Genomic DNA, 72,089 nt, shown 5'->3' on the forward strand with positions numbered 1-72,089 from the left:
TCATTGTGTATTTTCATTGTCAGTGTCATGAGACTGGGACTAGCTTTTACGAACCTTTATACAGCACATTGCAGACGGAATACACAGCACATTCATTTCCACATAGCCTTGGTCTTTCCTGTGATGTATATAAATAGCTGATAAACAGAGAGAGGAAGAAAGTTTGGCACCTCTTGTAAACTGAAATTTAGGATTCAGCTGTTGAGCTGAGCAACTGGAGCCAAAGCCTTTAGCATGCTTTGAGGTCTACTCTACCCATGCTGTCTTTTTCTTTTTAATTCAAACTCTTTAATCCAAGCACTGACTGATGCAAGGATATATAGAATGTAAGGACATCTGGTTAACAGCTATCAGCATAAGAGACAAAGATAACAGACAAAGATAAGAGTCAGGAAAAATAGTAAATTAAACACCTAGATATACAAACCCTAAGGAAAACAAGAGATAATAGACAACAGCAAAGACCTGAGCTCTCAGGTCACTGGCTGAGGGGCTATTGAACAAATGACTAAAAGCTTTTAGGGGGTTCAGCCAGAACTTTGTAACTGATAAGAAGGAAGGAAACAAGTTTCCCCTGTGTCCCATGGGAAAGAGCAAACTGATTATGGGCTGTTTGAGGGGACTTGTGGGGTTGCATAAAGCTGCTTATGGAATGCTTTGAGGGGATTTTGGGAATGCATGAAAATTATTATGGGGCATTTAGGGGAAGGACCAAATGTGAGAAAGGCTTACATAAATTTGACATACATTGCTGTATGGAGTGTCCATGCCCAGGCACTGGCAGTGGGGCTGCAGGGCAGCTGAGGTGAGGAGAGGCCGGGGCTGCCCCGTGCCGCACACAGCCGGTCCCAGCCGGTCCCAGCCGGCTCCAAGGGCCCCACCGCAGGACACAGCTGAGCCCCTCAGCCAAGCTGGGGGCGCCGGGGGGAAAACAGGTTGCCGAAAGGGCCAAAGGCGGCCCAGGCAGAGGAGGAGGAAGCCAAGGCGGGAGCAGCAGCAGAGGCAGCCCGAGGGCGCAGGAGGAGGAGGGCAGGAGGGGTTGCAGGCCCGCAGCAGGGATCCCCTGCAGCCCTGCAGAGCCCCCGCTGGAGCAGAGCCCCAGCCTGCAGCCCGGGGAGGGCCCCAGGCCGCAGCAGGGGGATCTTTCCTGCAGGAGCTGCGGCCGTGGAGAGCCCAGGCGGGAGCAGGTTGTCCCTGAAGGACTGCAGCCCGGGGAAGGGCCCGCGCTGGAGCGGGGAGAGGTGTGAGGAGGGAGGAGCGGCCGAGAGGGGCTGGGGTGGACTGACCGCAACCCCCATCCCCACCCCTGCGCCCCTCGGGGGAGAGGAGTTGGGGGTGAAGGGGAGGTGCTGAGCATGGGAAAAAGACATGGGGACAGTTTTTTTTAATGTTTATCTTTGTTTCTCACTATTGAAACTTATTTTAATTTGCAATAGAATAAATTAATTTTCGTCAAGTTGATTCTGTTCTGCTCATGACGATAACTGCTGAGTGATGTCCCTGTCTTTATCTCGACCCATGGCCTTTTCCATCCTATTTTCTCCACCTGTCCTGCTGAGGAGCGGGAGTGAGAGAGTGGCTGGGTGGGCAGCTGGCAGCTGGCCAAGGTCAACCCACCACAATTGTGTTATAGTTTAGTAATATAAGACAGACCTCTGGCTAGAGAATAGTGGCTTGCACAGGATTCTCTAGGTGTCATTTCCTGCCCACAGACATGTATTTCTGCATGTAGAAGAGGTCCTGGTACATCTGAACTACTTTGGGTAGTGTTTGAAGATCTGCTGCTGCAAATGGCTGTATAAAAATAGGATACTAATAATATTAGTATCTTAACAGCTCTGGTTTTGGTTCAGGCTCAGCTCGGAATGATATAGACACATGAATAAATGAAGAGGTGTTATGTTGAACTTTCACATTTCTGAGCACTGAACTCAGGCTGTCAGTTAGATCAGGGCCTGGTTTATATGTGTCACATGCCCTTGTCCAATGAAATGACTTAAACCCAACAAAACTAATTGTGCGTGAGTAATTACACCTCAGTAGGACTCAAGGTCATACATCCTGACATGAGTGAAGTGGCTTTCATAGCCAGTGAAATGAGAGTCACCTTGAGGTCATCTTGCTGGTTTAGAGAAAGTGCATGATTAGTGGCAGTATTTGAGTATATATACTATGTATTTCTTCATAAAGAGAGGGAATAAGAATGCAGAGCTGAAAGGATGGCATACTTTCAGGAGAAAGGGACCTGTAATGTCTTCTTTTAATAAAAGAGAAGAAATATAGAAAGCATATTTTCCTAACACCAGGTGTTAGAGAAAGTTTGGCACAAAATCATCTTCCTTGGCACTATGTTTAATGTTACAGAACTGGAACTATGAGTTTTGTTAATGGCCCAAACATCATACTGATCATTTCCAGGTTGTTATATTAATAGGCAGAAAGCATTACAAAAGTTGTTTGTGCCTTTTTATTTCTTTTTATCACTGTTTTCCTCCTCCAGCTAATTGCAGTCTCTTCCTTGTCTACACATACTTTCAAGCTCCAGCTCCTCGCTAACAATTCTGTATTTTAGATCAGATGTAGCATGCTTTTCTGTGAACAGAAGATGAGTCTTCTTCATTTGAGATGGCCTTGTTTCTGTTTCCATTAGTTTCATGCATCAAATTAGAAGACAATACATGGAGCTGGATGAACCAATAGTCAGGTGCAATGCAGTAAATCTCATAGACCTTTTCCAGTTATAATTCAACTTTTGGAAGCACATACATCCTCACATAGTAAATAGGAAAGTCAAATGACTTACTCTGCTGCACACATGTTTTGTCACCTTGAACTCATTGTTGCATTTCACTCTTCCTGCTTTTTTTAGACAGTAAATTGGTGACAGCACTTACAGCGTCTACTTTATAGAAAAGGCATGAACAAAGATTCTCTGAGATAATTTAAATACAGTAGGATTATGCAGTCATTATTATAGAAATAGCCTGAACATTTTCTGCACAGAAAAGTTGTTAAGCCTATATGTGTTATCAAATGAGGCCCTGGATCTGAGAGTGTAGACTGTAGACAGCACACATGTTAATGGCAAGAAACGGTGAATCTAAACATTTTGGTTTTGTAGGTTTCATACTTTTTTTAATCCATCTTCTTCTCCATCTCCTGAAATTCCCATTACTAGAGCTCACATTTGTGTGTTTCCTCAACCAGTTTTATCTTATCATAGTGAGGCCAGGTGCTGGAGGATGCTACCCTCTCACAGCATCAGTTGCTTCAGCGCAGCAGTGGTCTGTGGCTTCTTTGCAGGGCTCAGGTCCCCAGCCTCTCATTTACAGAGAAACGCTTTCCAGGTGTGAAGCAATTAACAAAAAAAGGAAAACAAAGGGAGGAATTCTAAGTAAAGAACAATTAATGACAGTCTGTTTCCTTTGTCTTTGTGTCTTTTAGGTAGATTATCCTATGTTTAATAACCCAGAAGCTGTGTTTAAAGCTTTCCCTGGAGCTTAATGAAGATGGCAAAGCTGGATTGCTTTCAGCTTTTTCGCCCAAAAGGGGCACTATCATTCTTTTTAATTTAAGTGAAAATAGCCAACAAGTTCAGGAGTGGAGCTCAGAGAACTGACAGACATCTCCAATAGGTAGAAGAATTGAAAGTGTCTACATAGACCATAAGAAAGGAACCTCTGAAAGGAGCAGAAATATCTGCTCCAGGTTTCTTGGAGAAGTTCTCATGCAATGTCCTCTTTGCTGACTATCTTGTCTGTAGCCCAAGACATGGCTTTTTAAAAAAACATCTGGAAGACAGGCAGGCAGGCAATCTTGCACCTTCATGTCAGCTTAGAACATTGAAAGCCTCTTAACCAGGCCCTAATTTGGCCCATAAAAAAAGCAACAAAGCAACAAAGTCCAGGAATAAAGAAATCAACAAAGCTTAACTGTCTCACAGGCCAGAAAACAACAGCCTAAAGGAAAGCCTTCTTCACTAAGGGATGTTAGTCAGTATATTTTTTTCTCCTTTTTTTTCTGAGGTAGCAGACCTTTTGTCCAGGAAACAGCAGACGTCTAAATACTTACTTCTGTCAGTAGGCTGAATAACTACTTAAGACTGCCTGAAGGTAGTCAAACTTTTACTTTCTTTTATTAGCGAGACATGGGCTTTGAGAGGTTTTTAAGGAAGCCGTAACTTCTTCACATAGCAGAAAAAATGCTTTGTCCCAAGTTAGGGGTAGGAGAGAGAACATCCACAGAATCGCTGGGGTTGGAAGGGATCTGTGAAGATCGGTTAGTCCAACCCCACCTTTCTCAAAACAAGGTCAGCAAAACCAGGCTGCTTGGGCCTATGTCCAGTTGTGTTTCAAGTATCTCCAAGGGCGTAGACTCCACAGCCTCTCTGGGCAACTTGTTCCACTGTTTGATCATCCTTGCAGTGAAAAAGTTTTCCTTTTCTTATGTTTAAATGGGATTTCCTGTATTACATTTCAGTTTGTGCCCATTGCCTCTTGCCTTGTCACTGAACACCACTGAAAAGAGTCTGGTTTGATCTATTCTCCCTGATCTCATGTGTTTATACACATGGATAAGATCCCCCCTTAGCCTTCTCTCTCATACTGTCCTCGTATGTCATATGCTCCAGTCCCTTAACCATCTTCATGACCATTCACTGGACTTGCTCCAGTATTTCCATGTCTCTCCTGTACTGGGCAGCCCAGCACTGGACACAGCACCAGGGCTGAGTAGAGGAGAAGGATCACCTCCCTCGACTTGCTGGCAATGCTCTGCCTAATGCAGCCTGCTGAATTATGCTGAATTGTGTGCAGGTTGGTGTCCAGCAGCATGCTTTGTTCTGCAAAGTTATTTTCCAGATGGCCAGCCCCCAGCGCATACTGGTACATGGTGTTATTCCTCCCCAGGTGCAGAACTTCACATTTCCCTTTGTTAAACTTTATGAGGTTCCTGGCTGCCCATTTCTCCAGCCTAACTGGGTCCATCTGATGGCAGCACAGCCCTCTGGAGTATCAATCACTCTTCCCAGTTTTTTATCATCTCCAAACTTGCTGAGGGTGAACTCTGTCCCATCATCCAGGTAATTAATGAAAATGTTAAACTGTACTGGCCCCAGTATCAACGCCCAGGGTACTTCACTAGTGACTGGCCTCCAGCTTGACTTTGTGCCACTGGTCACAGCACTTTGTAATTGGCAGTTCAGCCAGTTTTCAGTCCGCCTTGCCATCCATTTATCTAGTCCTTACTTCATCAATTTGTCTATGAGGACATTACAAGAGACAGCATCGAAAGCTTTGCTAAAGTCAAGGTAAACAACATCCACTGCTCTCCCCTCATCCACTGAACCAGTCATCTCATTGTAGAAGGCTATCGGATTCATTAAACATGATTTCCCCTTCAAAAATCCCTGCTGACTACTCACAATCACATTGTCCTTCATGCATTTGGATATGATTACCAGGAGGATTTGCTCCATCACCTTCCCAAGGATTGATTTAGTAAGGCCTGTAGCAATAGGACAAGGGGTAATGGTTTTAAACTAAAAGAGGGTAGATTTAGACCAGATATAAAGAAGAAATTTTTCATGATGAGGGTGGTGAAACACTGGCACAGGTTGCCCAGAGGGGTGGTAGATGCCCCATCCCTTGCAACATTCAAGGTCAGGTTGGACGGGGCTCTGAGCAACCTGATCTAGTTGAAGATGTCCCTGCTCATTGCAGAGGGGTTGGCCTAGATGACCTTTAAAGATCCCTTCCAACCCAAACCATTCTATGATTCTATTATTCTATCATTCTATGATTGAGGTGAGGCTTCCCAGACTTTAGTTCCCTAGATTGTCCTTCTTGAAGACAGGAGTGATATTTGCTTTCTTCCGGCCCTCAGAAACATCCCCTGATCACCATGACCTTTGAAAGATGATTGAGTATGGACTCACAGTGTAGTTGGCCAGCTCCCTCAGCACTCATGGGTGCATCCTATCAGGTCCCAGGGACTCATGTAGGTCCAGACACTGTAACCCAGTCCTCCTCTGCTGAGGGTAGGTCTTCCTTTCTCCAGACATTCCCTCTGGTCTCAGAGACATGAGTTTCTTGAAGGGCTGTCTTACCAGCACAAACCTAGATGAAGAAGGTAATGAACACCTCAGCCTTTTCTGTGTCCTTTTTCATTGGGCTTCTCTCCCATTCAACAGCTGTTCCACATTTCCATGTCATTGCTGCTGCTACACCTGTAGAAGCCCTTCTTGGTGACATCTACATTCCTTATCAATATTCAGCTCCAGGTGGACTTTGGCTTTCCTAACTAGGCTAGAGCTAGAGCATTCAGTTTTTGAAGGTTCTTGAATGACATATCCACCTTTCAAAGGTAGTGTGCCAAATGATGTTTTTCCTTTCACAGGCAAAAGGTTCAACATGATCATTGAGACTCAGCAGAAGCTGGGAGATACTGTCTCAAAGACACAAGATGCAGACAGTATTTTCATCAATAGTATCTGGCCTTAATGTGTAGCAGCACTGCCTGCCAAAAAAAAAATGCAGGGAGACTGGAGATGGGAGCCATGGTGTTCCATAGAGCTCTCTCTCAACATGCTTCAGCTCTCAGCCCGAATCTCCAAATCTCCCTGCACACTCTCTTCACCACTTGTGGTGCATACTGCTGATCTAATTGTGCTTCACTTCTGGTGAAGGAGTTGCCACGCCATGACAACTGCTCTGAGTCCAGTTCTCTGACCTTGCTCATCATACCATGATGTACAACCCTTAGACTGTTCATTTAGGTATTTTCAGTTTGGAGTGAAGACTTCTGCTTGCAAATGTTAAGTACATGTCATGAACAGTATTTGAAACACAACACAAATGTGAACAGCTAAGGAAATACTGCTTTAATATGACTGTTTCAGAGAGATCATTAAGCATAAAAAAGAAGCAATAAAAATGGCTTACTGTACAGGAAACAGAATAAAAATTAATAGCAATGAACCTCTCAGAGCTTTGTCCACTCTCCCGTTCCCCCATTCTTCCATCCAAATGCTACCATTTAAGATGTTTCCCCACAGGCAATAACTTCTCTTAGGTTTAAGCCTGTCATGGTATTCTCAGGTACCTCAACATTGGCTTGTACTTTGGATTACTGCAAATAGAGCGAAAGGGTGTCTGGTGCCTTGTAGCATGAAATACTGGTCATAATTAAATAATAATTTCATTTCCATTTACAGAAAGGCCATACAAGAGCAAGCTGGGAAATGTTCACTCAATCAGCCATAGTTATGAGTCACTCAGCAGCCTAGCAGTCTCGCCATTACCACTCAGCAGGTCCAAATCAACACATTAAGTGATACAAAGGAAAAACAGAAAGGAAAGAAAAGAATGGTGGTAGGAGAACTGTGGTATGGGATGTAGTAGCTGATGAAGGATGATGATGATGATGAAGCAAGAGGAAACGGATACTGGATTTTGCGGGTTTCATCACATTATGATCAAATAGAAACACAGAGAGCTGGGCCTATTAAGGAAGGAGAATTGGTAAAATTGTGAATAAAACATAGTAGGAAGGAGGAGGTGGGAAGAAATGAATCTGTTAGGTCTGTGTCAGCTGGAAAGGGAAAATGGATCAATTTTCTTTTCTTGTTGCAGTGGGCTTTGCATTAATTAAAAAAGGGGAGGGGAAAAAAAAAAAAAAAAAAGAAAAGAAAACCCAGCTGCCTAACAAAGCAAAGGGTCTGAACAAAGAAAGGTGCCAAAGGCACTTCTATCAAAAAGCTCCTGTTAGACCCAACAGAAATCACAGTCCAGCACCACAGGACAAAGAAAAATGAAATTCACCTAGAAAATAAGAGAAAGAGGATGAAATTCCACACCACTTATTGCACAAGATCCTGTTGGCATTTCAAAGAATTCTAAATTCTAGCCTTCTAAAGAATTAACTAGTCTGCATATTTTTGTGTGGTTATTTAATTTGATTTCATTGTGGAAAAGTAGATCTGATACCAAGCAGTTTCCAAATCCTGTTAGAGAGGAAATATGTAGCCTAGCTCATGTGAAGAAGTCAGAGAATATGTTGTGGATACCGCTCCTGTGCATGAGCATTTGGATGATTTGATTTTTTTTTTAAATTGTCTCTAATGCAATTCTTTGTAATTCTTTCTTTATGCCTCATGCATGGAGCTTCACTCTTTGTACACAGCTGTCTCAATTTTCAAAGCTGTCATTATTCTGTATGCCTTGGCCAGCTGAAACTTCTTGACAATGTAGATGGATTCTGTGAGCTAAGAGCTAACCTGCTTACAAAATCTGCAGCAGCACCATATAGTTCTAGAGAAGAACTCAGATGTTAGAGAACAGCTGGAGATAGATAGCACTTAAATATCACCGCTCCAAAAGCAGATGGTCCTTAACATCTTTGTTAGAAGTAAATCCACTGGACTAACAGCTCCTGGCTGAATTTTTGCTTTCAACTCTTGCATCCAAACTGAACAGTCCAAACATCTGTCTGTCACATCAGCATCCTGAACTGGAAGATGAGAACAGGGCAGTGACCAGCAGTCCTTATGTTAATGTACGACTGAAGCAACAAAACTAGGTAAGAAAAAAGGCTGGGGTTCATCCCACTAAAGTTTGATCATCTACAGTGTGGATATCTACATTGGAGCTGACCGTTCACCTTTTGAAGTATCTATATATAAAGTAGGTATATAATTTAGTATGAAATTAATCATACTGATTATAAATGTAGTTGCATGCTACTAATTCAGATGAACATATCTATCTTTTATTTGATGAATACTACTGAAAATAACTAGATGGTATAAAAATTTCCCATAAATGTACCAATACTTTCCTAGGAAGTACCTAAGAAATACCATAGCATTTTTAAGAAGAGAACTGACCAGTCTTTTCTGGAAAATAGCTGCACTTAACAGTACTGCAAACATTCAAAATACATCTGTGACATCCCCAGATAGTTCTCTTCTGCTGTAGGAGGAAAAATATCTCCACACTGAATCCATGCTATTGTTTCATAAGCTTATGAAAGTTTCCTATTCAAGGACTGGCCAGGGAAGACATGAGGGGAAATTATCAAGAATGCTTAGCTCAAATGATGTAACAGCAGTTATGTGAGAAGCTTATTAGGATGTAAGAAATAAGGGTGAAGAGAGGGCAGGAGAGGAGAAATACCATAAGCAAGACCAGTGGTGGAGTCATTACTCATTCTGAGCCAACTAAGGTGATAATCAATTCCGTCTCTGCCCCTGATGAGAGATTTAAGCAGGATGTTAACTCTGGGCTCACAAAGCTTTGGTTTCTGTCAGGGAAGCCCAGCTGACTGCACAGCTGGGCCATGTTACAACCATTTGAGATTCCTGCCCCTGTTTGCACTGATTTTGTTCATTGCTAGTCTGGATTTTACTTTAGTCCTTTGATTCAGTCAGACTGTGCTCAGTTGGAAGCAGGAGGATATTTGGATTAATGGTGGTCAAAGACCGAGCTTTCAAGCTCTGCTTATCGGTGGTAGCACTGGGAACAGTATGCTTCTTAGTCTTAGTTAGCTTTGTCCATAGTGTGGCTAATGACTGAATAAAATGGAAAACTTTATATGAGGCCTAGGTAATGTAATATCTGTTGCTCCTGAAACCAGGTGGGATTGATTTGGTTCTGAGCATAATTTGGAGTAAAAATGATGCAAGAAATTATGAAGAACCTCAACTACTGGTTGTGATAGGACTGTCGCAAAAAAATGCTTACTGGGAATTAATTTTTCAACAAAACAATATTTTTTGCTGGAGATTTTTTTCTTTTTAATTTTTCATCAGAAGTGTCTTAGTACATCAACTTGAAGGAATATGCAAGGCCTTCCCTTGATGCTAGAAATCTGCCACTGATGGAGTCAAACGTAAACTGTGGCTGCAGAGTGGCTGGTATACAAAATGAAACCTACCTGAAGCTTTATGATGCTTGGCTGAAACTAACAGAAAAAATTAACAGCTTGCCTGAGATTGATGACAAATGAATGACATCATGGCAAGATGAACATGCAAATACCTGGCTGGTGATCCACGTGACACCTAGACAGGGGATCACCAATATAAGCATGAACCATGGTAGATCGGTTTTTCTGGACAAAAAAAAAAAAAATGGGACAAAACCCCAAGGAGACCTATCAAGATACCTGACTGCCAGTCAGAGAGAAGAGGACCCTGTCTTTGCTGCGTGTCCGGGGCAGAGAAGCATATATGCTGTCATATCCACTCAGAGTACCGCATGTTGTTGGCAACTGCCCACCACCAACAGCACAGATAACCTCCCTAGTTACTGGCAATATGACTTCCCTGATGTTGCCACACCGAGTGGGTGATGGACAGTGGTGGTTCTGCCGTCACAGGGAAACTGGTGTGCAAAAGTGCTGGTAGGGTTTGTGTTTGAATGATTGCGCATGTTCTTGTGGTATACACATTAGGTGGGATACTGTTTGTGTACAACAAGCACGCATAACAAGATTATCAATAATAGTTGGAACATCATTGTTTTATGTAATAAAGGATGGTCTAACTCAATAAATACTCCTTGTGTTTGTCGTCATCTGTTTCAACCATCAGTCTCTCTGTGGAAATTGACCCTTCCTTCCCAGAGCTGTAGTAATCTGTAACAATCAGGAAGCATGAACAGATATAGGATGCAATTCCTGGTTAGAGTGACTCAGGCCAACAAAGACAGACAGTGAAAAAAATCCCTTAGAGCAGGCTTCAGTTTGTTTCAAATCAGGGCCATCTATCTGGAGGAAGATGTTACATGCTCCAGAAAACATAAGTAGCCCCTTCGTGGTCCTGCTTTAACATTTCATGTTTATACAATATGAGACAACTCTAACCAGGAGACTCGCTGCCTGCCTGACAGACACCATAGCTTGGAGATGAGCTGTCATCCCGGTGATCAAATCCAAGTCACTCAGAGAAGGCATTTAAACCATTACTCTTGCTGTGTATTCTTAAAACCACCTGTCAGGGCCATTCAATGCTGTTAGTGCCCTCCAGGCCTGGACACCAGTTAGGGTAATTCTCTTGGTGTATATTTTTACCAAAAAAAGTCTGAAAAGCCTTCTCTATGAGAAGAAAGAGAAATGTCGAAAGTTGATCATTTTCACAAAGTTTAGTTCTTGCTTTCCAGCTAGCCTTAGCTATGAGCTACCATCTGACCAATTTAACAAAGCATCTCAGCTGATTTGGGCTTCCCTGCTGGTATGAACAGCCCCCCCAAAAAGCAAGGGTGTTCATTCTCATCAGCAACTTCTGGCCGAAAGGGCAACCTTAAACTTTTCTCCTGCAATTCATCCCTAGCAAAACTGTCAAAACGCTTCTTTGCAAGTGCTGCTTCATCTTCTTGGAGTTTTCACTGTGACAATTTTCCTTTGTGGGTTGCATTCCCACTTCCATTTCCTTGTCTCAGGCAATTACAGACACCTGGTTTGACAAATGCATTGGCTGTTTATTACAGTACCTTCTGTAATTGTTTTGCTTGTTGACCGTGGGCTTTAGTTTTTCTGTGCTACCACCTTAGCATAAGGATAGATAGGAGGGTTAGGAGGCAAGCAGCACACACTTCACTACTCATGCTATATTCACATTAAAGCAAAGTGCTCATAAACACAATTTCTATTTTTATACGGTGTATAACTTGTCGATGGTGCATTTTAATGTAATGAGGTATTACATTGTCAAAATGAGAGTGAAGACAAGGCCAACATTTCCTCCATTCTATTTTGTTACTTAGGTTAAGTGCAGTCCACCTGGGGAATGTATGAACAAGGATGCCCAAGAATTTAAAAGGGCAGTCAGGCACTGGCACAGGCTGCCCAGGGAAGTGATTGAGTCTCCATCCCTGGAGGTATTTAAAAGAAGGGTAGATGTGGTGCTCAAGTACATGGTTTAGTGGTGGACTTGGCAGTGCTAGGTTAACGGTTGGACTTGATGATCTTAAGGGTCTTTTCCAACCTTAACGATTCTGTGATTCTATGAAAAGTACAAGGAAAAAACTTCTAAGATTTAGGTTCTCATGTATCTCACATGTTGTCAGGAATAAATGTCCTAGGAGGTGTCAGGCAAGTGTACTTCCCTTTGATTATGGAATTTTTTTTCCTTTACTAGGCATTTGGAATACTTTAAGATTTTCTGAATCTGGCCCTGAAACATCCCCCATTGTGCTTACATGACAAACAGAGTCCAAAGTAAGATGTCTTGACTACTTTAAAATTAGATACCACTCCAGGGATTCTGCAACTGCTTGGGACATTTCACATTATTGACATTTTGCCTCTAGAGTTGGACCAAAAAAGCTCCAGCCCACTCGAGTGAGTGGGAAATTCCACAAAGGTTAAAGACGTCTTGCTGAAGGCTATATTGCTGACTTTCACCAACTACTGCAAAATGGGCTGAGGAGGTGGAGGGAGAGGTGATCAGGGCATCTGTTTGGGAAGGGGAAGAATTTGGGAAGAATTGATTAGACAGTGAGGAAATCCCATTGCTTAATAGGCCAGGTTGCAGCTTGCTTGTCTTAGGAGGGGTAGAAATCTCTGAAACAAGGATGGGGCACAAAGGTGAATAGTGATGTTGTCTTAGGCTATTTGATTTTGTTTTTCTGTCAGAGCCCTCAGACTCGTTGCCACAGGCTCCTTCCCTGGGTAAAGGATATAATCTTCAGCTACGACGTAAAGGGCTTGTGAAGATTAATACATTAAATTTTCAAGTTTACAGTGGTTGAAGAACTGATGTTGTGTTGAATATCGTGTCACCAGTGACTAGGCCAATAGGCCTCTGAGCATGCCCACAGTGAACTGGTTGTTTCCAAAACCCACAGTCTCACAGACGATGATGTATTCTGTGCTTTCCCTCCTGACTACTGGATGTGCGATACATGCAACAGTGAGCAGTCTTAGATTATTTATACTCTGATTTCAGACCTCTGTCTTCAGAAATAGTTTCTCAGAAAACACATACTAAATGGACCCTTTGCTTACTTTTTTTCAGAAGGCAGAGGCATCACCTCCTTTTCTAAGTAGCTTTTCTCAACACAAGGAAACAGCAGTCGGGTAGTGATGCCGACAGACTTGGCAGACTTATGTTTACATGGGCTGCAAGATATTGTTCTAATTTGAGGCTGCATTCCTTATTAAATAAAAATTAAGCTGTTATCTGAAGAGGTGTAGATATGTTGAAATGAATGTTACTGAAGTTTGGTATGGCTTGGTATACTCACGGTCTAAGCGCTGGAATTGCTGACAATACTCTCCAATGTATATGACAGCAGTACACAGCTTACACTCCCCATATTCTAGTGACAAGCTGGTCAGGGTAACTCACACCTTTGTCACTTTTCAGCTGGACGATGTGACAGTATGGCTGTGAAACTTGAGAAAGCCTAGGTGATACAGTCCACTGCAGACACCCCTTGGGTGCTGCATACACACCTTCCCTGCCTGCCATACCTAACCAGCTAACAGCAAACAAAGTGCAATATCCTCCTGATGGCTTTGATGTGTGAAATGGATAAAGTGTGAAACACCAAATAAGGCTCTGCCATGATGGCAGGTGTTGACAGGATTTAGTTTTGCAAGGAATTCAAGAATGACAAAAATCTTTTGTTTGAGAATCAAAAGTCTTTCTTGAGAATTAGTCCCTACCTGTAAATGGATTCCCAGAGCAAATAAGGACCGTGAAGAACATCAACTGTCTTCCATTTTAAGTGCAAACCATTTGCCTAATCTAGCAGGGGTGGGTTCAGACAAAGTCCCAAATTCCTCAGCACATACACTGAGATGACCAGAAGCTCAGTAGTTTCAGAAGTCAGTCAGCCACTCCAGTGTGGCACTGTGATCAACCACCATGTCCTACCGAGAGGCTTTGTCTTCACAAAGCAGAAGCATATTGGCTTGGGGAGACTACAAGGCTCCTGGTGGCTTGTGTCTGGCTCGCCTGAGGGCAAAAGGGTAGGATAGGATAGGATAGGATAGGATAGGATAGGAGAAAGGAGTAGAGTTCATAGGACAGCATACTGTCCTTTTTCATAGGACAGTCTTTTAGCTTGCATCTGAATGATCCATGCAAAGTAGCCTGATTTTGGTGCAGCTGAAAGTCAGAAGTAAACCCGTAAATGGCAAAAGGCCCAGATCTCTGCTGCTTTATGCCTTTCAGATAGTCATCTGCCTCTCTGCAAGGTACATGAAGAATTGTCCCAAAGAAGGGCTGTAACATCTAGCGCTCACTTTTTTCAGGTATAAATCACTGTGCAAAATGCAATGCAGTGGAGAAACAAGCCCAGTGGAGTTGTTCAGGTGTAAAACTGGTCCAAGTAAGATCTGACTCAAGCCATACAGATTTAAATTAGAAGGAAAGGGTTATGAACACTAAATGACTTTGAAAATGAATGGTTGAGAGAATCTCACCTTCCATAAGGTTTACTCATCCTTTATCCTTAGGGAACAGATTTTATTATTCCTGATAATAATCCCTCCATTGAGGGAGATGGGGAGGTAGACAGGGAAAAGGGAATTTAAAAAGGGAAGAAGGAAATAATTGTTTTCATGTTCTCTTGCCTGAAGAAAACTCTTTCATTTTGCTTTTCTACTACTGACAATGGAAATGCTGGAGAAATAAGCTGTTTATGGTGCGGGTTTTTTTTTTTTTTTCCTACACCAAACCTTACACTATAATTGGAGAAAAGCTAAATTAGCAGCTTTTCATTAATGAATGAGATCTATGGTTGCATTTTAATAGGTTGACTAAATTATCTTTCATGAAAGGAATACTAAATTTACTGACAAGAAAACAAAACAACTTCGTTCTCAGCGACTTGTGTGTTCAAAGGTCATTGATCTTTTTAACTGTATTTCCTTTGTACTGTGTCTTCAGAGATAGATAACACAGGAGTTGGAGGTGGGGGCAGGAGCCAAATGTTCTCATCAACTTTATAAAATTTGGGTATAATATTTATTTTACCGAAGGTGACTTCTTCCTTCTTAAACTAAGAGATTTACTTCTCTGAAAACCCCTCAGATGGTTGTGGATCTTAGTAGCAACCACAGGCAATGTCTGCTCTTGTATTTTTTTAAATCAATGCAAAAAGAAAAAAAAAAAAGACGTGGGTTTGGATATTAACCTCTCTCAGCAGTTTAATCACTTCACTTTGGTTGCTGCTCGAGATAAGAACTTTTCTGAAAACAAAAACATGATAATTGATTAATGGAAAAGTAGTCTTACATTCTTGATCAAGCCATAGAGGGCCACAGGTGAAGTAACATATGTTACCTTAAATTTCTCTTACCTTGCATTTACTGGGAGGTTAGAAGATGTGCACACCTGGTTACTTTGCAAGGCCTAAGACCAGAGCATTGTGTCTGTATCCTGATTTGCCCCTTCCACACTTCAAAGTAGATAAATTCAGGTCTGTGAAGTTTATCAGTTATTATTCTGTGGATCAGATAGTAGAGTCATGCCTGTTCTCCATGAACAGTAAAGTTCTTCAGGCATAACAGTTTTTCCAATGTGTCAAATTATCACTCTTCTTACTCTTCCATAGAGCACCTAATATGTTTGGGGGATACTCCTCAGACAGAGGTTACATTTCCATGGTGCTCTATATAGCTAGTAGGCATTTGGGAAACATTTTGGAATTACCAGTCCTCTCTTTGCAGTTTACCACTATCACTGTTTTTTTGAAAAAGAGACTTCCTTGCTTGTGCATGATATTTGTAATATTAGTCATTTTCTGTCTTTTTCTTTTGGTGCCTATATCCCCTTCAGATCATGGAGAGGTGGCCCTTTTTGATGCCCAAGATTGCTCAAATGGTGAACAGGTTTTGCACACGTGACCAAGTTCTTTCTATTTGATTCACTTTTTACTTAAAATTTTGTTTTCAAAACACTAGCAGTACTTCATGGGGCTTTTTTTGCCAGGATATGCCAAGCAGCCCATTTATTCTGAGTGAGAAGCTCAATTATTCTGAGAGTATACTGAGCTTCTAAAAAATGTGGCTTTTTCAGACTTGTAAATATAGGAAGGAAATAAAGAAATAAGAAAGGGTAGAGGAGAGGTTCATGTCTGGTTCAGACTTCTTTCTCTTTTCAGCACTAGTATTAGGAATGTACCCAACAGCCAGTGTCCCATGCAGTTGGATTCAGAAAAACACATGGACAATGTCTGCTTTCCCAGAGAGCCGGCAGCTGTGATGTAAAGACAACCATAAAGAAAGAGGAAGGCGACCCAGAGGGCAGTGTTTGTTCATGCTTCCAGTAGATATGCCTCACTCACAAGTGCAAATACATGCAGTAAATATTCCGTCAGTCTATATTTTATATTTAGACCTCTGTTTCTTTCTTGAGACTATTAAAACCAGATCCTTATTCCTGCCAGCCCTGCCTATATTTCTTATATATCTGTTAAATATCCTTTGTTTTCCTTCTTTTGCTTACTTTTAGTACCATTGTCTGCCTGTTATGAAGAATCCTCTTGGCCAGCTCTCCTGGAAGAACACAAGCTCTTTTTTCTGTCCTCCCATCACTTAGCCTCATATTCTCAATTGATCTTAGTCACTAAACTTCCTTCTTCTATAAGGTCCTTTCCTCACCACAGATAGGAATTACATTGGTGGCCTTACAGGGACTGGTAAAACACCCTTGAAGTGGAGGTTGGCTTGTTCATTCTGCTACTTCAACAGGCCCAAGTGTCTAGGCAAGTCTGCACAATTAGCAGCAACAGTTTTGGCATGGGGAGAAGGCAAAATGCAGAATATGGTGCATGTCGTAGCCTCATTCACCCTGCTTCTGCCTTCCCACCCAGGAATGACAGGTGACACAGTATATGGCATTAATTCTGCTAGCCATGAAGAGACTCTTTCTTTACCTTTTGGGTGCTCAAAAGAATAGAGGATGGACCAATCTATTCTTTCACTAGCTGTCATTGTAGCTGTCTCTTGTCATTACTCAGTTAATCGTTTTTGCTTTCAAAAACTAAACATAGGTTCAATTCGTTACACGACCATACAAAATATCAAAAAGCTCTAAAGGATGATGCACATGTGTTCTAATGGAAACATCTACAAGGTAATCATCTACATCTAAACAAGCAATCTAGACTTCCCATGTAGTCGAAGACAAACAGGCAAGAGGTGATTCATCTCATAAAGTAGAGAGCTAAAATAGATCAGATGATTCACATCCTGAGTGTGCTTATTTCTCTTCATTGACTGTACTTGGAGCTAGTTCAGACAGAGGTATCTACATTGCAAATGCTTAAAGCTGTGTGAAAGAGTCCTTCACAAAGGGATTTTAAGTAGAGGTGGACTTGGCCCTTATCACTGACTAGCTATATTTTAGATGAGTTTCCTAAGTTTCGGGATGGGGTGATATCATTTGGGTCATCTAGCTTTCCGATAAACAAGATCTTTGTTAGTTACAAGAAGAACTTATATCGAGCTAAGGAAATCACGTGCTGGCTCTTTCTCTAGGGTCTGCCTCTTTTGATAATCATAAACAGCAACAATTCCAGTTTTCTTTTATTCAGAGATTGCAGCCAATGGGACAGAACTGCATGTTTCTGACTAAATAGCTTTCAGTGGGATTGAAGCATCGAATAGCCAAAAGTCTGCACATAATTAGTTCTTGTCTCCCCTTTGGCAGCAGTAGATATTCCTTCGTAACAGAGATGTTGTAGTTGGCTATTTCATTTACACACTTAATGTTCTCTTATCATACATGTACTTGCACTCACACTTGCGCCCATCCTTTTTCAAGTCTATACCAGTCAAATTCCAAGACTTCTGTTTTGGCTAGCTGGTTCCTCCAGTTAGTCATGTCTCAGTATCATCTGTGTCAAAACTGTCACTATTTTACTTTATAAATAATAAGAATACAATCAGCTGTGTAACTTCCCTGCTCCATTTCAAGGATTCTCATCACCTGGTAATGAGTTAACCCTAGTGTTCTTCCTGCACCACCCAGCTTAGAGGCTTTTCTGGACATACCCACTAGAAGAGAATGGACTAGTAAAGCAGAGATCAGGGTCTGTTGCCTGTCCTTCTGTAATTCATTCGCATTTCCTAAAATAACTGCCCTTCTTGAAGGACACAGTTGAATTGGCTTCTCCTACAGTTAGATGCCATATTTGGTGAGATGGCTGGTGATTTAGGCCCTGCTAGTGTACTTTGAAGTGCAAATGCTGTGATAAGACACCATATCTCAAGGAGACTTCCACAGGAAAAGTGTAAGGATCCCTCCAAGGGCAGCTCAACAATAAGACCATTAAATCTAAAGTATTACAACTAGGTCATGGGGAATAAGGTCAGAGATGCAAGGCTTTTGTATTGTACAATGAATGTGAATGAGAGCTGAGCTGCTGAAGACAGTAGTAATAAAAAGCATGTTATCAGAACTAGTTTGTTACACAAACTAGCTGACACATCTCAAGGGTCAGCATGGGTATTTCAAGCACGAAAACTTGCTGAACGGACAGTACACTGATGATAAAGTACAAGATCACAAATGATGCTTAATGACGGTTGAATACAGTGTGCTCTATATATGGTTGGAGTTCTCAATATGGAAGATCTACAGAGATATATACTCGCATCATAGTCACACAAGGGGAAAAAAAAAAAAGAGTACAAAGGGAAAAGAATAAAACAAGCCCTCCTGCTGTCATTATAAGCCATAAAATGCACTGGTAACAATGTATTTTCTCTGCAAGCCAGGGGTCTTCCTTCAAAGCAGCATGGAGGCAGATGAGGAGATGGAAGGGGTAGAGAAGCAGATCATGTTCTTGTTAGTTTAATTATTTATGTCTAGGTTTGTTTGTCTTTGGCATGACTAATTGCTTCCAATTATCTGCTACCACGACGTCTGCTCTACATAGAAAAGATGCATTCCTGTGGGTAGGATCCCTTATCGTTGGATGAATCAACCCTCGAAATGACCCAGTGATCTTCTGTCTGACACATTTTTGCTTGTATGGGACAGACTATTAGAAATTAAATCACAGGAAGCAATTTGGGAGGGAGAAAGACAAAGGACCCCAGCCAGATTTTTTTCTTTTTTCAGAATCTTCTAATTTTGAGTGTGCTTCTAATACTTGTGTACATTTCACACTCCCCACTTCTTGTTTTAGTTATTGCACATGTCAAAAGCACAACTGCACCGTATTCAGTCACCAGATTACAAATGTGGGAAAGGGAAGAGGCAGCTGACTGTATGGAGTCAACTGGAGCCTGCTCTTGAACCAGAGCACACACAAGCTGTGCTATCCCCCTCCTTACATGGGAGGACCTGTTATTGTTGAACTCTGGAGTCTAGGACACAATAGTCAAGACTGGGAAGTCAGGTGAGAAACATGCCATCCTTCTGTGAGTGCTGTGCATGGCATTTCTACTCACACAGTGAGATCAGATCAGTGTCTTGCTTGGTTTTGTTCTTAGGTGGAGAGGAAAGAATTAATGGTGATATTCCTAAGTGGGGGATTGTTTCAGAAATTTATGACCCAGTAGATATAAAGAGGTGGGTTTGCAAAACTGCTACTTTATTTCATGTATACTGCTGAAGGAGGGGAAAAGGACTGATGTAGCTGCATTGATTTCTGTATTTTGCATCTGGTTTGACTGTGTTCTGAGATGTGATGAGGAATGAGCCCTGTTGCAGGTCACTTTGTCTTCTTTTTTCTGGAATTTTCTCAGTATTTTACTGTTCCTCCTGGCTTTTCCACTGACCTACATTTATCTTTGCTTTTGCCCTTCTGCTAGGCACATAGCAATGCTTCCCTGGATGCCTTGTCTCCCTCACCAATCCAACCTTCCCTCAAGGTTCTGTTCATTCACTTGTATTTTATCAGATAATATTAACCATATAAATTCACCATGAATTGGGGATTTTTCATTTGCTTTATATCAGGGAGGTGCATCTGTAATGTAACAGGATTGTATGTCAGGTCTGATAAGGAGACCAGAACTTCTCTGTTTCACTCCCAAATGCATTATAGGCCACATTCTGACTCTGGTAGAAAGACGTTTGAATTTAACTCAGGGTAAAATTTAGCCTGTAGTATAACCTTCCTGTCAGAGTCAACAATTTACTGTCTACCTAGTTTGTGGATAGCATGAAATTAAGCAGAACCACTATCCTAAACTGTAATAAAATCTATTGACATCCAAACTATGTATTATGCATACGTAGTCTATTATCCTGAGGCAAAAATGCACAGAGGTTTGACAGCAACCTAATGAAGGAATGCAAAAGAAATGGGATTTAAATAAAAATCTGCAAAAGGACAGAAAAGGTACCTGATAGCCAAAGGGCTGGTTGTCTTTAAGATCTGTTTCAAGAAAGTGTAATTCTTGGTGCAGAAAGAGGAGTTATGGGAGCATGATGAGGAAGATTAAGGGGAAATGGACGCAGGTGATTGCGAAGGATGAAGATTTTTGTTAGGAAATGGGTGTCAGGGCTGCAGCAGATGATGATGCGGGAGCAGTCAGAGCACAGAATGAGTCTGCGTGATGACACACTAGGGTGAGGAGAAGGAAGAAACCGATGATCTTCCACAGTGGGGCTAGAGACGAAGTGCCTGAAGAGGATGAACGCTCCTGATGAGTAGGACAGGGCTACTCCCTTGGTTTAAGGAAATCCTGTTTGGTAATTTTACCAGTTCTGACCAGCAGGAACCAGAGCAGCAGCTTCTCCTTTGCCAGCTAGCTGGCTTCATGGCTGGACGTTGAGCTGACACAAAGGCTACACTAAAGAGTACAAACAATAGCAGACCAGACAATGAGAGACTAACTAGCTCCCACAGGAATGGGGGCAGCAACAAATATCCAGACCTTGTGGATCTCTAGGAAAATATATTTGCAGTCTCTTTCCAGACTGCAGCATGCCATCTTAAGAAGGTTTTTCTTTTTTTTTTTTTTTTTTTAATACTTTTAGCAACAGTGTAAAGGAAAAAATGTTGAGATCCCATCCTGGAGAAAAAAGGCTAACTGTCTCAAGGAACAGGTTTTTTTCTGCTTTTTTTTAACACAGCTCTTGCTAATCACTTTTTTCCTTCTAACTGACTTATTTAAAAGTTAGCAGTCATCAACATTACCATCCTTAATCTAAAATGTGTCAACATGCTGAATCCTACTGGGATTTTACAATTTATTTTTAATGTGTAAATTGTCTTCAAGAATTAAGGGTACTATGATGTTCATAAAAAGCATATTCTTGCTATCACTGGAGAAATAGAGCTAAATAATAAATTAAAGCCCTTCTACAAAAACATTCTTTGCATACATTTGTTTTTAAAGCTCCCTTGTTTGTGAGCAGTGATAAAAAAATATTCTGCACACTTTTTTTTGATAGTGAGATGAGAAAAGTATAATAGGAAAGTAAAATTAAATTATTTTTCATTACTGATGACAACCTGAATAAAACATGGAGAGAGCATTATCAGGCTTCAAGAACTTCTGGCACCTTGACAACAAACAGAACAAATCTATATCCACTTAAAAGCTCCCACACATTAAAGTACCCCAAAATAATAATCTCTCTTTTCTCCAGCTGCAAACTAGATGAACTGGCAGTGAACAAAAGGAAAGCATTTCCTCTTGAATTTTTCATAAGGGCTGTGTTTCAAAAGAAGCATATCACATAGTCTTCATTACTTCATTTCATACCAGGGCACACCCCAATGCTGCACTTTTAAAAATCTTAGAAACCTCTCTGGGAGAAAGATTCCCTGGGCACCCAATTTCAATCATATGCAGACTTCATCAAAACTGATCTAGATCAGGAGTAAACAACATACGAGGACATGATGTTCTTACTGATACAGAATCTTTTGTTTGCTCTGAAAGCAACCACATGATGCAATGTAGCATAGTGCCAAAAGTTAGATAGCACTCCTTTAACCATCAAGGCAGCTCAAAACTTTGATGTGGCCTTCCCTGTGCTCCCAATGAAGTTTTCGTCTTTTTTTTTTTTTTTTTTTTTTTTTTTTAATTGTCGTAGGACAGACAGGTTACCCCTACACAGATTTAGTGGATGGCTGTAGGATCCTTCCACTCTGCTCAGTACTGATGCTACACATCAGGAGTGCTGTGTCCAGTGCTGAGCTTCCCAGGACAAGAGACTTGCATGTACTGGAGAAAGTACAGTGAAGGGCCACAAAGACAGTTGAGGGAGTGGAGCATCTGACATACAAGAAGAGGTCGTAAGAGAAGGGACTGTTCAGCCCGAGAAGAGAAGGCTCAGAGGGGATCTTATCCATGTGTATAAATACCTGATTGGGGAGTGTGGTGATTGTAAAGAAGAGGGAGCCAGACTCTTCTCAGAGGTACCCATTGAAAGGACAAGAGGCAATGAGACACAGGAAATTCTGTTTAAACATAAGAGAAAAACATTTTCATTGTGAGGATGACCAAGAATTGGAACATTGTGCCCAGAAAGGTTGTGGAATCTCAACCCTTGGAGATATTCAAAACCCAGCTGGACAGAGCCCTGAACAACCTGTTATAGCTGACCCTGCTTTTAGCAGGGTGGGTGGGCTAGATGATCTCCAGAGGTCCCATCCAACCTCACCAATTGTCTGATATTAATGTGGCAAAGACTACAGCAGCTGCTTTCCTGTAAAGTGTGTCTCATTAGCCAGAGAAGCTGTTCTGGGAGTGCAGCAACTCTGAAAAACATACCTTACCCAAAGAGAGCTGCTGGACTCAGTACAGTGAAAGTGGTGAGATCTCTGCTGTTTTCCATCATTTTCTAAGGTAGTGCACTTAGATTGTAAAATCCTCTGAGCAGAGATCTTGCTTTGTTGTAGGCGCTACCTATTGCTCAGGGTCGTCTAGGTACACATTGTGCTGCAATAAATAATGGATGGCCAGTTGAGAGCCACAGAATGAGCAAGAATCACAGAGTAAATCTGGAACCTGCAATGTCCTTGCCAGAGTCTCTTTTAGGACAAAAACAAAACAGCTCTGGTAGAGGTCAGTTAAGGAAAACTTTTGTTGAAAGATTTGCTTTGGCATAGACTGTATCTTTGAAAGAAAAATACTAAGCTTCTTGTTGTGTTTCGGATATTCAAATATATGCATTTCTTAAAAAAAAATAACAACACACATCCTCAAAATATTAGCTGCTATTTTTGCAAGTCCTTAAAAACGTTCCTAACACTGTAAAAGTGAACAGTTTTCCTAATCTGGGTTAATATGAAAGTTAGAGAGGTTCCAATTTAGTTTAAACAGTCCTAGAGGGTTGTTTCAGACTATGAGAGCTTTCCCTTTCCCTTCCACCCTTCTTCTACTTCCTTGGAAGATCACCGTGATGTAACTCTTTCCTGAAGTGCCTCTCTTAGCCCTATTCCCCATGTTCGGGTCTTGTAGGATCTTATAGGTTTTGCCCATGCTGTGTCCTTGATCACATCAGAGGGCCATCAATGATACAGCACAAAAATAAATATTTCATCTCCTAAGAACTGAGTATTCCTGTGGAGTATCTAAAATAGTGAACAGCCAACCTTACAATCATAACTGATCAACCTTTAAGTCTTTAAACAGTAAACTGTAAAAAGTCTCAGCTGCATCTTCAATTCTGAGGATGTGAAATCAGGAATACCTCTAAATAGCAGAATATATGACCCACACTCATCTGTCTTCACTGCTAACTTCTCTTTCCCTGTTTGAGTATTTATCTTCTTGATTTTTTTTTGTAATGAACCTACAATACATCTCCTTTAAGGTAAAGCCTTCCTTTCACTTATGTTTACAAAACTTAGTACAAATGTAGCCTGACAAACCAGTAAACGAGCTGTGAACATCAGAGAAAATGGGAAAATGGATCAAAATTACCCGAATTAAGAGATTTGGAAAACATAGACAGGAAAATAGAACAAACCAGGAAATGTAAATTAGCAAAATGAATAAGTATTCAATACTACATGAAAGAAGAACAACTTGGAAAGTACAATTCTAAGAAAGATGACAAGAAACTGTACAAGAGCTTGCAATGAGAAATGGCAGAAAAATAGGCCAGTGATTGGTAAACATTGTTCTCCATACTTCTGGGATATGACTTCACATTTAAGTGTGAAAAAATATCATCAAAAGAGTTACCCAAAAGCATATGTTAAAAAATTTGAGAAATAAATGAACAATGAGAAAGATAAATAAAACTAAAAATTTGTATCTTGGCTAAATATGCAATATAGAGAGGAATAACCAACAAAAAGGTGAGAATGATTCAGAATATCACTTAAAAGTATAAGTAATAGGATGAAATTAAGCTCAACGTAGTATAAAATGAGGGTAATTCAAACAAATCCTGATGAACTGATGTTTTGAACAACTATGTTCCCAGAGGAATGGTGAAAGCATGTGAAAATTTACAGAACATAAATAAATGTACAACGGGGAACTTCTGTACTGTTGGAGAGATATATGTATTTATTCATCCATACCATCTATTTGTTAAAGTGCTTTGGCTGAAGAAACATGAAGCAAACATTTCTTTCCTCATGTGGCAAAAGCAGGTACTACTGTAATCAGCATTAGACAGCCACCAGCAGATTAGCACTTGAGATACGTAGCCCAAAAGCAGGACAGAAATGATGGATCTAGGAAGTGATTGATTTTTGAACCAATGTGTGCTGGAGAACCTGCTAGGAATAATATAAGCAGATATGGGGTCACGACCAGGGACAGGAGAAGGATCCATAAATAAAAAATTGAGCTTCCAGGATCAAGCAATAAAGGTGTTAAACAGTCTGGCAGGCTTTCCCAGGGCAATACATCACAATGAGAGTTTAGGAAGACTTTTGGGGATTGACAGTTTTGTATTTTACTTCTTTTTTCTTTTACTTGAAAATATAACATACAAGTCCAAGATATTTATTTCAGAGAAATCTCTGTGTACATTTCAAAACATAAATTTAGCATTTTCTCTGACCAAAAAAGCATAAAGAACTGAAAGGCAGAGTGACTGTCAAGCATCTGCTCCCATACCACCATTTCTAATCTGGCCACATTTACAATGTCATAATCAGAAGGAACATTTAACACTTCCCATAGATCCCCCTCGGCGTTCCCACAGAGATCCTCCCCTTCCATCATCCATACCTCCACACAGGTGGCTATCAAGAGATTGTCACTGACTTCATCTATTTTGAGGTAAAACCTGTATAAAGAAATTAGTTTTGTATTGAGACAGCTAGCTCTGATTTTTAGCATTTGATTGCTCTCCGGTCTGGACTCCTTCCAGGAATGCTCCTGTTCCCCAGATTTGTGTTCTGTGGATTTGCTAATGACCCAATTTCTGCCAGTGTTGGTTTCTAGAGGAGAATAGGCGACATTGGTTGCTGCTGTAATTTAATGAAGCAGTGGAAGACATTGTGGCTTGGAAGAGATTTGTGGTCAATGAGATCCTGTGTGCTGTCCTCCATTTGGGATTTCTCTTCTAGGAGGCTACAGAAGTTGAGTCACTGGCACAGGATAAAGAACAGTAACTCACAGGACAGGGAAGGCAGATTTCATCTGACCTTTCACAACTGCTTGAATTTCAATATAGCCATTGACCTCCAGGTCCCATGAAACAGGGGAATCAGATCCTTAGCTTTGAGCTCCACTATGTCCAAAAGTCCCTTTCAATGCTAAATTGGGTACATCTAAGTTTCTTTATAGGTCAGCACACACTTGATGGATGAGGCAGAGATGACAAATGAATCAATATCATGTTCCCATTTTACAAGTGTTAACTAGGGAATTAAAAAGATATCACTATCCTCATTCCTCCTTCTTTCCTGAGTCTAACCAATGTCTCGCCTCAGCCTCTTGTCTTCACATGCTGCTGTGTCTTCATATCTTTGTGGGACAAGTAAAGATTTAAATTAGGGTATAGGTACCCATGTAGATAAAAGCCCAATAAAACATAACTGAAAGTTGGGACTTAATTTTCTTAGGGTACTGACAATCCCAGTTTCAGTAAAACAGGAGGAACTATTTTAACTAATCCAGCATAGGCTAGTCAGGAAATTATTTGCTAGCACTCACACCGTTAAGGTTCCCTGTCTTGCCTAGTCCACTGGCTATATTAGATGGCACAGTGTTTTATGCAAGATCATTCTTGCTATAAAGACACTTCACTCTTTGGAAGCTTTTGAGAACATCTTGGACAAATATCCATCAGGAGCAGACTAGATAGAATTGATACGCCCACAAAGCAGAGGTATGAAATAGATGAGTTCTGGAGGTTTTCTCCTATCTTATTTTCTGTTATTAACTGAACAAACTACACTTGAAAGCTAGAAAATTCAGCTACCCCACAAAAAGACAAACCAGCAGGAGTTTAGCAGACAGCTTTCATGGAATTTGGGGACTGGAAGCCAATATTTTGAGAAGAAGCAAGTACTAGGGGATGGGAAAACAAAGCTACATGGACTATATATACTGGAATGTATTTGGGCCTCCAATAAGTTTGTTTCATTCAGCTTTTTCTGTAAGATGCTTCCTTATGAGGCATTTAAGACCCTTAGGAACTTAATTACTACCTAGTAAATGATGGTGGCACATGGTTGGTATTAAAGATGGGGTCACTTATCAATAAAAAGATAAGGGCAATCAAACATTACTTCTCTTTAGGGCTTGTTAGTGACCCAAGACAAATGTGTTGATCCCAATTAATTTCCAAAGTCAAAGTAGAAACCACAGAAGTTTCAGTAAAAGTTCCCTTGCTACCAGGCAAAGTACAGAGAGTAAAGATGAATTTTAACTGTTTTTCCATCCTTGCCTGGCCAAGGTGGAGACTTATTGACTGGCATGTGTGAAAAAGCTTCTGTTGCTGCTGCATGCTACACCTGATTTTGTAAGAGGGAATTTCAATCTTAAGGGCTGTCAGTTTGACACCTATAATGAGCATGATATTCATTTCAAAAGGAAATCTACAAAAAAAAAAATAAATGACAGGCTAAACTTCGCATCTCTACAAGCAGAACTGTTGATCTCCCAAGATAGTGTTCCCAGCCCACACACCCCTCACACTACCGTGTGCTGTTGCTTCTTTTCTTTTTTTCCCCAATCCTCATTACATTTCCTTGGCAGAAATTCCACTGTGGATGCTAGCAATAGACTTGCCTTGATGCTGCTCATCACAATCCCCTGTGACAGCTTAATATCTCATTATCAACATTAATAATAAAGGTGTGTTTCTCTGAATATGCAATGTGAGAATCAAATATATATATGGGATCTCACACTGCATTTATATGAATGTGTAATGGCTGGTATAAATGCAGACTCAAAGTGCTATGAGTGAAGGACACGATTGGCATGCAGAACCAGGCTCGATTGAGAGCTGTGACACAGACTTCTTGTGTGCCTGAGGGTAAGTTATTTGACCCCATGTACCCCCTTTTCCTTGTTCTTTAAATCCCCATTGCACTTTTAGGGAATGATTTAAGTTTGGTGTGCTATATGTACTGCGTTGTTTAAATACACAGTCCAACTGATACTGGGATCTTAGTCTTTATATGAACATTGAATAGTTACAACTACAAACTGATAAATATAGAAATAAAAAATCTGATATTTGCATTTCTGAGCGTATGTATTTAAGAATAGTTAATGGCTTATTTTTCCCTTACATGCTGTCTAATGATAAATATGACTTTCCGAAGAAAGTCAACTTTTATTTTTATTATAACACAATTTTTTTTTATTTAAAAGTTCCTATTTTTGAATGAATGAAAATATTTTAGCATAACTTCAAGTACCAAAAGCTGTCACACTATCAAAACCAGTTTCATAGATGAAATAAAAAAGGCAGAATATTCTTGTCATAAAATAAAAACTGGGCATGAAAGCAAGTCTTAAAAAAACTAATTTCTGTTTTTAATTTCTGAGAATATTTTTGTTGGTATTTCAATTTCTAGTAGCCAGAGTTGTAAAGGTTTTAGAACTGCCTATACAAAATAGTGGTCATGAAGGTCACTCCTTTAATGGATATTGGAGACTACAGCTCATTTGGCCTTACTGTGATGGAAGGCATGCTGGTGGAAATAAATGCATATTCATAGTAGGGGATTCTGGAACTCCTCAAACACTGTTACTGAGGAAAACTCCTTCATCCATGCCAAAGGTATATTCCAGCCTAAGGACAGGAGACAGTGTTAGCAAAACTTGGGTGAGCAGCCAGCAATGTGCTTACACTTCAAGGTAAATTTCACAAGAAAGAACAAAATTAACAAAACTTGCAGGTCAGAATATCTGAAAATAATTCCATTTATTTTCTAATACAGATTGATAGTTGATACATTAATCTTAGCAACTGTATTCTGACCTCAGTCTATTCTGTCTGTCAAATTTTATGAAGAGAACATGAGTGCAAAAAAGATGTCTAAACTCATGGAGAATATCTAGAAAACAATCAAATTAAGATGAGAAAATGTCACTCTGACAGATGTGTGTGTCTCTAAGCATTTCCCAAAACAACTTCTTGAATGAAGCGGCTTTTGCAAGTTCAAAAAATGAGACTATGGAGTCTACTCTTGAGAAAGGAGTCCAGTCTAGAAAGAAAGATCTATGTGTACTTAAAGTGTTATGAAGCATCAAAATGGAATGGTAAGCTTTCAAAACAGAGACGAGGATACGCACAGGGAATGCCAGCACCAAGTATTTTATCTGCTCTCCTGTGGGAAAATAAAAAGCAACAAGTGGTTCAAAGTACAGTAGAAACGCCTTTTCAAGCATGAATGCAGTGTTGTTTAGTCCTTCACTGAAATATAAACTCAGCAGCTCCAGTTTCATTTGAAAGATGACAAAAACAATAGAAGTTTTTCAATTTACTGCGTTAAAAGGTCAGGAAGGCAGAACTCTTCTCAGCCAAGATCTCTTCCCCATCCCTCCACCACTGTTTTGAATTCACTCTAAATATGAAGCTATCATTGTTCTTTGAAACTGAGTCTACAAGAAATGAAAGTTAAACAAACACAAGCAAATCTCTTGAAGAAAGGACTGAATATAAACAAAACATTGTTTTGAAATTGTGGTTTTTCTTACAGAAGAACATTTCTCCCCTAAACTGTAACTCAAATCTAAAACTGTTTTCAGAACAGAAATGTCTTCAGAAACATGCCAGAATGAAGAATATACCACTTCTAAGATTTACATATAAATTTGACAGGAAGCATCAATATGGTCAAGTAGCTGTAATTCAGAAGGCGTCTAATGGAGAAATACCTTAAAAATCCATGCTCTAGGGGCCATGAGTTTGATGGGCTTGGAAGACGTCTTCAACAATTGGGATCAGAGAAAAAAGAACAAAGATTGTTGACTTGGACTTGCCCTTCAATGACATGCCCAAGTTTCTGTTTCTCTTTATTTAAGCTCCTAAATAATAAAACCACTCAAATTGTACTCCTTACATGGCTATTTTGTGTGGAATTTTCCCTTCTATGGGACATTTAAAGCAGTTTTAGCTGTTAAAACTAACTTGGCATCCCAGATATAGGTACATCCAGGGCTGAGATGTAGCTACCCAAAGCAGATACTTGATGTCCTAGAGAACAGAACCGTTCTCCTCTGGCACATAACCAACTCCCACAATGTGCCACCTTCTCTCTTCTCTTGCTTTAGAGAACTGGAGAATTCCCAAAAAATGTTTCCTACATATTCGTCTCCTTCTGCTCCTTTCTAAGATCCTTGGAAGACTGGTTTCAAACTTACTGTCAGTGGCCTCCCACCAATGTCAAAATCATGTTAATTCATGTGATGATTTGCCTGTGTCCTCACACCTGGAAAGCCTGAAACTGAAATTGGCTGAAAGCTGTGTACTTGATTTAATCCTCATTTCTTGCCTTAAGCTTTCTTTAAATCACAAACTGTTCAGAGCCTTGTTTAGACACTAGGATCAGGACTGCAGAGCTTAAACTTGTTGAAAAAAAGACTAAGCTGAAAAACTACTGCAGTACAAACTTGGTTAGTCTCTGAGTATCACTCTATTACTAATATTAAATAACAAAGATAATAACCCTGGTTTTGCCAATTTCTGTTCTACTTCATTCAGCCCATGCAGAGTGTACTGAGATCTCCATCCATCCATGAAACCCTGGAATGACTTGCTGACTGGTATTATTATTAACAAATGAAAAGAATGAGGAAGTGCAATTCTTGCTGAAGAAATTTTTATAAAAAATAAAACCAATGTAAAATATTGACTTGTTTGCCCAAAGATCACAGTTTCTCCATCTGTCTCTCTGTCTGTCCAGCTGTCTGTCTAATGGTTCCTTCTCCTCTACTAGCAAAAACTTCTGATCTACTAGCCAATTCCAACCTTTCTTGCCAAAGGAGTCCAGTTACAAAGATATTCCCGTTTTTGCATGAACAGCCATTCTTCTTGAATCCATAAGAGAGGGAAGGTTCAGTTAGTACCACACTGAGGGAGAAGATTCAGGGCAAGCTAATAGCTTTCTTTCCTGTTTGGTCTGTCTTGAATAACCAGTTTTTGTGTGTAAGGTAGCCAATCTGCATACGTATTATTGGGAATCAACTTCAGTACATCATTAACTCTTGCCCAGGGAGCAGTAGGGGAGTGCTGAAAAGACCTGACAGAGCTTTGAAGAGGGAATGAGGACATCAAAGATATGTTAAGGCAGGGGAATCCAATGTTTTGTATACAAATCCATAGAGACCAGGCTGAGTGAACTGCGGCTTAATATCAAATTAAACTAAGGCTAAAATACCACAGTTTATTTAACGGTGAAGTTTTAACATGTTTGTCTTGCATCTTGTTGTGCTATTGATAAGAATCATTTTACTAGAATGCCAGTGCATTGCATTGAAGAACGTATATTAAAGAGCTAGGGAAAGATAAAATACATCACACACTTATACCTTACATAAATTAGTAGGCAAAGCACTATGGATTTTAGGTCTACACTACTCACTTAATCCTAACGATCTTTATGAATTAAACCAAACCTTCCTCTGGCATTGTGAAGAGATTTTTCATGCGTAAAAGGTGCTAACTCATATACTTGTAGCAAATCACATGAAATGCAGATAAATATGAAGAGGATTAAAAAGTCTCTTTGTGATTGACACTGGCTGGCCAATACTTTAGAAGACCCTCAGACAACTTCTTAACACAGAACCTTAATTTCCTTTTAAAACACACGGGAGTTTCCTGTGGACTTGCAGTGGGGTGAGGATGATAGTACATGCTTACTGTTTGGGCTGTGATAGCGCTAGGAAGAGGTACCTGTTCCTTTCACCCCATTCCCATGCAGAAGTATGCTCTGCTCCTGTTTTCCCTCGCAGATTCTCTGCCTATGACACATCTAGCCTGCCGCTGACAAGTCAAATATTCTGTGTCATGGGAGAGCAAGGTATACAGGCTATAGGAAGACTTGTATCAGACAGGGTCCTACCAGTCAATATAGCAAGGATACCAAGCCCTGAAGTATACAAAGGCAGAAAAGTAGGAAATACGAATAGTGCCTTTTTGGCATGTTACTGGAACAGGAAAAAAAGAAAAAGATGAAAAATTAGGCTAGAGCGGAAACAAGACAGACAGGTTTTCCAGGAAGAATGTAAAAAAATGAAAATCAGGACCCATCAAAAACATTTCATCAGAAGACAAAATTCAGTTCATCTTAAAAGCATCATCTAAACTGTTAGAAGCTGTTTCTGCTTTTGGATTGGCATCTCATGCAGCTGTATTTTCTTAATGGTGGTTACAGAGCAAACACACTCAGCAGGCCTTTCTCTGCTGACTTGGCACTTCTTGTATCCCCCTGGATCCATAAGTGCAGTTCTTATTCATCAGTCCTGCACACAAACAGTTACGTGCAGCACAGCTCAGCCTTCACAGAAAACAATAAATGCTTTTGAAATTATGTTGCTTTGGTCTGAATGCTCGTTAGGTAAGTCTGCTCTGGAGCCATGGGACACTTAAAGATAGCCTCACATAGGTCCCATGTTCTCTTTTAGCTATACAAAGTAAATTTTAGGTTTTGTGCAAGGCCCCAGATTAACTGCTACAGAGACTGGTGTCTTCATTCTCTTCACAGAGGTTTGTTGACATAGCAGAACAAATTTTCTTACAGTACTTTCTTCTGCAGTGAAAAATTTCTATCATCTGTTTCTCCTACTTTCTGTGGCCCCGTCAATCCATGCATTGCACTTCTGTGGCAGAATTCTGACTATTCTGACTTTTGTTCTTTTGAAACTTGTTCATTTAAAACCAAGTTGAACTTATGCACTTTGTGTGAAAAAACTCAATATTCATTAGAATAATGACTTCTGACCACTGAAGACCTCAGCGTCCTAGAGCTACAAGGCCCTAGACAAGAAGTTCTGAAAGTGACATAAGATCATCTGGTCTCGGCTCAACACAGATCCTCATTCATATATAATATGCCTAACAGAAGCTAACCTACTCACAAACACCAGGCTAAGGTTTATTCCTTCTTTTGAACTGATCTACTGCTTATGGAACATGGAAATGGTTTGTTGTTCATCACCCCCTGTGTGACACAGATCTACCTGGAATATCACAGTTACCAATCTCACCCATTCTGAGCGAGGTACTATTAATTGATCCCTCTGGACTTAGTCTGTCTGTGAGTCTACTTCAGGCTTCAGGCATTGATTTGTTCATTGCCCTCATCTACATTATTTCAACACTGAGTTTTTTCTTCCAGATAATAAAGTGGTTACAGGTTTTAAAGTCAATTATAGCCCTACATACGGAATAGTTAATATCAACAAAAAAATCCCAGATAGTTTAAAAGGTAGCTCTGACCATAATTTACAACATAGCTTACATATTTAGATTGACTACATCTTGGGATGCTTAAATTTGAAACAGATGGTCAGGTGATTTGAAAATCACTCAAGGAACTCTGGAAATTAGCTCACAGCAACATGAAGGAATATCTGCCAGATTGAAAAGGGAAAAAAGACAGGGGTGTTGATTGGGCTGGACAGTAAATGAGACTACAGTAGATGTTTGGTTCCATAGACTGGAAAGAATCATTTTCTGGGTTGTGAATATGATATTCACCATGATACATGCTTAGAAAAAGAGAGACGCATTCTGACAGGCAATGCTTAGTTGCAGACAGTTTAAAATCAGTGCCAATATAGAAACAGGAAATATATCTTATAAATAAACATGACTAAATGTATGAAGACTCCAGGAATTTGAAGTGACAGTTAAAGTGGCACCTTGTGGTTCATCATATTTGATCCCACTGTGTCAATGTCACAGTGGCAGCTGGTATCAAGAATCGCTGATGGGAAGAAGATAATAAGCTGCTCTTCTCATCCTTGCCATCTTTCCTAAGCAAGTTATTCATATTTATGGGGGGTGGAAACTGGGACAGTGGTTTTTAAAAACAGAAAAAAGAAGGGGTGTCTAAGTTCACTATACTCAGATCATGCCCTCAAGTAAACAAAGTTAAGAGGTTTCAGCAGCAGGTGGGGAGAAAGACAATAACATTTATCCCTCCATAGGAATGCCATTCTTCTCGCAAGTTCTGATCTATGATCTCCTGCCCAGCCCTGCCCTAAAGTCACCCTGTTTTGTGTTGTACATACAATTTAATTGATCTGTGCAGCTGACTACCTTGCGTAATGGAGAACGTGGCTCCAAACCCCTTTGGGCAGAGTCAGATCTCCCTTTAGATGACTGCCTCAGCTATTGAGTTACTGGGTGAGGAAAGTAGACAGCAATGCCTGCACCTTCTCCCGCTAGGGGTCTGAGTCTTCCCAGCCAATGTGTGGCGCTCCTAATATACTTCACCAGGATGCTGAATGTTCCCATAGCTGGCCAGACCCCTGAAAGTCAGGTGCTGCAATACTTTGCATCAAAAGATTTGACCCTCCTGCCCCCTTCACAGTCCTGCACTTAGAGCTGGAATTCAGAATTCAGTAGCTTTGGGATTTCATACAAGGAGCCTGCTAGTGGAGGCACAAGAGTTTTGTGCAGTGTATTACAGCTGGAGAACGTAGTTGGCAGTTATAGCCCTACTAACTAGGAACTACCCACTAATACTGACAACCCCTTTTGGCCATCTCGACCAGATGAGTCAGAATTGCTTTCTTTACTGTTAGACTTTATTTTGCTCAAGGAGAGCCCCAGGTCTTATTTGTTCAGTTTATGCACCAGACCATACTTTTCTCCACACCCCACAGTGAAATGCCTATTCAGGAATGTTGTGAACACCATTTAATGTTCATCGTTAGCTTGTCAAAGCCTTAGACGGTGCACATGACTTTCAAAAGACAAGGAATACTGATGACACGGGATACTACGGAGCTTTCTAGAACTTTCCATGGATCAGCAATAGCCATGTAAAATGGAGATAGGTTGAAAGGACACTGCTTTCCAGTGAGACTGGCACTTCTAACTGTATGTTATCTCCAGCAGATCACTTTGCAGAAATGTCAGCACAGCACATAAATCTGGGTCTGGGTGAAAGGCACTTCTCTCCTTTAAGATGGTACCTCTAACATTTGCACCTTGACACTTTCAGCCCTGAAACCCTCAGCACTGACAACTATCTAATGTCTTTTCCCATTAGTGCTGTATTTATATTAAAAGTTGGACTGCAACTGCTGGAAATGTGTAAGTTAACTTTTCATCCTCTTCAAAGTGTATTCATTTCATTGTAATATATACATGGCATTTGCACATTCATCAGTATTTGAAATCCAGTCTTTAAATTGTCCTATATATGCACATATATTTATAAGTTAATAAAAATATACCCTTTCTACGATTTTTTCTACAATGAAATAGCCTGTGAGCAAATTACATTTTCTTTTTACTGTTTACTCAGCACAGTGAAAGAATATATTGACTGCTAACTTTCTATGACTTTTTCCTCTACAGCTTAAGAAAATGGACTCCCATTCTTATTAATTTCAAGTAGTTTCCTTGTTGTCCCATAAATTGTCACTGCAACTCTGACCTCTTTGAAAATTTACAGGTAGAAAGAATTAAGACACCTATTTATTTACAGTCATTTCCAAAACAGCTGTGCATCCACATGCTCCTTTCAAGAGTTTTCTGCACTGTGGGTGTTTCAATCATAAAACCATGTGGCTAGCATATAAAAACAAATCCATTTCAAGAGCTGAATTTCTTAATTGGATGACTGGAGCCATTATAATGGCCTGTGATCTAGATCTTGCTTCTATTAATCTTTTCCTTACTGTCCTTTAGTCACATGAGTTGTGCCACTGACTTCATCAAAACTATACATTTAGAAAAGGATACCATGTCACATTGATTGTTCCCATTTCATTTCTTCAATTATCTGCTGCAGGCATGTGAAAGATCCTACATAATCTGTCACTTTGTTAATGAGTGAATGGCATAGACCTGGAAGCAGCCTGGCTCACCCTGCGCTGTGAAATCTCAGGTTGTGACTTGGCTCCTTGGACATCAAGGTTGATCAGATGCAGCTCACTGGAGGAATGTAGCTAGTCAACCCTGTTAAGCAAGACTGAGGCCTGGATCCTCCAAAGTTTACAATTCTACACAGATCATGTGTGCTGCAACACACAAGAACCCACTGAGCAAAAATATTTAATTGCACAGGTATTTGCAAGCAGCCACTACTATGTAAGCAGAGAAAATCATATCATCACTATGAACTTCACACCTTTTTTCCTGTAGGAATTGACTTCCTGAACTCTAGCATTTTTTTTTTTCCACGACACAAACTGTTCTCAATCCCACACAAATGTCTGAACTCAGCCCTGATGTAACTACAGTGACTTAGTAGGAGTCATGGAAAGATCTTGATTAAAGCAAGCTGTTACAAAGTTTTCAAATTGTTCTCACCTTCCATAGCTCAACCTCACGAGAATACTTTAGCCCCTGAAATAGGAGAAAGCAAAACCTCTGTCTAGAATTTGTTTTCTAGTAATTTCTTAGGTCAATTATGGTCTAATTAATGTCACTAAACATAAAGATGTCATTTATACAAATTAACAAGGCAGAATGGAAGAAAAATATTTTCAATAAACTAATTATTGGAACCATGGTAAAAAGCAACAACAAAAAAAGTAACAAATGAAAATCAAGCAAGAGCATTATTCTTGTACAGCATGGCAGAGAACTATCTGTTGCTATTAAAAATTAAAATGGAAAATAAATGGCCTAGGGATAATTCAGGTCCCACACAACAGACACTTAACACTTGCGTGACAGCCAGAGCCACCACCTAGACATAGGATAGAAACAAATGGCCCCAACCGACATGAGATGAAATTGATGCCAATCAGTATGAGATAGATTGGCAACAAATCATCTACAGCCTTGCACATGGCAAAATGCTCAAGATGGCCTGTGCCACTGTGGCCCGGATGGTTGATACTATGAGAACTTTACCAGTTTAACCCTTTCCCCACTGACAATATCAAGGCTACCCTCCTCTCTCTACACCAACACCTTACCAAACCAGATCACATTTGAGTTTTGAGCACTGATTTCAGAGGATTTAATCTGTATGGTAATGCTGACACGGGGCTCAGGCTCACACTTAGACCCACTGTTGTTGACATTTGCCAGCATGTTGGCTAGTGCCATGAATAATGTCAGCTGGCTTGTCAGGATGGACACATGATTGGGGTCACTTGCTCAGGCTGGATGAGCACAACTGGTCTGTGGGCTCACAACTGGACCCAGTATCAAAGACAGCCCAGCAGAATTCAGAGAGCTACATGGGATTAGCTTCGTGCCTAAATGACTGCCTAGAGACAATGATCTTGAGGGAGGACCATCACAAACCTCACCAGCTTTTGCTAGAGCTGCAACGTCCATGCCTTCGCTAACATAAACACACAAAAATACGTTTATTGAAACCAATGAAGAAGGGCTTCTCAAATGAGACATTTCATTCACTGCTGGGGACAGCATGAAAGAGTAAACTGTGAAAGTCAGGAGCTGGTCAGGTCACTTGATGTGCTACTGGAGCTACTTGTGGTAAGGAATCAGCATCAACTGAAGTAGAAGATGGGCTGAGGACATGGTGTACTACTGTAATGTGCACTGTACTGCTCTCAAATGCATCAATTACACATCAGAGTTTTTCAGAATATCGGGAAAACTGGCAAATACATGTTTGGTTAACAATAAATTATTTCAACATAATTAAAAAGTGATAAAAAATTAGGATAAGGACAATACTTGATTTATAAAATACCTAAATGATTTCAGACAAGAAGATACAAACCCATACTTTTAATCCAGCATAGAAAAGAGTAAAGAAGCATCTTTTTTTAATGACCTCATTCTTGAATGTATTCTGTCGCTAATTCAAAGTTGCGTTTGGGTAAATTGCTTGTTCTAGACATTTCTGGTTTCCTGGCAATTAAGCGAGAAAATAATAATTATTGTTACAGTTAACAATTACTGCTACTGTTAATAATCATCATAACGCTCTAACAGAGAAAATTATTCTGATTTAGGCAGAAGCATGGAATTGTCAACAAGGCAAAGTTTTTGGAAATGAAATGAGTTTTAGAAAAAATTATATTTGCCCATGATCCAATGAAATGGAAGGAGTGTATATGCCAAACTGATGATTAGGCTATAAAAAGACTCAACAATAACTAATTCATATGTAATAACATGCATTTATTTATAAGGTTACAAAGCCTGAAAAGTTCTTAATGTTACAGACCAGATACTTGAGAGCGAACATAAGGCTGTCTGGATCACAGCGTCCTTTTAGTAACTTATGATTAAATCATGCTATAGATAGCAAATAAAGCTTTTATTACTGGAAAATTATTTCATCTAGCACATAAAATTGCTGGAAGAGTCCTTTCTTAATTACAAATTTTACTCAGTTCTTTGGTAGTATCATGCAAATGTTTCCTTAGAAGAGCAAGCACTGCCAAACTAAATTAGAAAAAAGTCATGGGTTTATGAGCTTTAAAAAATGGTTAAAGCAGTTTTCAGAAATGTATTCTAGGTGTAAGCTAGGGAAAAGTAAAAGATCACAGACGCAGATATGTTAGATGGCTATCCTTTGCTTTAGTGTAAAATGATCTTGTGGTTGAAAATTGAACTGGGCCACATCAGGGCCACGTTCTCTAAAAGTTGATCTATGGGTCTTGGGGTAAATTATAAAAAATCAGCCTGCCTCGGTAGAAATGCTACCCTCCTTTAAAGGAAAGTTATGAGATACTTTTCTGCTTTGGTTAAATACAAATATTAATTAAAATTAGAGTAGATCAGAATAGGACAAAATATATACATTTTAAAGCACCTGTAGTTTTCACACCAGAGATGAACTTAGGCAAGTTTCAGCTTCTCCATTACACAGCTGAAGTTACTCTCTTAAATAGGATTAATCTGTTCTCAGCTGGTAGAGATGAGTTAAAGAAATAAAAAAAAAAAAAAAAAAACAAACACCTTCTTGACATCCTGTAATGTTTTGGGGAACAAGTGAGAAGTGTAACAGAGAGAGTTCCCACAAAGTCCTGATACACTGGAGCAACTTTGTAAAGGAGGAAGATGCCCATTCCACTATCCGTTGATTTGTTGCGGTTGCCATCTAGCGTTTCACAGAGGGCTGCTGGGAACAGTGCTGACTTCTGCCCAGTTTTGTTATCTTCCTATCAATCTAGTTCCATCACACTTTTAGTTTCTGTAGAAGTGATCCTTCTGTCCACACCTTTTTTGACAACACCTTCCCCGAGCTTCCCTATGAATAAAAATAAGCCCAGTTGACATCAAGCAATGATTTGCATGAGCTAGTTTTGCCAAATTCTGGAGAATTTGCTTGGGACGTGTTCCAACACATGAGGAGCTGAGAGAAAGCATCTCAAGGTCAGCACAAAGAAGGAGGGTGTAAGCGAGAGGGTTGTAACCAGACTCATCATCAGCATGTCTCATGCCGTAACAGAAGAGCAAAAACCCTGCCCCTCGCACAGCTCTGTTGTATAACTCGCAGCCTGGGTGGCCAGTCCAGCAGTACGCACTTGTTGGCATGACTGACTCATGTCCTCACACCTGCTGCTGCTGACATGGTCTCTGCCTTTGCAACCCTAGCCGTTTGTAGGTGCAGGTTGCAGGTTTGGGTATTTTGTACAGTCAGTGCCTGTCATCATGAGAGGCATCCTGGAAAGTTCCCTGCATGGTGTATTATAGCTGACAGGCTGGTCAGGGATGTGCCGCCACTTCTGCTGCTCAGGATCTCCTTACAAGATTGTTCCTATCCTGTGCTCTTGTCAAGAAGGTTTTTGCAAGTGTCCTGTGCTGTGCTGAGTAGTTAAATAAAATGTTTCTACTGCATTTGAAGACCCCTATAACAACACAATCCCACTGACCATATTATGTCTGGGAGCACAAAAGCAGCTGTCATTCATAGATCTCTCTTCTCTAAAAGTTACTCTATGCAGTAACCTGCCAAGAAAGGAATTAGTGTTACGGTAAATGTGCTTTATTTCTTATCTTCTTTCATCTGTGCATAGGGCCCTGCATCATGGCATGGTGGTAACTTGAAAGCATGACTATACTCCCTCATTGCATTTCAGAGAAATGGGTCACATCTTGTCCAAATTAGAAGCATACAGACAATTACCTTTAACTACATCCCACCAATAGCACCTCTGTTACCTCACCTTGGAAGTACAAGTACTATTGCTGGCATGGCCATGATGCAGTCAGGTACCCAACATGGCCTTGCCTTCCATTCTCTGCCTCCTAGCTCTGAGTTAGGCATACTTACATGTTTTCCTGCATCTGTAAGTAAAACCCACCAAAAATCATTGCCAGAAAATTATTACCTTACTTTCGGTAACACAGGAACAGATTGGCTTGGTCTTGTTTGATTTTGGGTTGTTTTCCTTTTGCTTCCTGTTCATGATATACTGGTGAAATGTTGTCAGTCACACCTGCTTTAGTGTATAAGGAATTTGACTGCTGCTTTGCCTTGGTAAACCCTAGGGCCAGGACTCCCAAGTAAATGGTCTCAACTAATTCACCAAAATTAGAGCTCCAGAGACAGAGCTGCCCCTCATGAAGGAGAGTGTGTTCAGTTATGATCCAAGCAATAAATCTGGTCAAAAATGAAAGACATAAAGAACAGCTTCATTTTCCATAAAGCACTACAGATCCCACCTAATACCAGCTTCTGGTGCTTTTAAAAAAATTGCTTTGGCTTTTGGGTTTTTGTTTTGTTTGGTTGTTTTTTTTTGTCTGGTATTTTTCAGATTAGCAACATGCACAACAATTTGATTCTTTTGTTTACTTCATACTGGAGCTGGTGGCAAAAAGGCAGCACTGCAGTAGCATGGTAATGGAATCCTCAATCAAAGAATAGTATGATTTTAAGAAACAGAGGAGGTTTCCAAATGCCAACTTCATTTTTACTAATTATTTCCATACCATCATCATTCAGACAACTCACATGGACTGTAGCCTTTATCATGGTATTTTGAATAGCAAAATGAACTTCAGGGGCAGTTTGCAGGAGCACAAGGGAGTCAAAAGAAAGTAGCAGCTATGGAATTTTCTGAGATAAAGTAGGAAAGCACATCATTAAGTGACTTGATGATGGTGAGCAAAGTCAAAAGAGGAATAACCCTCCTTAAGATTTCTTTCTTTGTCCAAGTAATTAATATATTATTGGCCTCAAAAAAGGATTAGACAACCTTGTCTCTTACTAAGAGCAACCTTGCTAATAGTTATCTTGCCTTGGAAAAAGCTAACACTATATATCTCTAGCGATTTTCACCATAAAAGTACATAGTTGGCAGTCTTTATTGCAACCAATAGGAAGAGCAAAATCCTCATGCGCCTTTGAAGGGCAAATGTTTTGGCTGGGACATAGCAGTTAATTAATATTTTTTTTGTTCACAGTACTGCAGTGTCCCAACCAAGGTCAGGGCTGCATTGTGCTAGGCGCTATATAGATTCATGGAAGGAGCAAGCTGCTGCTCAAAGCTCAATAGAAAGGAATGATAAAAATTCAGAGGGCAGAATGGGAGTGCATTCAAGCCAAATGCAAAAGATAGCACTCATCACATGAGTTTTAACCTAGGGTTCTGCCCAGCTTGACGTGCTGCCTCATAGCACAAAAATCACCATGTAACACAAAATTCAGTGATTTTAGGTTATCCTCTAAAGGGGAGATGTACAATGGCAAGTTATCCATCCTCCTGAAACAGTGGTGGATAGGTGTAGTTAGAAATCAGTTGGGATTTACAAGTGGACAAAGTGAACATTATGGACTTTGCTAAGCTGAATGCAGCATTTTTTATTCACAGCAGAGCAATCTAAGTTGCATGTGTAGGAATTGCATGGTTTCCTCAGACTGAACACTCATGTGCTGAAACCTTGGCATGAATCAAAATGAGTTTTGCAAGCAATATCGAAATGGAGATTCTTATATAATGTATATTTCTGGGAATCTGGGAATACATGGGTAATGAATGTAATACAATTTTAATGAGAATTTCATTTTATGACTCAGGATACAAGAAGACATAACTTCTCCTAATATAATTATCTTTGATTAATCTGTGGGAGTTATTAATTTCAGACAAAAGTTTTGCTTTTTCGAATGTCCAGACTAATGAAATTACTCTTATTAGTTTGAGGGTAGATGATGACACAGATATAATAGGCACTGAAACAGAGATGTATTGGACAGCTTACTGGAAATTGAAATTACAGCAAATGAATATTGCACATTGACCCATGAGCACAGTGGCCACTTTTTCAACAAGAATTCTTTTATCTCCCCTCTGCTAGTATTCTTAACATACATGCTACACAATCTGCTTTAAGCTATTACCAAGCACCTCTCTGAAACACAAAGCAGGAAGGAACAAAAGTATTCTGCCCAGGCATATTAACATTATAATTTATATTCTGTATTCTGATAGTGGCTAAGGGGGTGAAAGAAAATTGGGCTCCATTATGTGAGGAGTTGTTCAGACTCTCAAGAAAATAAAGTCTGAGCTTAGAAGAATTCAAAATCTTATTTCCAGCAAACCAAACAAATGAATATAAGAAACAGTAGCAGGGAATTCAAAGAGGGAGACAGTATTAAGGAAGGATATGGTGATGGATTGTACAACTGTTTAATCTCTTTGCTTGCAGTCTGCTCTGTTTCACTACATGTTCTGTTCCGTTGAAAAGGGGTGCAGGAAAGACAGCTTCTTGCCTACCTTAACTGACAGATATTTCTTGCATGATGGGGTATACTCTGGATTCAGGGGAATTTGTGCCTTTCCTGAGAGCAACCTGAGTGAAGGAGCTGGAGTGCAGAGCAGGAGCTGGGCAGCAGCAAACCTGTAGCACAGACAGAGACTAATAAACTTCTACAGTACAAGTAAAAAGAGACTTTTCCATGAACCAAATGCATCCTGCTCAGATAGTGTTTTTTAGAGCCCGGAAAGGTACTGAAAATCGCTGGACTGAGCCCAACACTGTAAGAAGGAACCAGACCTGAAAAGACCCTTTGAGGAAGGGGGAATCTGATTGCAAACCTTTTTATTTCTACTGTATTTTACTCAACCGATCTTTGATTTGAAAGTTAATTTTAAAATTCCACTTTCAAAGCTACTTTTTTCTTGTGTTTTCATAAGTGCATCTATGATGATGGAGAGCCTGTTTGGTGTTTGTGGTATGCTCTCAGTCCATCTCAGAGCTGTGACTTACTTCAGGTCCTGTCATACCCATGCACATACCTAAATCAGCTATAAAGCAAAAGTTAGGGGTGACAAATAATGAGATATAGAATTTCAGAATGTTTGTACCATGCGCCCACACAATGCATGGAAAAATCTAATTAATTTGATATATTTCATATGTAGAGGAGCAAAGTATCTGGTTAAAGGATGAAAGCCCAGATGAACATGTTACTAAATGAATTTGTCTCTGAAATAAGCTAAATTCTGAAGTCCTCACTTACACAAAGCTTGCACTAAATTTTAACAAGTTTGCCTATAAGGAGCTGGGAGAAAATCGAATATTATATTATTGGATTTAGCAGTGGATGAATATTTCTCATTCTGTCACAATAAGATTATTTACTCGCAAAGAGGTACTAAAATAAAGTATTATGAAAGATAAATGCTTATATCTAAATGGCAAATACTTTCCCTATATATTCTTACTTAGGGGCACAAACATTACAAATGTGTCTTCTCTTTTAAGCATTATTTTTCCTCCAACATTTTTACCATTATCTTCCCATATTTATCATTGCTAGCAAAATCCATCTCCAGTTGCATCTGTATTCCTGGATATCCTACTTGCAATATATTAGATAAAGGTAATATATGAGTGTCATGTACTTTCTTTTTTCTGTATTTCATACTGGAAACCTTCTTTGGGGGTCTACTACCAAAACCACCAAGAGATATTTTTTGTTAGTTTCTCCTTGTAGTTGTACGTTACTTAAAGTTACCTATCTTTCAAGTACTTATGTAGGTGTTTAGAAGTCAACTAACTTAAAAGTGAATTTCTCCTTACGGTTGCTGGGAAGGGAGCCAAAACATATTTTTACTGAGTTGATGAGTGCTATGCCTTGCCCACCTGACATAACAGATCTGAGCTTTGGAAGGAGCCATCTCATTTTGAGCCCAAGAGTGCCTGGAGACTGGCATACAATAGAGACAGGGCAACAACTGCACTAGAGCTCCTCTGACCTTGGTTTAACTCCCAGATGCTTTCCCAGACTTCTTGTACCTTTTTTTTTTTGATATTATTTAATGAGGGTGGGCCTCAGTTCCTCTCTACAAAATGGGAACTACTTCACAAGTTCTGCGCCAGTCCTTCAAGTTCATTTTGTCTCAACAGACGTTTTGCCTTTTCAGAGCAGGAACATCCACTCCCTGAATGAGAACATCTACCTTAGTGGGGTTCTGCCCGTGACTCTAAATGTTGTTATAACACAAATAATTAACACAAATATAAGCCAAATAAAAGCAGGGACTATAAATTAGATTTGTTACAAGCTTCTTATAGGCATCTACAATAAAAGATGAAAATAACCATCCTACTTGAAAAAATGCAAAGATCTTTCACTTCTACCATTTCCCTAATAAACATCTCACTGGCACTCTCCCTCCTGACTTTTAATTATGGGTCTTGTTAAGTTCATAAACATTAAACAAATAAAATTTCCTTACTTAGGCAATCCTATTACAAGTGATTCACATGTACCTCACAACTTTGTGATAAAAGAAATTGTGCATTTTCCTTGTCAGCCTAGAAATAAGCATTGTATAGAACAATCCTACTCTGTTTTCCAAATTACAGTGCAATAATTGGCTCGTAGTTCCTAGTCACGACTGAGTTTCTGTATCTCCTACATTGTTTTCTTCTCTCTTTCATTTCCATATCTACATCTTCATTTTAAGTTAAGAGCTGAAGAATTATTCAGCAGCACAAACCAACAATTTCTCTTCCCTGTATAACTTTCTTTGCCATTTTAACACACTATTAAAGATGCTGGAAAGTGTGTGCATTAAAGACTGTATGTACAGAAAGCCAAATCTTTAATCTACTTTGCAGAATTTGTGTCTGCTCTTCTACCTCAGAAGACAACAGAATGGCAACATTTGATTCCTGAAAACAGATGGTGAAAATCTGACAAGTGGACTTAGCTGCAAACCATGTAGATATTAGAATGGTGAAAAGCATAAGAAAATATACTGTCTTTAAGATGTCACACTGATAAGGATGGACCAAAGGCTAACTAAAGATGATCCCCAATTATAAAAAAGCACTGCTCTGTATAAGTAATCTTAATGAGGAATGAAATTAGACAGTGAAGCTCAAAAGAAAATTATGATATATATGCAGAAATCTCATTACTCAAGTGGTATGGAACATTCAACATAGAAACAGATCTGAAAGTAAGAGAGTAATAATTTATCTTTAAGTTTTCCCTTCAAATTAAAACTTTGTCATATACTGATTTTTTTAAGACATCCTGAAATGCATAATTGGCACCATACCACCAAATGTGTAATGCCACTTGTGATAAAAGGTATATAATTTTGTGTCCCACAGTGTCTCTCTGCATCATAAAATTAGCCAAGGATTATGTATTTCAAAGTAAAGGACTGAGCTCCAGCATATCGAAGCCATCTGCTGAACGAACCAGACAGAAACAGCCACAATCACCAAACCACTAGATACTGCCAGCTTTACCTAAAAGGAAACACAACATGTCACACTAGTCTGACATTCCCTGTTGTCAAAGAATATGACTCGCATACTGATCCAGCAAGCATCTGAGCAACTTTAAGCACAGAAATAGTTTAGACTGATTTTGTCAACTGGATTGAAATAGAAGGAAAGGCAAAGGGTCTAGGATCAAAGTGTTCCAGCTCCAGATTGTGAGGCTACTATTCTCAGCAAAGGCCATTCATTTTGTATTGCCTTGGTTCAGAAAAAGGTCTCAAAGATGAGAATCTAAAATAAGTGACAAATTTATCACCTTCAAAAAAAAAAAATTAATATTCTTCTGTCAAGGCACAGTGACCAAAGAGGATCTGAAATAAAAGCACTACACTGAAAAGAGATTCCCTGGCTTTGTTATGACAGGTTTACAGTATTGGTTCTTTCAGTTTTGTCTATACTATAGACTATACATGGCCAAGACATGGAAACAAAGCTGGTCCATCCTCATTCACAGTTTTTAATGTCATAGTATTCCTATGCCAGCTAGCACTTTCTCCCAACTCATTTTGGGAAGAGCATCGGTCAGGGATCGGTCTTCCTGTTACTCAGTATACATAAAGTCACCCTGTTTAAGAGGAGAAGGGGAAAAGACTTTATCGAGACAGATGTGAGCTGTGCCATGCTATCTGTCCTCTCAGCCAAAAAACAGGCCCTTGCTTTATGTGTAGATATGTAGCCTGTCTGTCCATAATGAGAGGAATTACACATGGTTCTATATCACAGTTAAGTGGTACCCACATCCCTGAGCCCCTGTAGGTGAACATTCCAGGCATTGATGGAAGTTGGAATCATGGAATCATGGAATAGATTGGGTTGGAAGGGAACTTTAAAGGTCATCTAGGCCAACCCCCCTGCAATGAGCAGGGACATCTTCCACTAGATCAGGTTGCTCAGAGCCCCGTCCAACCTGACTTTGAATGTTTCCAGGGATGGGGCATTTACCACCTCTCTGGGCAACCTCTGCCAGTGTTTCACCATCCTCATTGTAAAAAATATCGTCCTTATATCTAGTCTAAATCTACCCTCTTTTAGTTTAAAACCATTACCCCTTGTCCTATTGCAACAGGCCCTACTAAGAATTCTGTCCCCATCTTTCTTATAAGCCCCTTTTAAGAACTGTAAGGCCGCAATGAGGTCTCCCCAAAGCCTTGTCTTCTCCAGGCTGAACAACCCCAGCTCTCTCAGCATTTCCTCATAGGAGAGGTATTTCATCCCTCTGTTCACTTTTGTGTCTCTCCTCTGGACCAGCTCCAACAGGTCCATGTCCTTCCTGTGCTGAGGACTCCAGAGCTGGACGCAGTACTGCAGGCGGTGTCACACGAGAGCAGAGCAGAGGGGCAGAATCACCTCCCTCCACCTGCTGGCCACGCTTCTTTTGATGCAGCCAGGATATGGTTGGCTTTCTGGGCTGCGAGTGCACGTTGCCGGCTCACGTCCAGCTTTTCATCCACCAGTACCCCCAAGTCCTTCTCTGCAGGGCTGCTTTCAATCCCTTCATCCCCCAGCCTGTATTGATACCAGCGGTTGACCCGACCCAAGTGCAGGACCTTGCGCTTGTCCTTGTTGAACCTCATGAGGCTCACACAGACCCATTTCTCCAGCTTGTCCAGGTCCCTCTGGATGGCATCCCGTCCCTCAGGTGTGTCAACCACACCACTCAGCTTAGTGTCATCTGCAAACTTGCTGAGGGTGCACTCAGTCCTACTGTCTATGTCATTGATGAAGATATTAAGCAGTACTGGTCCCAGTACAGACCCCTGAGGGACACCACTTCTCACGAATCTCCATCTGGACACTGAGCCATTGACCATTACCCCCTGCATGTGACCATCCAACCAATTCCTCATCCACTGAACGGTCCACCCATCAAATCCATATCTCTTCAATTTAGACAGAAGGATTTTGTGGGGGACCGTGTCAAATGCCTTAAATGTGTAGGAGGACAGTATCTCTGACTTAAGGAAACGATTTTCACCCAGAGCTTTCAAGTCAGAGAAAACATAAATTCCTTACGTTTCAGGAACAAAATATTATTTGTCTGCAAATCAGTAAAGAACGAGAGAATTTTCCATTCTTTATGCATTGCTCCAGTGATATTGATATATATACTCTGGAAAACAGTGGCAAAGTGACTGAGCACTGAAAAATGGCTTTGCCAGAGCATTGGCTTTTGTCTGCAGCACAGAAGTTGGCCATCTTGTGCCTAATATAGTGCTGGACTATGTCTTCTGTGAGCAACTGGTGGTGAACTTCCTATGCCTTAATTTACTAAGTAATATTTTCCTTTGCTCCTTTTTGCCCTGCTATGTACCCCAGGGGAAAAAAAAGAAAAGATAAAAAAGAAAAGAAAAAAAAATCTGTAAAGAAGCACCATTAAGGGACACTAAGCAATGGGATGCAGAACCCTTCAAGGCAGGGGACTATTGAATTTCAGAGACATATCTGTAGCTCTAATGGGCCTGTCTTGTACTCTTAGAGCTCCTTGACATCACATCATGCATCTTGTTTTTTTCTTTCCGTATGTCAAGATTTCTTTTTTCCTCTCATCATGTCAGTGAAATAAAAACATGGAGCTATTGCCATATGCTGTACGCTGCCAGCACTCTTCACTCTCCATGCTTTAAACTCTTAGCCTCACCTGTGTCTCTGTTTGGACTATGAATTTATTGGGGCAAGAACCTTCGACCACTATGTGTTTGTAGAGTGCTTAACATAAGAAAACCATATCGTTCGTTGGCTGCTAGGCATGACTATAATAAACATAATAAATAATAATAACCTCTTTAGCAGTCCACCAATTACCAGAGATCAGAGTAAAACCTTCCAGGAAATGGGAGACATGCCTGTCCTGGGATACTTTCTGTGCCATTCTTAGCACAAATTAAGACCAAAAAGAAAATTGTTCATAATGAGCTCTAGATGAAAGTCTTAGCAGAGAGCGAAGAACTATACCAGAAACTGGGGGAAGGGTTCCTCCTGGCCTCATCTTTGCTACAGGCAAATGGTCTTGGCCTAATTGCAATTTTGTCTTTTAGAATTTGACAGTAATTGTGGCACAAGAGCAGTCTAAATGGGCTATTGTTAGTGGTGCACTCTTTCCCCCTTTGCCCAATTTGTTTGAAATGGGATTGTCTTTTTTTCCCTCTGTGTTTTCTCATTCTCTCCGTCTCCCCAAACAGCTCTTGCAGTGCTCTTTTCCTCCTTCCTACACACTCTACTTCTTCCTCACTTCAGTCTCTCACTCTGCACCCCAAAATCATCACTCACACCCCCACACGACATGCAGCCGTCCTCCCCCCAGCTTTTTCTCACAAAAGCTCACGTACGCCTGCTCTGTGTATGGTGTTCCCAGGTGGTGATTAATGAGAGCTCTAGCTGGAGCTAAAAGCTGTGATGAGTGTCTATATAATAACAAACATTAGTGCTGGCGAGGGAGGCAGAAGCATGCGTATCTCTTCCCCAAGCTGCCAACATACTTACTATTTCATAGCAACTGATTTAAAATATGGAGTTCCTAGGCCTCATTTCAGCCAGATCCACTTAAAGGTCCTGTTGACTTCTGAGGTGCAGGAAAAACTGCAGGAGAAGACCCAGGCCCATATCACATTAGTAGGAGAGGATCTGCATCTCCCCAGCTTGGTTATCATGTTAACTATGCAACATCAAAGGGATTTTCTTACTGTTCAAGTGCCGCAAAAGAAAAACAGGAAAGGTTTCTGCCTCTCATGGTGTCATGGTTTAACCCCAGCCGGCAACTAAACACTGCACAGCCGCTCTCTCACTCCCCCCTGGTGGGATGGGGGAGAGAATCAGAAGAGTAAAAGTGAGAAAACGCGTGGGATGAAGCAAAAGCTGCGCATGCAAGCAAAACAAAACAAGGAATTCACTCACTGCTTCCCATCGGCAGGCAGGTGTTCAGCCATCTCCAGGAAAGCAGGGCTCCATCACACGTGACAGTGACTGGGGAAGACAAACGCCATCACTCCAAATGTCTCCCCTTCCTTCTTCTTCCTCCAGCTTTATATGCTGAGCATGATGTCGTATGGTATGGAATATCCCTTGGGTCAGTCGGGTTCAGCTGCCCCAGCTGTGTCCCCTCCCAGATTTTTGTGTACCCCCAGCCTACTCACTGGTGGGGTGGGGTGAAAAGCAGAAGAGGCCTTGATTCTGTGTAAGCACTGCTCAGCACTAATGAAAACATCCCTGTGTTATCAACACTGTTTTCAGCACAAATCCAAAACATAGCCCCAAACGAGCTACTATGAAGAAAATTAACTCTATAGCAGCCAAAACCAGCACAGATGGTAACAGTGTAAGTGGGACATCCCTCTTTCCATAAGATGCTGCACGGGGCTATGTCTCAGGGTTGTACGGAGGTTTCTACTGTAGCAGGAGCTATGAGCTAGCTCAACCTGCCACAAGCACCTTCCTGCCAGTCTCCCCTAGTGATTTCCTTCAGTGTGTATGCTTGTATTTCAGGCAGAAACTGCTTAGGTCCTATCATGATGTGCTTTGAGGAAAACTGAGAAGTGTGCAAACAGAACAAGTGACATTTAATCTCTACTTCTGAGCTTTTAACTGAGAAGCTTGACAATATGCCGTGATTGGATAATGATTCAGGGAGAACTATCAGAGGGGCAAAGTGCAAAGAAAGATGTCAAAAGAAAAAAGAACAACCAAACAACTGTGATCCAAGCTAGATATCCATTAGGGCTAATTTTGTGCTGAGCTGGGAAGGAAAACCTTAGACTGCTGTGAGACAGCTACAAAGGAACAGCTGAGTTTCTGTATCATGAAGAAAAGTTTTCCTGCAGTTGCACTGATAATAATGATTTATATTAAAAGTCATGATGTGAAGAGGCTATTTCTATATAAATTTTGTAAAATTTAACAGGACAAAATCACACAAAATCCAGGCAAGGTATTCTATACTCCAGCTTGCATTTAGAAAGTATTTTAGATTTACCTGTTACATACATTTGTACCTGCCATCAGAACCAGGACCAGGCTACACTAAAGCAGTTCCAGTGTATAGTACAGAGTGCTTAATGCCAGACTCCACCCTGCGTGATATCCCATCCAACTCATACACAAATGAAGACAGAATGTGACTTAAAGTGCCAGCCATTGTTCTGAATTGCCTTAATTTGACTACATTAGATCCTCTCACATAATTTTTAATCTTGTTTTCCTTTGTCTAAATTTGTAATATGTGTTATTGGCCTCTGTTATCTCTGTGGTTTGGTCTCTTTTAGCTAACCCTTATACCTCCTCCTTTTCTTCCCCCACTTGCACTCACTGCTGACTTTGGAACATGGATTTGAGATAAATGAGGATTGAGCAGAGATCAGAATCTATTGTGCTCATTAAAGAAACTTTCTGGGTGCTTTGCTTTTCAAGTAAATAGCGTATAACAAGTAGTCTGCTAAAAGATTAAAATCTGGGATAATAGAAGACCTTGTGCTGTTGTGAGAACAGTCAGAAAGATGATGAGTCATTGTTTTAGCCTCATACCAAGGGACACGTAGTTTAGTCTTAGTTCTTATGACACAAATCACATACACTCACGGCTCTACCCAGGCTGATCCTTAGGACAGAGTAAGAGCTAAATTACATCCTTCTTGAGGAAGGGTCCGATAGGGTCACTGGGACCTGGCTTTGTTATCCCAAGTGCCACATCATTTATTCTCTCTCATTAATGTATCAGGACCCATTCTGATTACATTTTGGTTTTCTGCTCCTAATAATCCCATTAGGACATGACTGTAGAAGAAAACTTCCTGGGCATCTGGGGCTCAGTTTCTCTCTCCTCTACACATATACTGGGTGCTTTAGCTGTGAAGGTCTGGGATGGCCGTAGGATTTTTCTGCTTTCTGCTCTTGAGCTACCTGAGTGTCACGCTGCTCCTTAAAAACAGTCCCTTGCTATGTTCCACTCTCCAGCCTTCTAGCAGAGAGATACTGAGGGAGGAGAAGCCAGGAAGAGAGGGAAATAGGCTAAGCAGTATCAGAGAAAAAATAGCTGTAGTTTCTCTGAGGAAGACATGGCCTGGCTTGAGTCTGAAGAGAGGAGGAGAAAGGGAAATTTAGGAACATCAGGGAATATCTGGAGAACTGTGCAGGATCTTCTTTTCAAATACCACCTGCATTTTGTCAGCCATTAAAGGCCCAAATCTATTGAGAACTGAGTCAACACTTCAGTTAAAATGCTTTATTCCCAATTATTTCGCTGTGGAATTGTTCATCCGGTTCAGGAGAAGAATTTCTACCCAAGTCTGAGAAGTATGGCCTATATTGAGTAATCCCCATGCCAAGAGCTACACTGGACAAATATCATGCCTCAGAATGCTTTTATCTTGATAGCATTTGACAGATATTTTAGTGCCTAAAAACATATTTCTACAACTTCTATTTAGACACATCTCAATTTAAAATCTGAATCTGATGGAACATTCTCTTCTAAGCAGATACATCCAAAGCTGAACTTCAGCCCAGCTGGAACATTTAGTTTTCCCCACTGAGTTATATGATCTTTTTAATGGAAATGTCATCTCCACCTTAATTATTGCAGTACAAGGAGAAGATGTTACAATATTCATGACAGCAAGTAAAAAATAACTAGATGTAATATATGGGAATATCTGTTTTCTGAGGTTATTGATCTCTGTCGTAGAGGCTCTTGGCAACATCCAGTTCTGGAATTTTTAACAGCGAATTTCAAAGAAAAATAAACAGAGAGGCAAAGCCTTATTTAAGCATCCAGTTTGGGAGAATTCAATCGAAGACGACATTGTGTCTTAGTAGTTCTCAGAATTGGGCACTAAAACTCTAGAATTCTTTTCCCTGTGGCTTGAACCCTATTTTTATAAGTTCCTCCTTTCACTCCATTGTATCTCCATAGAGAATAAAGATCTACTTTTACCCATTTTAGAGCCTAAATTCTGTCTCTTTTTGTTTATTATGCCCTGCTTCCCTTAAAGACAATGTCAGATAATGTTACTGAACATGTGTCGAATTGAAATAGAATCTTAATATTTATGGACTTTTTCTTTATACTTAAAGGGTAAATATTTATTTTATAGTAATTCTGTATCTTTTGAACATTGTTGAATTTTTTCCTTATGTCTGACATCAATTTTTTTCTTCCAGCACTTCAAGCCCAGTATTTCTAATCCCATCCTTTCTCTTTCCAGATTTTAACATTATTATTATTATTATGCTTCCCCTCACCAGTACAAAACAGTACTGGTTCACTTAGTCCTTCCTCATGGACCATTCTTTCCAGATCTCTGTTTAATATGACTTCAAAATAGTTTCAGTCTCCCACCTCCTGAAAAATCAGCCAGAGCAGCTGATATATTTGCCCTTTAATGAAATTGCTATGTGAAATTGCTCTAGAATAAGCTCCATAGCTGTAGAAGGTTTCAAGCTTTATGGGTATTTTAGGTTAAATTTATTTTTAATTTGAGCATTTTAAATAAATCATTAAAGAGAGAGTAGTGTATGGAAAGGGAAGTGGAAGCTGCATAAATGTTCTATACTAATAGACTCATCCTACCACAGTAAAAGAAAATCTGTTCCTATATTTTTGTGCAGCTTTATTAATCAGTTATTTGAATAAGCTATATCGGGAGCGGCATATTGAATCTTTTATTAAAAAGGTACCACAGAGAAGCACATTACATTGAATGACATAGAAGATTCTCATAGATAAACAAATATTAAAATCCAATGGAGATGAAATACTATTTTTCACATATGTATAGTCTATGCTTATTTATCTTCACTTCAGTATACAGGCACTCCAAACAGGGTTCAATACGTAAGTTTTGCCTGGACATGGTCTATATGATTAGTTTCCAGTTTACCCTTTCAGTTTTCCTAATTGGTAATTTTTCAGATTTTTTCTGTTTCAGGAAAAAGCTATGCTTTCCACTGCAGAAAACATAGATCCTTAAGAGTGACTTTAAGCTTATAAACTATATCTTGACTTCTCTTAGTCACATTTCATGAATGCTATTTAGGAGTAGTCCATCAAACCATCAGGTTTCTCAGATCACAGGATTAAACCTACCTGCAGACACAGTCTAATGAAAAAGCTCATCAAACCTCTAGACAGTAGTTCATAAGTAGTTCAAACTAAGACATCAGCACTTATGAAAAAGTTAGGACTTTGTTTTTTTTAGTTTTTTCCAACCTACTGTTCTTACGTGCATCACCTAACATCTGACCTTACACAAGGAGACAAGAAAGTAAAATATCCTTCCTGTTATCCTGTTTGCTTTGTGCTTTTAACAACACTTCACCATGTGTTTGCACTGTGAGGGCATCTGGGGTCACCAATCTATCACCTAGTGTACTGAACAAAACAGGAAAAAAATTGAACCCTACCCCAGATTTAGCACAGGTACAACACAAAGTGCACCAGGTACATGGTCTGGAAATACAAAGCAGACAACAGGAGAGATGGCAGAATTGAATAATGGTGAATAGTCCATACCCTGTACTGTCTGCTGGTAATTTGATTTCCCCTCTTGTCTGTGCAGATCTTCCAGCATTTCTAAAGAATAAGAAAATAGGATCACAAAAAACCTGCAGAAGTTGACTGTAGATTTTATTGAAGACCTCTTAAAGCCTAAAATACAGACACAAACAGAGCATAGGTCATATACATAAATATGAATGTAAGAGCATGTATACCTTTACACATGATTCATAGAGCATCCTACACCCATGTGCACAGCACTGCTATACCAAAGTGTATATTTTGCAGAGGGTGTAACACAACAGATAAAGAAAGTTCTCACAGAAAGGAGATGCTTCCGTAGCCTCTGTCTCTGCAACCCCAATTTATGATGCAATACAGTCAGTTAAACTTGTACAGCTAGCTCTCTGTTATCATGTACTTTTTTTGCTTTTTGCTGGTAACACACAGACACACTCTTTTGGTTGTGCTTATACCCCCTGGACTGGAATACCAGACCTGCATGTTTCTGCTTGAAATACTGATAAATTGAATCATTATGAACCACCCTCAGGAATTTCATTGCCTGAGTCTTGACAACTGCCAATGACATTCAAGCAGTGACTCTAGCAAGAGGTGCTCAAATGGTTTTAAATCTCTAGCTCGCCCTCCTTCTCACTTGAAATATAAATGGTCAGCTGAACTTTAGTGCAGAGATAATCAATAGGAATCAAGCAGAAGGGAGGAGGCCATGGCAAAGTGGATGGATACTTCAAAAGAGGCAATGTCAATACGCTTATCTTTTCCTCACACCACAAAAAGACCAATATCTGCCTCATAGACAACAGAGTATTCTCCATCACGAATTAGTGTCTCTTACAGTGTGGCTCTTCACCTTTTTGCTTGCTGGATAGGGTTTGCAGTCATGCTTATTTAGCCTTTGGAAGTAAGGAGGTATGTATGTGCTTTGAAACACTCAGTATTTTCTGAAAATATTCAAAGTTTCAGGCACTCTCACTGCAAATAGAAATCTCCAAAACTGTGGACAGTTTTGAAGAGCGTGGACTGCATAAAAACTCCAGAAGAACCGGTCTTGCTCTTTAGTTGTCAAAGTGGCATATTTCTTGGGTATAAAATTTCTCCTTTTATGTCTGGATATTTATTTCTAACCTTCAAGATCACTTTCCTACTATACAAAGAAATTAATTTGTGAGAACTATTAACATGAAGCCTTTCTTCCATGTTCAGGTATGACTTTCATTGAAAATAAGGCATGTTTGCCGTGTACAGAGGCAAGAAAGAGTACCCTTCAGTGGTTTCCCCAGACCAAAGTGATTTCTGCACTGAAGGCATTAGCCAAAGCATCTCACCTGTACATCAGGATGTACAATAAAGATGTAGACCAGAATAGAAAATGCAGAGATTTACCATGCCCAGGATGACAGATCCTCTTTTCTCATCTGCTACCTGTCCAGGCAGAATATTTTTACTGACAATTCATTCCTGTTGCATTGGGAGCAGACTACAGGTACTCTTAGCCTCCCAAATGCTGCTGAAATATGAGTTATCCTTACACTTCTTCCTTCCACGCCCCCAGAACTTTACATCCCAGCAGACAGAGATGAAATACAGTTAAATAGGACCCAAATTCCAACCTGAATATATCTACATATTAGTTATGGGTTTCCTTTCCTAGTACCACAGCAGTATGGAGACGAAAAGCCTTCCTTAACTTATCCTAGGTTTGGATGTATTTAGACTAAATGTGCCTGACTCTACTATTCTGCTTTTCTTGGAGTTCAGATATGCACTATCAACCATTTATTAATGGGGATGGAAAATATAGGACAGAGGAAAGTCAGAGAAATGACCTACAAAAGAAAGGGTCATATAGCCCCCAAAACCGTGTCCTTAGTGCTAGTTGATAGAATACAAAGTGTTGGAGGGGCAGGGGAAGAATGGTGTCAGCATGCCTTCCAGTTTTGCCCCAGCATGGTTATCTAGTGCTTTTTAATCATGCTGTGGTCTTCTTACCATAACTGGCTGGGCAAGCAGTGAAGTTTACAAAATTGCTAACGTAAACGTGGAATCTGTTTCTTCCTACCCTCATAAGGCCTCACTCTTCTTGCTCTTCAATGACTTCCTCCTCCTCCAGAAACATAATAATCTTCTCTTCCTTGCTAATGTCTCCTGTCTACTTCTTTTACCTGCTGCCAGTAAATTCCTTAAAGTATCCAAATTATTCTCCCGCTTTTTATTCTCTTTGTGTAAGTAGAAAGTTTGTCATTTATTTTTATTATTTCTTCCTGAATCAAGAGATCTTTATAAAAATACCCAACCCCTCCTACTTAATCATGTTGGCAAACTTTTCCCCCGTGATATATAGGTGACTAGATTAGGAAATGAACAAATAACGTCTCTCTGGGCACCCTGCATTCCACCCAGAGCTCAGTCTGTGCATTGGGAGGTACAGACCTTCCACCAGCAAAAGATAAGTCAATGGCAGTACCTCTGCAAGGGGCAGCACACATGCCTTGAACACTGGGAAAGCTGAGGTTGATTTTGCCCTTTCATGCTTTTAAGAGTGAAGATAACATGAAAGTGTAGGAACAACTATATTGGGTCAGACCAAAGGTCTGTCTGCGTCCAATATTCTCTATCCAACAGTGGCCAAGAGACACAGGGACATGCAGGGACAGCATATCACGGTGCTCCCCAGGACACCCTTACAATCTCTAGCTCTTTCCAGTCCCAGACTGCTTCAGCCGGCATCCTTACATTTCCTAGTCCTTGATATTTTTTTCTTCTATTAATTTGTACAGCTGTTTGCTGAAGCAATGTTAACTTCTAGCATCCACACTACAGTGAGGAGCTCCCATGGTATGGGAATAAGCAGCTTGCTTTGGTTTCTTTCTTTAATCTGCTAGTTTCATTTGATGCCTCCTACAGCACGCACTGAAAGAAGCAGTGAACAGTCATTCCCTGTTCATCTTCTCCTGTCACTCATGATTTTATAGACCTTTATCATACTTTCTTTAACTCACCTGCCTTCCAGCCTGAAGAGCTGCCGCAAGATCCTTTCTATAAGCTTCATAAGTGTTATCACTACATGGGCCCACATTAACAGGCTTTGCAGAGAAACGCGGTGCCGTGCTAAATGGGGAGGCACGCTTTGCACCAGGGTGGTTGTGTGCCCAGCCGGTCATAAAGCAGGCTGAGGCTGTGGTAGCAGGTAGTGCAGCCTAACGGTGTTAAATCCAGGCTAGGATTTTATTTTTTTCCTTTTTTGTTGGGTACATTAGGAGATAGACCCAAGATAGCCTTACTGTGCACTTTTGGGGGTGGGGGTGTCTTTAGACAAACTCTGTTGTAATGCCATGGATGTCGTGGTTCAGTAGCGGCTGGAAGTCACTGGGTTCATTCTTGGAGCCCATTGCCACAGTGTGGCCCTGGGTAACGGCGCACCTGGGGCTGGGGGAGCTTCCCTGTGGCTGGCAGGGCAGGGCCTGTCCCACCACCCCCAGCCAGAGAGCAGGGCAGGCCGGCGGGCAGCCAGGGGCTGAGGGAAGGGGCTGAGGCTGGGACAGGGCGTCAGCACATGGGTGGGGTATATGGGGTGTCCATGCCCAGGCACTGGCAGTGGGGCTGCAGGGCAGCTGAGGTGAGGAGAGGCCGGGGCTGCCCCGTGCCGCACACAGCCGGTCCCAGCCGGTCCCAGCCGGCTCCAAGGGCCCCACCGCAGGACACAGCTGAGCCCCTCAGCCAAGCTGGGGGCGCCCCGGGGAAAACAGGTTGCCGAAAGGGCCAAAGGCGGCCCAGGCAGAGGAGGAGGGAGCGAAGGCGGGAGCAGCAGCAGAGGCAGCCCGAGGGCGCAGGAGGAGGAGGGCAGGAGGGGCTGCAGGCCCGCAGCAGGGATCCCCTGCAGCCCTGCAGAGCCCCCGCTGGAGCAGAGCCCCAGCCTGCAGCCCGGGGAGGGCCCCAGGCCGCAGCAGGGGGATCTTTCCTGCAGGAGCTGCGGCCGTGGAGAGCCCAGGCGGGAGCAGGAGTGAAGGGGTGAAGCTGGGAATGGGGAAAAGAGTGTGGAAGGAAAGTGTTGTTTTATTTTGGTTTTCTGTCAAGTCTCTTTTGCCCATGATAGTAACAGGTGAGAGATCTCTTTGTTTGTATCTCGAATCATGAGCTTTCTTATCCTATTTTCTCGCCCTATCCTGATGAGGAAGCACAGTGAGGAAGCCCTTAGCTGAGGTTAACCACTGCAGGGTGTCAGGATCAGGCCTGGTGAGATGAAATCAGGTCAGACACAGCCTGGGATGGCTGGGCAGGACCATGGGGCACAGACTGACAGCCTCGGGCTGGACTGAAATGGGGCCTCTGCATTCACGGGCAGGGGTGTGAGAGGCACCGGGTGAGGCAGGTCAGGGCCAGCATGTCCTGTGAGTGCCCTCAGGGCCATGACACATATCTTCCAATTTACTTTCATTTGGAAGGAACCCAGCTCATGCCCTCTGAGACCTCTGCACAATGCAAACCAAAGGGCGCTAAGTGGAAAGAATGAGGAGGTTGGCTTTAAGAGCATGCTCTTGATGTAAACACGTTAGTGCTTGCGCTCCAAGCTGTTTGGGTATGACCTCATCCATCCATCCATCCATCCATCTGTTTGTGGCCATAGCATCTCCCAGCTGGTCTGATCAGAGCTGTGCAGTTTCCCACTGCCTCTTTAGTCCAGGCTAGGTCTATCAAGCATCACCATGATCCAGAGCTGTTCAAATCCGTTTAAAACACTGAGCATGTTCCCTTAATCTTACCTTCCATAACAAAAGTGCAGCAACATATTTCTTCAAAATAACTAAAACAAGGCAGCAACAACAGCAACAACAATAAAATCATCAAATATCAGAATTAAATGAAAAAAAAAAAAACTCAAGAATATGCCACAAAACAAAGCATTCCACCAAACACCACCCTGAGAGGGAGAATAAGCAAATAAAGAGCATATGAAAGATATTATTTATGTTTTTATTGCACTTCTGGGAGATACTCCTGCGACAGGGGGAATGGTCTAGATGCTGTGGCTAACATGCCTGCTCTCATCAGAGGAAAAGTGAGATGATAATAACCCCTACTGATGTATAGGCAAGGGACGTGAGCTGACAAACAGGAGTACGATTCATGATCCTTGTGTTAGAAGGGAATGACAAATGATTGATAATATATTTCCACATTGCTTCTGACAGGTGGCTTGTGGAAGGAGAGATCAATCCCAGCTTGAGAAATGTGGAAAGATCTCAGCACAAGGTAAGAAGGCAGTAGCTTACATGTGAATAATACTCTACAGTGTTTGAGATCCTCTAAGCAGCAGCTATGATTCCCTTTGGGCATTTTATACAGTAAACGCTCTATTTTCCAAGGCATTCAACATCCTCTGCTTTTCCCTGATGCTCCTGTGTGTTCAGGGTATTGAATATCACACCAGAATGGACCTTCAGTAGGCCATACATTTTTTAGCAGGGATTTTCAATAATTCACAGGATCAGGTCCTAAATATGCACAATATTAGATGAGAAATTTTCCAGTCTCTTTACCATGCAATTTCAAATGCAAAGAGTCTCTGGTTTCCGTGTAGCAGCAGTGTTTCAATCTCCCAGCCATATAAAATGCCTGGCTAATTGGACTGGTAGAGGAAAGGGGGATTTTTGTGTTTGATAAATTAATCAGTGAGCACTGCTGTACATTTCCCACTAAAATCCTTAATTAGACATAAAACGCCAAAGAATGGGATTCTATCTTTATTTTTAGCCAGGAGTTTAGTTTTTAATTGAAGGGATGACTTTTGATCCTCCATTAGTGAGGAGAGAAGAAAGCCTTTCAAATGGAAGCAGCACCCCAGCTGTTGCTTAGCGTCTGAGAGGTTCAGCACTGCACTTCCACAAATCCCAGGAGCCTATTGATACTTAGCATAAACACACTAAAAGGATCAAATTGACATTCACACAAACCAGAGTCCACGAAATCACAAAAGCTTTTAATCCAAGCCTCTGTGTAAAAGGATAGCTTCTAATTAGCAGTCTAGACTAATCATCAATGTTTAGCTTATAAAAATGAAGCTATCAATAAAGAAAGCAAAATCTGAAATGTTGGTAGAGGCCAGGCATAAGCTGGAAGATAATTTAATCATTCACTGTCCATTTCTTTCTTGCTCTGTTTTTCAGTGTTTCCAGAGGTTTTGTAACTAATGAAGACAAAATCTCTGAGGCTTCGTTGGCTACAGATTTCACACACAGAAAAAAAAAGGCAACCAGGGCAAAAACCAGGGCAAATGAGGATATCCTGTAAGAATTCTCTATAGGTCTTTACTCCTGCCTTGTACTTCTCAGATGGAGCTAACACTTAGCTGGACCCTTAGGCAATGTTATAGGGCAGCTGCAAGTCAAGGTGAAATGCCACTTATATTCTTTCATTAACCCTCCCGGGCCTGTCATTAAATATGGCAGGCTTAGCATTTTTCACTTCAGATGAAAAAGCACCGCTAATCCCAGGAGGCAGAATTTTTTCGATGCCTAAATTGATGAACAAGACAAGGTCAGCAATTTTCAGTTTATTGACAGAACTCTATTTACCTTTAGAAGTATTGAAATGGTATTTCAGATGCCCTGGAGCAGAACTGTGACCAAAACGAAAAGGGAGAGGTTTATGAGAACCATTGCCATTATGCTACCTGAAGTATTGTGAGTGGCTTTTGTTTAACTTGCTAAAGCAGAAGGAGATATTTTGTGATTAGAAAATATTTTCATAAGAAAAGAACTTTAATAAATGTGACAGCACACGATAGATGGAGACAAACACAGAGAAGCAGAACAATAGAGAAAGAGCAGAAACTGCAGCCAACCACCCATTTAGAGTTAAATATAGGTTTTGATGCAAAAATGAGTGTGGGCTTTCTGCATTGTTTGAGGTTTGTTTGTTTGCTTAGGAATTATTGTCAGTAACAAGCTGACTAACTGATCTAGATTTCAGTGAGAGAAACAGAGCTGACCATTTGAAATCTGTCCATCATTATAGCAATTCACTAATGACAGTTACTGAAAGCCACAGCTGAGCTCCACTTTTGTTTATAAAGTTAAATAACCTCAGTTTATTCCTAATGAAGAATAATAATAATAAATAACCTCATATTGCTGTGGGAGCCAGGACACAGTTAGTAAGAACTGGATTTTCTCCTTAAACCATTGCTGGAATGGGTTTGCCCTGGAAGGCCCTGCCTTCAGCCAGAATAGTCTGGGTTTGTTTTGTTTTTTTTTTTAAATAAATTCAGATTATCGAGAAGTTGGCCAAAAAAGAAATTAAGACAAGGCAGTAAATGTTGCTAATAAAGACTAGCAAGTCTAATTAAAATCTGGAGCCTATTGAATTTAGTTCTACCCACTAAATCAGTGGCAGACAGCTCTGACCTGAGTGGGAGACTTGCAGCTCTACAGTTGTGACTGCATCTCTGCCGCTGAGGCTTCTTGGTAAACTGACACTCAACCTTTGTTAAAACTGCAAAAAAACCTGTTACCTGCCTTGGTTTTACTGCAAGTGAACTAATTTCTGCTAGCTAATATGAGTGAGGAACACACCTTTGTCCCGAGGAAGATGGAGTTTAAAGACATATACCACCTTTTCCTTCATACAATATATATAGTTTGTTTTGGGGGAAAGGCGAGCTGGGATCCTACAGTATCACTAAGCTAACTCCCTCAGGTGAGGTTTTATTTTTGGTGAGGGTTGTCCTGCAGGCACCCAACCTTTCCTAACAGAAATTATCTGGTTATTAAACCCTTGAAGTAGACAGCATCTCTGCATTCTGATTAAGTCCTGACATTAGGATGTCTGGAAAAGAAAATTCTCCTGGGTTCCAGCAAAGAAAGCAACACCAAAACTTTGGGGGAAGGCAGCTGGGGTTGAATCTGTCAAGGTTGAAGCATGCTTCCAGGGCTGCTTTTCCACTTCTCACAATGGATCAACTACCTTAACTGGGGTTTGAAATTAGTATGGCTGCAGCCTTTATTCCTGCATCTTTGACAAGTGTCCTCAAAGCCACTGAGGACATTTAGAGAGAAAGATATCTACCCTGATGGGTCTAATGAAGCTCTGGAGAAGCCAAGCTGCTAAGAGCCAGCAGTTTAGATTTGTACAGAAGCAGGACTTCCTTGTTAAAAATGTAGACACTAACAAGTGTTAGGCACCCAGGGAGCCAGAAAACCTGGGAGGGTTGCACTTTTCCCCAGTTTGCCCTTCAAAGACTCCATCTGGTGCTGAGTAGATGTGTATGCATGGAAAGCGCCAGTTGGCAATTAATCTCAGAGAGATTTCTGAGTAGGAAAACATTAGTTCTGTCCTGGAAGATCAAGGACATGAATGATACAAAATTAATTTCTGAGTGATCTTTCCAAGTAAAATTCTTGGAGTACATCAAGACTAGTTTTGCAATTTTGAAAAAGTGGTCAACTCTTGTAAGGAATCAGTACCTGATTTGTGTGCTACGAGCAGGGAGTAGCTAGGATTTTATTGATGATCCCAGGGTTCCCTAATGAGAGCTTTCTTTATGTCAATGATTCATGTCAATCTTAGCTAAATTCTCATTCTATTTACCCTGGAGTACATCTGTGGGCTTAGTAAGTCCATGTTTTTTTCATGATATCTTTCACACATGTGTTTACCAGCCTGCTCTCATCTGGCTGCAAGTTTAACTTGGCACTGCAACTGTTAGCCACCAAGTGATGTTCTCATAGACACCAGAAAATGTGGCCAGCATCCCTCCTACTTCCTTAGTCCTCTCTCCCTACCGTGTCAACCTACATTCCCTGTTCTCGCTAGCAGTGCCCTGGGTAGGGAATGCAGGAGGTTGTTACAGTGACACCTTTAGGCACAACTTCTATGCGCAGGGATGGCCAGTGAGAGACACAGTATCTTTCAGATGCATTGATGTATTCAAACCATCAGCACCCAAATCAGCCACAGAGCCTCATCTCCCACCTGCACACAATCACCAACACCTTCACCCCAACTTCCAGATGTCTTACCTACCTCACCTCTTCAGGCACGTTGGTGTGGCTCCATGCTGTCCTATGCAAATTTTTGTTCTATGCAAATTGCTTATCATATGCAAATCAATACATTAAATAACTAGCATAAAATGACACATACGGAGATGTGCATAACTTGGCAGCTATAAATCTGGCATCGTTCCACTGACGTCAATGGTTTCACTTCAGACAGGCTCCAGTAAGGAAGGTGTTGAAATCTGGCCCTGTGATATTTTCAGTCAGCTTCTAAACACAAACTCAGGAATGAATGACTTCAAAGGTGTAATTTTTATTAATGCCTTGTGGTTGTTGTTATTTCTTTAAGTTTGTACAACTAAACATACATCCAAAGGTGGATTGCAGAACATAATTTAAACTAAGCTGACATTGGTCATAAATAGAGAACCTGTGGTTTATCAGATCTCAGGCAGTATGAACCTGATCCCCTTTGGCCCTAATTGCATAAAAGTTTCTCTTTTAAAATATCCAGGCCAAATAATGCAAGAATTATGCCAAAAAGTCTTGAGAGGCAAATGTACGCTCTAAAGTGTTTTAAATCAATTTAGAATGGGGAGTATAGAGCGTAGACCAGTTCAGTGTTACATGCCATGTATTTTTGATCCGGGACTGGATGCCTACAAGTGTATGTACCGTCTTGTGTAACCACCCCCTGACAAGGATCTGCTGTTATTGTATGCAAGAAAAGCAGAACATGGTAAAGGTTAATGCTGCACATGGCAGAATCACAATACTGAGCAGGGGCCCCGGTTGCTGACTGCTTCAAGTGCTGTGCAGTCTTTTACACATTTGCAAATGTCTTTTTCACATGGCAGAATTTCCACCCACTTTTGCCTGAATGTAAATGACTTCAGGAGATGCCAAGCATTAAGTGCTCTCACAACTGCCCCCAACATCCCACCACTCAAAAACAATTCCTCAAAACACTCCTAGAAAATCCTGTAAGACTTTAAGAATATATCCATTTGTGTTTCTGAACCTTGCTTGGGCACTAGCGGGGCTAAGCGCAGATTTACCAGGATACTGAACTACAAGACACGTGAATTGATGACAAGGAGATTCAGCAAAGCCTGGTAATGAGAGACTTCGGAAGAGTCAGGCTCTGCCTCTGCTGTCTATTTGATCTGTTCAACTCACCTTAAATTCTGTTGCATTTCGCATGAGTAAAAAGCTACAGGAGGTTTGTATGGTGTGAAGAAGCTTCCAGATTTCTTATTAGTTAACTGAACTAGCATCAGAGATTATATATATAAATATAGAAGCAATCTAAACTATGGAAATGTCAGTGTTTATCTGTACATACAATTTAACATTTATCAGGTGTGTATGAATTTGTATCAGCCTTTCTTTTTGGGTTCTTTTTGTTGGGTTTGGGGAGGGGATTGGCATTGCAATCATGATATCTTTACATTTGTGTTGCTATAACTAACTTCTACTTCAGCTGACAAAATTAGATCCTCTTATTATAGCTATCACTTTGGGCATGTTTTTTAGTTTGTTTAGGTTTTTCTTTTTTAATCATAACAGTCTCCCTGCAGACCTGAACTGACATCAATTTACCACTGTCTTGACATCTTAAAGTTGTTTCTTATAAAATTTGCATTGGTGTCATTTTGTTTCAAGCTGATATTGTGACAATGTCTCCCTGGATTTATACTGACAATTTATTTTCATTTTGATATAATGTCATCCCTATAGCCCTTCACTAGCATCTATCATAAGTCTGTGGATTTAAATGAAAAGTGGTTTCATTCTGTAAACTACAGTAACTAACTGAGCTTTCTCAGTAGCTACTTTTCTGACCTCAATATCTAGCTATTGATTGCACTTAGGTTTTTATAGAAATGTCAAAAGTTCCTGCCCAGTGCTTTAGGCAGCTCTTCCATATGTACCAAATAAGGAAATTAAAAAAAAAAAAAAAACAACCTTCCCTTGAAAATAAAAAATAATTGCCAATAAGAAATGGTTGAATGCATGTTTGTAACAGCAGCACCAAACAAACAACTAGGTGTGTTGGTGACATACCTTGAACTGCTGAGAGCTGCTGATCCTCTTTCTCTTGCGCTGAAGTGGTAGGGACATCTTTTTGAGACCAAACATTCAGGCTGTTTCCAGACATTTCCTTGGCAAACACAAAGTCCTCAATATCTATATATTTGATATGCTGTTGCTACTTTATTTAAATACCAAAAATGGTAATAGGCAAGCTCTGGTGGGAGCCAGGGTGAGGGGAGATTTCAGGAAAGTTCCTGCGTGGCAGGTATATCTTTGCACCTGGTTTATTTTTTCAGCTTTTTCATTTTTAAATTCAAAGAGACAAGTAAGACAGTGTGCAGTATCACAAATGCCTTTTGACCCTTCTTGAAGTAGAGTCATTGTGTGGCATAGCTAGAATCCCCAAGGGCATGTTTGCAAATTATAAAGCCAATTCCTGCCTGAGGTTATTGAATATTCCTAGGATTATCCATGATCCTGACAGAGTGGCTTGTGTATGTGATTTTGCAAAAGCTATTGTTCATCAAAATAGAAGCATAGCTTAATGGGCATTTGCAGCATTGGCATCATTTATGTGTTCTGGTATAAATGGTTCAGCTCCTATACAACTTCCTATTTGGTAAGTCATAGTACAGGTACAGAGGAAAGGAGTCTTTAATGGCAAAAATTTATCATTTTTAATGAATCGGCCCATCAATGCTAAGTAATGGTGATGGTAACTTCCTTTCACTGACCTGTCTCACCAGCAGTGCCTAGGCAGAAGCTATACCCTTCATGGTTTAACCAAAATTAAGAACTCAAGAATTGTAACTTCCATGCATGTGGGAGGTTCTTTATTCTGCCCTCTTTATTCTGCCCTGATTGCCTAAACAGGGTAGTCAAACATCATTTGAAAACACTTCCAGCTCATGCTCCAAAAGCACCCAGGTCTCCCAGAGGTCCCGTGTCAGACCTGTCAGTCTCATGTGGATGTTTAGATACTGCAGCAGTAGATCTCTGTCTTCAAGCAATCAGATCAAGCCCTAAGTATGACAAGATCAGGACAAGACACATTTTAACAACAGTTCAAGTAAAGAGAGATCTGGGAAGATGGTGTGTGAAGCTGGTGAGAAAAGTTTATCTTACAACTCTTCAAAACAAAAATGATTACTTTAATATAAGTTTAACTGACACTTTGAAATTTAGACTGGAATTAATTTTGAACTTTATGTCCAAAATTCAAAGGGGAACCTGGGGCTTGAAAGTACATAGGCAGAAACTGAACACCAGAGTTGCACAAAATGTGGATAAAGTATTAAATATCTATATAAGCAGTGTCAATTCCTATAGATGATTTAGATAAGGAAAAAACATAGTATATAAGCCAACTAGGGAAGTTTCATCTAAACCATTAGCTGTTTATTGGACATTCTTTTTGTTCCCTTCCAATATTGAAATATGCTGCTGTTGTTGTTAGAATTAACTCAGTGTATTTTTGTTATCTGTATAACCACTCAGTCTGCCTTTGACTTCAGCAGAGTTTCATAGTCTAATTGTTGTCTGTCAGATTGGGATGTTTCTGCCAGTAATTCTTGTCTAAAAGGGAAACACCACCACTGGAAATAGCACTCTCTGTTGCATTAAGCATGGTAATGAGCACTCGTATTAGTTTTGCATTTTAACTCTTCCAAGCACTTCTTATCTGATCTTCAAGTTGGTCTTACTGAGTAGGCATTTTGAAACTAACTTCTGATTTTTGGTACCTGTCATTGCAATCCTGTTTTTCACATATGTCAATCAATCACCCATAAGTGGTGCTAGCTCCAAATACAGTTTGGGGACTTCAGCATATTGTGCAGAGTGTCCAAAAAGGTATGAAACTTTTTGAAAATGTGGCTTTACTCAGTTGGTATTGAGCTTTCTGTCTGTGGTATTAATACTAATTTACTTGCAAAGGATACTTTGCAGTTGTCTGCATCTTGCTACAACCTGTATCTTCCAACAGAAATGCTAAGAAATTTCTGCTAGCAAAATCAGGGATGACAAAGATTGGAAAGCAACTCAAAAAGTATGAGTTGCCCAGAAGCTTGGTTGTTCACAGCACTGAGCAATTATCATAGCCAGCCTCACCCTACCAGTGCCGTTCTGTGGAATCAGAAGTGATTAACATGGGACCACAAGATGTTAATACCCCCAGTTCTGGGTTTCAAACGTGTAGCTTGATACAGGTGAGGGCTGGTCTTGTTATACTTCCCACAGAGGTTTCTCCAGGGCTAGCATTTATTGTGCTCAAAATATATAGCTGTAGAAATTGCAGTTAGCTATTAATTAACTGCTCTAAACTGGGAGTCTGTCTTGCTGGGAGAAAAGAACTGAGAGCAAGGGTTTGCGTATCCTCTCTGTAGAGGATACAGTCCCTTTGTAGAAATTCCGTGCTGTCCTATGAAGTGAGACGCTTAGAGTTTATGCTGATCCCCATCTTTGAACAAGTTTGACTACAGATTTCTGCTTCACTAGGCATGAAGGATCAGTCAGCTATTAAACCAAGGGCTGTAATACCACTAGCTGTGGAGAGCTGCTTGAAGACAGTATTTTATAATGCTTGGAGAAGAACTGAGATGTTGCGATTCTTTCCAGCGTGAAGAATCCAGACATATACAAATACAAGCATGTGTATGTACACTGTACTTCTGATGGTCACATGATAAAAGGAAAAATCAGTTGTAAAAGAAAAGGAGATAAGGTGAGTTTATTTGGATGTGCTGACAGCTCTGTGAAGGATATATTGAAATCTGGCATTTAAATTTCAATGTGCAATGGTAACAAAGTAAAGTGCATGAGAACCCTTTGAAGATCTAATGTCTATTGACTGCTATTTAAAAGTCAACCATAGATTTCAACCATTATTTATTTTTAATGTGCATCTGGTGTTTGCAGCATACTCCATCTTTCTATGGTGACTGAGTATAACCAGCACCTATTTCTCAATGATTTACCTATTATGGTCTAGAAGTTTTAACTTTGTGAAATTCCTTTTCAAAATGTGAACAAACATTCCAGATGATGTGCAGGAAGAAGGGGAGTGTAATACAATTGTACATAATACCACTTCAGCTTCTCCCTATCCCATTACTTAAAAACTCTGCTTCAATTAAGTGTTAAGAAAATAAAAGTGTCTTGGACAAGAAGAATAAAATCAACAGTAATTAATTGCTTCACTATTTCTCACAGCCATTCCCCCTCCATAGGAAATTAATTTCCATTCATACTACAGACAAGATACAAGAGATGGAAGGGGAGCAAATTAATTTGGCTGATGTCATTCCGTAGTTTAATCCCAGCGTTAATATCCTTTGTATAGTGACTGGGAATGATATCTGGATTCAAAAGTAATTCTGTGAAATTTGAGGCTTTATGGAATTGATATTGTTCTGGGAATGAAGACGTTGCGATCTTTCTACCATTTGCAATAGCCAGTAAAAGTGAAGAATCAAATGAGAGCCAAAATTCCTGTCCCTTTCTCTGAAATACATAGCTGTCAACATCTCCCACTCCCGTTTTGGAATGATCAGATAGACTTGCCAAGGTAGTCACTTCTACGATTGTCTGTATTTTGATGGAGAGCCCTTAAAAAACAAAAAAAAATGTAATATGCCTGAAGGCAAAGAAGTGAATGGCTGTTTCTTTGTGCAGAACTTGCACTGCGTCCTATATTGGAGAAAATTCTGGCCAGAGGAGAACAACTTTAGAGACATGCCAGAGTTAGGGATAAATTTACCTTCCCATGTACAGAGCTGTCAGGTCTCATGCCTTCAGACAGAGACTCATGATTAAATCCCATCTTATTTTAACCACAGACAGTGGGAAAGTTTCTGTATATGCAGTGACACAGGCGATGTGAAGTCTTTCTTCACCTGGAGAGGGAATCAGGAAAGAGATGGCTTTGGGTTCCTACCTGCATCCCACTCCAAAGAAGCTTCCTTAGGAAGTGCGTTCTCCTACTGCTGAGTAGTACCTTGACGCAGCTAGCGTTGGGCACCCCAGTGCATGCTGCATGCCTGCTTGCCTGATTAACAATCACTGGGGTTTACACACTGAGAGTGAAAGAAGTCATCTGCAGATATGCCACTGTTGTGGTTTAACCCCAGCCAGCAACTAAGCACCACGCAGCCGCTCGCTCACTCCACCCCCTCAGTGGGATGGGGGAGCGAACCAGAAGAGTAAAAGTGAGAAAACTCATGGGTTTAGATAAGAGCAATTTAATAGGTAAAGCAAAAGCCACATGCGCAAGCAAAGAAAACAAGGAATTCATTCATTACTTCCCATCGGCAGGCAGGTGTTCAGCCATCCCCAGGAAAGCAGGGCTCCATCACGCGTGACAGTTACTGGGGAAGACAAACGCCATCACTCCGAACATCCTCTCTTTCCTTCTTCTTCCTCCAGCTTTATATGCTGAGCATGATGTCGTATGGTATGGAATATCCCTTGGGTCAGTCGGGTTCAGCTGTCCCAGCTGTGTCCCCTCCCAGATTTTTGTGTACCCCCAGCCTACTTACTGGTGGGGTGGTGTGAAAAGCAGAAGAGGCCTTGACTCTGTGTAAGCACTGCTCAGCAATAATGAAAACATCCCTGTATTATCAACACTGTTTTCGGCACAAATCCAAAACATAAATCCATACAAGCTACTATGAAGAAAATTAACTCTATAGCAGCAAAAACCAGCACAGCCACGCTGGGAGAGAGCTGTCTGCTGACGTTAGGCTGGGGCAGTTCAAAACCCAGAGGAGGAATGTGGCTTCAGTTTTATAATCTAAGAATTGGTCTACAAATTTTAAATGTCCCACCATTGCGATTGCCAGAAATTTCATACTATGAATTTAATGCAATCTGATTAAGCTTTCTTCTCCTGAATCTGAAGAGCGCCTAAACTCCTGCCTGAGTTTGATTTCAATTCCATTTATTATAAATGCTCATGTTTGAAGGATAAATCTAAAGGGACTTCATTTGTATTTGCTGGAAAGATTGGTATGTCTCCTTCTGACATTCTGGTTTAAAAAAACATTTTTAGACTCAGTGTATCTATTTCTGTGTTCATTTTATGGAACATTATAGGGAATAATTGTTTCATGAAAAGCATTCTCATTTACATTGTTGTATGTTATTTGACCTTACTCAGGAGCACTGGGACAGCTCCAAGCTTTGAATACTGGCACTTGTGAGCCCATTCTTGCACCCTGGTAAGATGATTAATGTACTTTGGAAAATAACCTAATGGGTTGATACAATTTCTATGTAGCCTCTTGTAGGGGAAAAACAGGATCATGTGAGATGTAATTTATGGGTATGAAATGGAGGAGCTGAAATAGAGAAATTCATTCAGAAGTATTGACAGGATATCTGTAGTGCTTGAGATCTACAAAGGAGAATTTAAAAGCATGCGTGAAATAGAGTGCTATTGGAAGAGATCCCAAATACATGGAAACACCTGGCTGACAAGGATGTTCCCTCTTTAGAGACTGGTGGAAGGAACATGAAGAGATTTATCTAGTCAAAATATTGACCTGGAACCTTGCCTTTTGTTAGAAGATGTGAAGTACTTGATGTATATGACACCAAAATGTCCTAAATTGAGTTTATTGGTTGTTCAAAAATCTATCCTTTCTTGTCAGGCTAAAGATCTTACTTTGCCTGCAGAGCTCAGAAAGGCTGATAGTTCTCATAGAAACATAATGTCAAAAAGAAAAAGAAAAAAGGAAAAAAGAGCACAGTCTTCTTTTTAAATCAGTATATGCATGTCTGCCATGCTTTTTGCCTCTCTTGTTACTTGGTGCCTCTTGAGACCCTGCATAAAATATTTTGAAGCAAGTAAGCCACCTATGAAGAACTGATATGCCAAAATATTTGGAGCTGTCATTCCTCCTGTTTGGATACTGGACTTCATTGGTAGTAGAAGAAGAAAAGGATGTTAACTGTCCCACACTCTGATTAACAGTGTGAGAGAATGGCTAGAAAGCTGTTAATACAATATGCGAGTGTTTATTTGTATTTCATTTTTATGCTGAGGTTCACAATCCCAATGGCATTCTTTATTGACATTTATTAATTTTGGTGGGTCTAATTCTTTAAGTTTATAATGGTAACATTAAAACATCTGTTTTAAGTAATGGCATATTTCTGTGATTCATTTTTTAATATTAGGACATGACAGATAACTGCTTATCGGCACACTCTGGATGCCCTTGACGTTACTTCGAAGTACATCTTAAGTGCAACAGTACAGCATAAAATACTCCACCAAGCAATTTCAATCTCAAATCTCCCATGTGCTCAAAAAAATTACACTCTTGTAATTACCATTCCTGTCCCCATTTTCAAAAGCCTAAGAGACAAATGAACTTTTGTTAAGTGCTCTAAATCATCACTTATTTGCCTGAAGGTGTTAATGATGGGTCATATTCTTTTCACACATGGAGTAGAGCATTATTTCTTGAATTCTCCTATTGATTTCAGCACTGGCAATACACAATGATTGTCACTGAAAATTTGTCACTAATCGTAGAATTTCCAACTCTCTCTCCATTGTTCCAAAAATAATATCTCGCAGTAGTGCTCATATCACTGTCAGTTTATCAAAGAATGACTTCCAATTGAAAAGCCACGAGATGTTATTAGCCTGTATTGTACACAAAAGTTAAAAGTAATGTGTCATCTGGAAGACAGAATACATTACATTCCAACAGTGTCATCAAGAAGGGGTATGAAAATCCCCCAAACAAAATAGTGCCGTCAATGGGCTTATTCAGTTGATCTCTAAGTATCATCAGTATCTTTTATTATTGTCATTATTATTATAGCACATTGGGTATTTTTTCTTCCATTTGACAAAAAAAAACCCAACTAATAACGACTTTCTTTTTATTGGCTTGAGACTATCTAGGGGTGACACAGAGGATTTTTTATAATGAAAAACTACTAAGAGGCACAGCCACTTTTGGCAAGGTTAAATTATGAAAGCAATTCTTCCAAACAAAATTCATGAGTCACAAACATGCTGCCATTGCAAAAAGAAAAAAAAAAAAAAAAAGCAGACAAAACAAAACACAGCCTCCCCTTCCCCCTATATGTAACATACATACTGGTACAGATTTAGGGATTCAACTGGTTATTGCAGGCAGACTTCAGGACCTGCTGAGTTAACTGCTCCTCTGCCATCGTTCATACATAGCCTGGAACTGAGATTGCTCCCTTGAGATGTTTTGGAAGGGGAAAGGGAACATAATTTTCCTCTGGCCCTAGCTCAAATGACTGTATCCTTTGCGTGGAGGGAGGAGGTAAGTCAAGGAGAAAACAGGTT

Source organism: Platalea leucorodia (genome assembly GCF_965183815.1).
Source record: "Platalea leucorodia genome assembly, chromosome: 1".
Classification (NCBI taxonomy): domain Eukaryota; kingdom Metazoa; phylum Chordata; class Aves; order Pelecaniformes; family Threskiornithidae; genus Platalea; species Platalea leucorodia.